Source organism: Triturus cristatus, chromosome 7 (genome assembly GCF_964204655.1).
Source record: "Triturus cristatus chromosome 7, aTriCri1.1, whole genome shotgun sequence".
In the NCBI taxonomy this organism is placed as follows: domain Eukaryota; kingdom Metazoa; phylum Chordata; class Amphibia; order Caudata; family Salamandridae; genus Triturus; species Triturus cristatus.
In genome coordinates, this window is record NC_140590.1 from 1099455373 (window position 1) to 1099527461 (window position 72089).

A 72089-nucleotide genomic window follows, 5' to 3' on the forward strand; every position below is an offset into this window, starting at 1 on the left:
GAATGAACTTTTAAACAGCCAGGGTTTGCTGAAGGAATTTTTCCCGAGCACTTTGCGCTTGACAGAATTTGCTTGAAAGGCGGATTACGAACATAAAAACAACTCGGTGGTAGCGAGACTCACCTGTGATACACTGTGACCGAGGTATGGAAATTTTCCTTTAAACTAAGTATTGCACCAGGCACACAGTGAAGCAAGTTGAAGTGCTGCCAAGATCGACATTGAACACTACAAGTAAAATAAGCAGGCAGTTATGTAGTATTATGGGAAATGTAGTCCCGGTAGGTTTATAAAGAGTTTCATAATAGGAACAATGGATAACTTCTATTGGATACCATTTGGGGGTTAAATGTTGAACCTGATATGAAAGAACAGTACTACCTTCGCTACATGAAAAAGAATTGTGAAAAAAACTGTACAAATAATGAAAATTAGACTGCCTCTTCAAAAGTTTTAAGTGGACAGCTGTCCGTTTTCATTGTGTATAAAGTTACGTTCCAGGAGCTAAACTATCACATCGATGAGAGACAATGAGTGGCATATGATTAAGACTCATGGAGCCAAAACGCGTAATGCGTGTTTTGTCATGGATTAAAGCATTTTTAACCAGCGCTGCTGATGTGGCCTGTATTAAGCTGCTGGAAGAAGCGTGTGTTTAATATATATATATATATATATGATGGCGGCTAGCCTGGTCGCGAGTGAAGCCCTGCCGCCATGCGGACCTTTGCTGCCGCCAACCGACGACAGCGTTTAGGAGTTGGAGGAGCGCAAGTGCAGGCAATGAGCATACAGCCTTCAATGTTCAGGACAATGTACTTCAACCCACTGGGGTATTTATCTGTCTTTATTTTTGGCACTCTACGAGCAAACTCACTGAAGTAAAACTGCCCCAGCACTACAAGGACCATCAGGCAGCTGATGCTGCCACGCCCACTGAGGCGAGCGTCACTGTGTTCAACAGGTGCGGGTAATTGACTCTGTGACTGCCTTTTGAAATCGGCCCGTGATCAAGTGCTTAACGAGCATGAAACGCGTTGGGCTTTTGAAGAAGGAAGACACTGCCCCGACTTGCAGGCTGCTGCTTTCACCTTTATTAAAATGCTGAAACCTTACCTCTGGCTATGTGGCTTCTCTCTTAAGAGGGCAACCTTGTTTTGGATTTGATGGCGGCTAGCCTGGTCGCGAGTGAAGCCCTGCCGCCATGCGGACCTTTGCTGCCGCGAACCGACGACAGCGTTTAGGAGTTGGAGGAGCGCAAGTGCAGGCAATGAGCATACAGCCTTCAATGTTCAGGACAATGTACTTCAACCCACTGGGGTTTTTATCTGTCTTTATTTTTGGCACTCTACGAGCAAACTCACTGAAGTAAAACTGCCCCAGCACTACAAGGACCATCAGGCAGCTGATGCTGCCACGCCCACTGAGGCGAGCGTCACTGTGTTCAACAGGTGCGGGTAATTGACTCTGTGACTGCCTTTTGAAATCGGCCCGTGATCAAGTGCTTAACGAGCATGAAACGCGTTGGGCTTTTGAAGAAGGAAGACACTGCCCCGACTTGCAGGCTGCTGCTTTCACCTTTATTAAAATGCTGAAACCTTACCTCTGGCTATGTGGCTTCTCTCTTAAGAGGGCAACCTTGTTTTGGATTTGATGGCGGCTAGCCTGGTCGCGAGTGAAGCCCTGCCGCCATGCGGACCTTTGCTGCCGCGAACCGACGACAGCGTTTAGGAGTTGGAGGAGCGCAAGTGCAGGCAATGAGCATACAGCCTTCAATGTTCAGGACAATGTACTTCAACCCACTGGGGTTTTTATCTGTCTTTATTTTTGGCACTCTACGAGCAAAATCACTGAAGTAAAACTGCCCCAGCACTACAAGGACCATCAGGCAGCTGATGCTGCCACGCCCACTGAGGCGAGCGTCACTGTGTTCAACAGGTGCGGGTAATTGACTCTGTGACTGCCTTTTGAAATCGGCCCGTGATCAAGTGCTTAACGAGCATGAAACGCGTTGGGCTTTTGAAGAAGGAAGACACTGCCCCGACTTGCAGGCTGCTGCTTTCACCTTTATTAAAATGCTGAAACCTTACCTCTGGCTATGTGGCTTCTCTCTTAAGAGGGCAACCTTGTTTTGGATTTGATGGCGGCTAGCCTGGTCGCGAGTGAAGCCCTGCCGCCATGCGGACCTTTGCTGCCGCCAACCGACGACAGCGTTTAGGAGTTGGAGGAGCGCAAGTGCAGGCAATGAGCATACAGCCTTCAATGTTCAGGACAATGTACTTCAACCCACTGGGGTTTTTATCTGTCTTTATTTTTGGCACTCTACGAGCAAACTCACTGAAGTAAAACTGCCCCAGCACTACAAGGACCATCAGGCAGCTGATGCTGCCACGCCCACTGAGGCGAGCGTCACTGTGTTCAACAGGTGCGGGTAATTGACTCTGTGACTGCCTTTTGAAATCGGCCCGTGATCAAGTGCTTAACGAGCATGAAACGCGTTGGGCTTTTGAAGAAGGAAGACACTGCCCCGACTTGCAGGCTGCTGCTTTCACCTTTATTAAAATGCTGAAACCTTACCTCTGGCTATGTGGCTTCTCTCTTAAGAGGGCAACCTTGTTTTGGATATATATATATATATATATATATATATATATATATATATATATATATATATTACCTACTGGCGGTCGCCAGTAGGTAGTTATAGTTAGGACCCCTTTTCCATAGGAAAACCTCAACATTCTATTTTGAATAACTTTGGCGCCGGTCGACGAATCCTCGCGAATTTCTCAAAATAGGTGGGGCGCTACACTCCGCTCCTACCCTGAAAGTCTCGGGGGGATTCGTCAAGCGGGGGCTGAGATAAAAGGGGGGTCCCAAAACGCGTTTTTACCATGCATTTTTCCATAGGACCTTTAGAACGAGCTACAGCCCGAACGGCTGAACAGAATTACTAGAAATTTGGCAGAGAGGTAGTCCCTAGGTCAAGGAAGTGCCTTTTGTAGGTTTGGTGTAAATCTGTTCAGTAGATTCTGAGAAAATAGCCTTTAAATCAATATATATATCTGAGCCCGCTTACGGTACGCTTACGGTACGCTTACCGTACGCTTACCGTAAGCGTACGGTGGCGTGCGCGAGCGCGATTCTGATTGGCTCTTAGATCTTAGTAAACATTCGAATCGGCCGAAACCAGGAAGCGGCGTCCGCCACTGAGTGTTGTTTATCAAACATGATGGCCAAAAACATGTTACGGGGCTGTTTTGACAACTCCCTCCCACATAGTCATGTTGAGGGAGTCCCCAAACATCCCCCAAGAGCAAAAACGGTTTTATTTTTTTTCGGCAATTTCGCGGGGTACGCTTACCGTACGCTTACCGTACGCTTACCGTACGCTTACCGTACGCTTACGGTAAAAAAATAAAAATAAAAAAAACACTATCCACACTTACCCCACCCCCTGTGCTTTTGGTGGCCGCAGGCCACCAAATGTGCAGGGCTTCTTAATAGAGAAAACAAAACGTAATTTTGGCAACATGAAATTATAAAATCGAAATAAAAAAAACACTATCCACATTGACCCCACCCCCTGTGCTTTTGGTGGCCGAAGGCCACCAAATGTACAGGGCTTATTAAAGTTGATAAAAACCGTGCACGGAACGAACTGCGTTAAGTGGGCGCGCACGCCTCGAATGGCGTAAAGTAACTTAGCATTTAAAAAAACGTACAAATTCACTGAAAAAACCATAGGTTTCACACACGTTATAGTTAGGAATTAGCATTTAAAAAACCTTGCAAATTCACTGAAAAAACCATAGGTTTCACACATGTTATAGTTAGCGGAAATTTTACTGATAAAAAACCTGTGAAATTGCCCCGTTATAGTTAGTGCTGGCAACTATAACTCACGCGACCGCAATCTTCTGCTGATGACATATGTGTCTTTATGAAAAAAAAATATTTGTAATATATGTATAGCTAAAAATGTATGGAAGAAGACATGGGCAAATAAGTGTCTAAATACAGTATTAGCATCAGCAGAGGATTGCGGTCGCGTGAGTTATAGTTGCCAGCACTAACTATAACGGGGCAATTTCACAGGTTTTTTATCAATAAAATTTCCGCTAACTATAACATGTGTGAAACCTATGGTTTTTTCAGTGAATTTATATATATATATATATTTCCATAGTAAATACGCAACATTCTATTTGGAATAACGTTGGCGTCGATTGATGAATCTTCGCGAAAGTTTCCAATCTTTTGGCCAGCTCCGGTCCGCTCCTATCCTGAAAATTTCACGGTAATTCTTCAAGCGGGGGCTGAGAAAAAAGGGGGGTCCCAAAACACATTTTCCCCATGCTTTTTGCCATGGGACCCGTTGACGCAGCTACAGCCCGAAGTGCTGAACGGAATTACACCAAATTTGGCAAAGAGGTAGTCCTCAGTTCAGACTCGTGCCTTTTGCTTCAATGGTGTAAATCTGTTCAGTAGTTCCTGAGCAAATCAAAAGTAAAATCACATATATATCTGGGCGGAGCCTAACCACACATCTCATCATGAGATCTGATTGGCTGTCAGCACTTCATCCAAGAAGTGTTGGCAGCCATCTTGGGACCAATATACATAATAGCACCTCATTACAAAGCATTGCAGTTAATAGACGGTTGTAAGACTTTAGTTACATTATAAATCATTTGTTGATGGTACCATACTCATTTTTGGAATTGTGGTGTGTTCTAAGGTGATTTTACCATGTGAAAAAGCCTTCTGCTGTGATATCATGAATCATGTTTGAGAGAAAACTATTTTCTCATGCTTTTCCCACAGAGGTTTGGAAGGTGATCTATAAGCTTAACTGAGAGCATATTTTCTGTAAATTCACATTATCTTTCTCAGTTATGTGAGAATGAAGTCTGACATTCTCAGTAAAACATGTACATCCAACAAGGGCAGAGTCTGTCAGTTGATTCCTTTGTGTTCTACTGCAGCTTCCCAGAGTGTTCTAAAGAACAACTAGAGCACTAACAGTCCAACTTATGACAAACGTATGGCACACCTGAAGCCATCTTGGTTGGAACAAAGTGGTAACTCTTAAAACATTTAATTTACAAAGGAACAAAATGAGGGGGTTAATTTTGCCATAGAAAGTATGATTATTGCTGCAGAAAGAAAAATTAGGGCACATTTTGAGTGACTTCTCAAATCCTCTTCTATTTCATTAAAAAATTCTGACATGCAGACTGAAACATGCACTTTGAATACCAGCAGCAGACTTCCCTGGGGAGCAGTAGTTTTACTACAGTGATCTAATGAGCAACTAGAGTGCTAACATTCAGAATTTATGGCAAATGTGTGATACATCTGAATGCCTTCTTGATGGACCCAAAGTAAAAAACTGAAAGTATTTCCTACTGAGGAGACTGCAGTAAATGAGGAAATTAGGAAACTTCATAACAAATAAATCTCCCAAGATGGCCACCAGAGACAAAAGAGCCCAAATGTAGCCCAAATATCACCCAGATGTAGCCCAAGTATAGCACAATGACAGAATGTCCCAGAGTGTTCTAACGAACAACTAGAGCGCTAACAGTCTTACTTATGACAAAAGTGTGGCACACCTGAAGCCATCTTGATTGGAATAAAGTGGTAACACTTAAAACATTTAATTTACAAAGGAACAAAATGAGGGTGTTAATTTTGCCATAGAAATTATGATTAGTTCTGCAGAAAGAAAAATTAGGGCACATTTTGACTTCTCAAATCCTCTTCTATTTCATAAACAAATTCTGACATGCAGACTGAAACATGCACTTTGAATACCAGCATCAGACTTCCCTGGTGAGCAGTAGTTTTATTACAGTGATCTAATGAGCAACTAGAGTGCTAACATTCAGAATTTATGGCAAATGTGTGACACATCTGAATGCCTTCTTGATGGAACCAAAATAAAAAACTGAAAGTATTCCCACTGAGGAGACTGCAGTAAATGAGGAAACTAGGAAACTTCATAACAAATAAATTTCCCAAGATGGCCACCAGAGACAAAAGAGCCCAAATGTAGCCCAAATATCACCCAGATGTAGCCCAAGTATAGCCCAATGACAGAATGTCCCAGAGTGTTCTTAAGAACAACTAGAGTGCTTACTGTCTTACTTATGACAAAAGTATGGCACACCTGAAGCCATCTTGATTGGAATAAAGTGGTAACACTTAAAACATTTAATTTAAAAAGGAAAACAATGAGGGGGTTAATTTTGCCATAGAAATTATGATTAGTGCTGAAGAAAGAAAAATTAGGGCACATTTTGACTTCTCAAATCCTCTTCTATTTCATTAAAAAATTCTGATACGCAGACTGAAACATGCACTTTTAATACCAGCAGCAGACTTCCGTGATGAGCAGTAGCTTTACTACAGTGATCTAATGAGCAACTAGAGTGCTAACATTCAGAATTTATGGCAAATGTGTGACATATCTGAATACCTTCTTGATGGAATCAAAGTAAAAAACTGAAAGCATTTCGTACTGAGGAGACTGCAGTAAATGAGGAAATTAGGAAACTTCATAACAAATACATCTCCCAAGATGGCCACCAGAGACAAAAGAACCCAAATGCAGCACAAATATCACCCAGATGTAGCCCACATGTAGCCCAATGACAGAAGTGTGCAAAACACTTATTTTTGTGTATTTGCAGTTTTATATAGTGCAGACTTGTCAGGTGTTGGAGTGTTTTACATGAGCATTGGTTACATCACACAAGATCAAATTCATTTTGGTTGTAGACATGGGGAGATTAAGTGATTTGACCAGAATCACAGAATGTTGAGCTGAAGCAGAAACTCCAACCTGGTTCCCCAGTTGCAAAGTCTGCAGCTCTGGAAGTAACACAACATCCTCTCCCCTAAGTGCAACATTTAATCAAGTGGTCAACTGGATAAAAAAACATAAAGATTACAAATAATTTAAAAGTTCTTTGTCGCTATTTGAAAACTCAGAAAATATGTCCTCATTTTAGTTCTTTAGAGCACAAAACATAATTTTGATGCAAATAAGACCCTCTCATATATGTAATTTCTAAAGGAAATACTCTAGGTATTACAGTTCAAGATGACGTCAGGTGTTCCACACTTTTGTAATAAATATAGAATGTTAGCAATCTAGTTGTTCATTGAGATAATGTTGAGAGGCAGAGGCCAGGGGCACAAATTGAAGGCAGGTAGGAGAGTGCAGAGGCAACAATTTGACCACACTGGGCAGGCAGGAAGGGCAGTGGCAGCACAACAGACTATGGAGGGCAGTGGAAAGGGGGGCAGGGGCAACAAACCAACAATACATGACTGGCAAGAAAGGCTGTGGCAATATAATAGACCATTGTGGGCAGAAGGAAGAGGCAGTGGTAGTACAACCATAAATGCCAACAGACCCGTTTCAGCCATGAAACGTCCAATGTTTTTAAGCTCAAATGGGCTTTATTTGATCTGTCTCCTGTCTACAATCTCCTCTTTTTCAATGTAACTCAAAGGGGAAAATCAATACCCCAGTTTTTTTTCAAAATCTCCCTCTTACCAAGTTCAAAATGTTCGCAAGTATGGTACATTGGATCATGGTAGGCAGGAGGAATTGGGGTAGGGACATGGACTCGGGTAACAGAGTCCAGAAGGGACATGGAGAGCTGCACCAAACTGACCCTACAGGGCAGGCATCAGGGTTTGCAGCAGCACAATACACCACACAGCGCATGTGAGACGGGAGTGCAGCACAACAATCCATAGAAAGCAATAGGGAGGGGACAGGGCCATGCACATGGACAACAGAGAACAGAGGGAAAAGAGGCAATGGTAGCAAGCTGACCATAATGGACAGACAGGAGAGAAAGCTGCAGCATAACAGACCATAAAGGGCAGGAGGGACGGATCAGGGGCATTACAATGGAACAGACAAGCCAGGAGGGAGGGAATAGGGGTCTGCACATGGAAACAGAGGGCTGGGGGCAAGGGGGCAGGGCAGGAGCAGCAAGATGACCATGGAGGTCAGGCAGGATGGGCACTAGAAACAAGACACACCATGGAGAGCAGCAATGAGACTATGATGGCATACACACAGACCATGGAGGGAAGGCGGGAGGGTTAGTGGCAGCACAATGGCAATGATGGGCAAGAAGGAGGGTGCAGGGGCATGCACAAAGGACCATGGAGGATAGAAGGGAGGGTCAGGACCTGGGCACAGACAAGAGAGTTCAGGGGAATGGGCCTCACAACAGACCACAAGGGGAAAGCAGGAGGAGCAGTTGCAGCACAACAGACCAGGGAGGGCAGAAGAGTGTGGCAGTAAAATGGACCATGGAGGACAGGAGGAAGGGGATAGGGGCATGGCATGTGGACAGGCAGGGTGGAGGTGGCAGGGACAGGTTACAGTCATCTGACAATGCTAGGCAGGTGGGAGGGGAGTGGCAGCTCAACAGAACACTCAGAGTAGATAGGAGTGGCAGGTCCATCAAACATGGTGTGCAAAAAGGATGGAGCAGGGGCATGCACAAAGACATCGGAGGGCAGGGGGAAGGAGAATAGTGGCAGAAAGCTAAGCACAGAAGCTAAGCAGGAGGTCAATGATGGGCCATAGAATTTGGCAATGGAGGGCAGGAGGAGTGGACTTGTATATCATGCTAAATGGAGGGCAGTGGCAGCACATCAGACCATGCATGGCAGGAGGGAGGAGGCTAGTCCATGGATTCAGACAACAGAGGATAGGGAGGAGGTGGATGGGGCAGCAAGCTAACTGTTCAGAGAAGGTGGGTATTAGGAACTTTATTGTTTTTAAAATGTGTGTCTGTGCGAACTACTTAAAATGTGAACAAGTATACAGCATAATCTCACTTTTATTCAGGAAGAAGAGGATGTTTGTGACTGTGACTCCGGGCTCAGTTGGCAGAAACACCCCCTGACCCTCCACCCCCCATCGCAAAATGTAATGCCCGTGAAAAGGGTAGGTGGACGCAGTGTTTTATAGAACATAGTCCTGAGAGCACGATTGAAAATGAAAACTAGATATAGTATATGGTATAAACTATGCACCAAAAAGTGTGATATAAGATGAACCGGGGCGTGAAATATAATATGCAATACATTGTGCACAATGACAGATTTATTGGAGAGTGCGAGATAGCACAGGCACTAGCGCGTGCTATGCGATATGCACCTTGCAGTATAATATGCACAGGCAGTGTTGTGTAACCTAACTAGTCTCTAAAGTTGTAATATAAAATATGTGCTGGGGAGTGTAACGTTGCATATGCACTGTGACAAAGATACTGATCCCAGATTGTAATATGTATGGCATAGCGCTGTGCGTTATAACATAGGCATCGAGGAAGGCACGTTAGATGGGGCAATGTAACCCGTGCAAAGGCAACTGTGGCCTGACATATTCACGGGGTGGTGTTACAGTGCACATGGGCTAGAAAGTGTCATAGCATACCCACTAGCTGGTGGAATACAAGACAGAGGTGTGAGGCACTCGGCAGGCACTGGTGGGTGTAACACAGCATTGGGCTCAGCCAGGAGCACGCTGTGACTCTCAAGTGAGGTTTGTCTCCTTTCCAGAGAGTAAAATAAAAAGTATTACATATCCGGCGGTGGATGTGTATTTTATTAACCGTGAGGGGGTTTCTTGCATAGTTTGGTCGAATTTTTGTCGAGTACCCTTTGAATGGCTTGGTGTGTGTATTAAATGTGCCCATCAATAGCTACCCATGTTTGTATAAATAAACGACAAGGGTATCTACTTGGAGAGTACCCACTGGCGGGGGCGCCGGGATTAGGCATGGCAGGGCGTCAGACACATCAGAGCTTGACTAGCGCTGTAAATACATTCCATGTGGATTCATTCTATAGCCTTTTAATGAATATCACGCAAATCGTCATGGTGATAGGTACATATGGTTTGTCCAGCATGTCCTAGGTGTTTCTATAAATATATATTTTTTAAAAATAATAAAAAACAAAGGCCTGGCCCGGGGGATGGGGTCCCCTGGGCCATAAGTGGCCTGAGGAGGGGGGCAACACAGCCCCCACCTAAAGAATTTTTTTTAAAAAGGCCATGATCCAGGGGTTGGGGTCCCCGGGGCCGATTAAGGCCTTGGGAGGGCCAAATTTATTTTTTTCAACAAAAAAAATGAGGGTGCATGCCCTAGGGGATAGGGTCCCCAGGGCCAGTAAATTAGAAAAAGAAGGGGGGGGCACACAGCCATCCTTCTTAAAAAAATAAAATAAATAAAAGACCGGCATCGCGCCAGAGGCCACTCCCCCTCCTTGCAGCACTCTGCAAACGCCCTGGCCTGTTGTAAGTTGGGTAATTAATTCCCCTTCAATACTGAGGGTCCCTGAGGGCAGACTAGCCCAACAGGTATCTCCAGTATGCACCAGGGAGCTGCGTTGCAGACAGGTGTTCTGAGGCCACGCCCCTTTTTACACCTCTATGCAACGCAGCTCTGTGGTGCTTACTGGAGGTACCTAGTGGGCAAGTTTGACCCTAGGGACCCTTAGGATTCAAGGGGACTTAATCTCTCAACTTAGAACGGCCACAGGGCGCGTTTACACAGTGGTGAAGGGAGGGGACGGGGCCTGAGGTGACGTGTGCAAACACGCCCTATGGAGCATTTTAAGTTGGGGAAATAATTCCCTTTCAATCCTGAGCGCCCCTGGGGGCTAATTAGCCCACCAGGTGCTTCCAGTAAGCACCACTGAGCTGCGTTGCAGAGAGGTGGTCCAGGCCGTGCCACTTTTTACACCTCTCTGCAACGCAGCTCTGTGGCGCTTACTGGAGGCACCTAGTGGGCTAGTTGGACCCTAGGGACCCTCAGGATTCAAATGAACTTAATCTCCCAACTAAAAACGGCCACAGGGCGTGTTTACACAGTGGTGAAGGGAGAGGACGGGGCCTGAGTTAACGTGTGCAAACAAGCCCTGTGGGGTGTTTTAAGTTGGGAAAATAATTCCCCTTCAATCCTGCGGGACCCTGGGGGCCAACTAGCCCACCAGGTGCTTCCAGTAAGCGCCACTGCGCTGCGTTGCAGAGAGGTGGTCTCGGCCGTGCCCCTTTTTACATCTCTCTGCAACGCAGCTCTGTGGCGCTTACTGGAGGTACCTAGTGGTGTAGTTGGACCCTAGGGATCCTCAGGATTCAAGGGGAATTAATCTCCGAACTTAAAACGGCCACAGGGCGTGTTTACACAGTGGGAAAGTGAGGGGACGGGGCTTGAGGTGACATGTGCAAACACGTCCTGTGGCGCATTTTAAGAGGTAGTTTTACTTCCCTGCCCTATTATATACTAGGGGCTTACAAAGGAGGTCATGCTGATCACAGGGGGACCCCAACGCATAGTGTTCCCTAGTGTATGTAGGTGTTTTCACTGTATTCTGAGTGTCTTTTAACATAGCACTGGCTCTAGGACTGGTTAGTCAGACTCAGTTACCACCAGTATCCGTCAGAAAAAGTTGAGGGTACAGGATGATTTTGCAACAAGGCTTCTTTCTTTTCTTCTGTTTGTTCTTTCTGCACGTTATCCTTCTTCCTGCACTTTTCTTTGTCTTTGAGGACTTCTGTTGCTTCTTTCTGCATTTCTTTTTTTCTTTCTGTGAGTTTTTTCTTCTTTCTTCACATGTCCTATCTCTGTAGGCATAGTTAGAAATTAGCATTTAAAAAACCTTTGAAATTCACTGAAAAAATCATAGGTTTCAGGCAGGTTATAGTTAGGAATTAGCATTTAAAAAACCATAGAAATGCACTGAAAAAACCACAGGTTTCAGGGGCGTTATAGTTAGCTGGACTTTTCACTCGTACAAAACCATTGAAATTCCCCCGTTATAGTTAGTTCAGCTAACTATAACGCGCGCCCTCAATGCACTGCTGATGACGTCACCTATTACATCACACATGACATGGTCAGTGACATCACTCATGACATCACTGATGACATCTCAAATGACATCACTGATGACATCATCATTGTGATTGAGTGGCAGACCTCCTCTCCCCCAATATAACCTTTGATACACACATTCAAAAATAGAAACTAAAATTTTCAAAACAATGGACACACCAATATCAGTTGCAACAACCTATTCAGTAATTCTAAGATCCACATACACATCTACTTCAATCTCTCACTCTCACATTTACTCACTTATATACACCAATAGTCACATATACTAGTTTAAAACATATGCAGTTACTCATAAAGACACTATTGAGACAGTCATTCACTCACTAACACACCCATGCACACACTCATCCACCCATACAGTCCTGCACACATGCTGTCTTCAACACATACAAACAGTGAGTCACTCATTCATACACCTATGCACTACGTAATACCCCCACCGAACCATACAAACACTCATACTGATACTCAAAAAACCAACTAATAACCTATATAGACACTCATGTAGCTACTCACCAACCCATGCAGCCACTTATACACAAAGTGAGAGACTGATACAGATATTTACAAATTTAAACATTACTCACTAAGCCATGTATTCACTAAGATACACTTAATCAGTCAGTTATACAATCAATTTTTCAAAAACAAATCATCCATTTAGACACTTATATACCCATTTTTTCTTCCATCGACCTTGAGATATACATATATAAAACATGTGTAATTTTCAGAAAAACACACATTCACTGGATGATGTCATCAGTGATGTAATCAGTGATGTCATTTGAGATGTCATCAGTGATGTCATGAGTGATGTCACTGACCATGTCATGAGTGATGTAATATGTGACGTCATCAGCAGTGCATTGCGGACGCGCGAGTTATAGTTAGCTGAACTAACTATAACGGGGGAATTTCAATAGTTTTGTTCGAGTAAAAAGTCCAGCTAACTATGACGCCCCTGAACCTATGGTTTTTTCAGTGAATATATATATATATATATATGAAATATCAAAATCCTGTTTTGCCTGGGATCCCCCAAGAAACAGGTACGGACCACAGCGTGTTGTTGAAGATCTTTAAGTGCAGTTTATTGCAATCAAATTAGCAGCATATTCAGCATTTCAGCATTACGCGTTTCGACAGTGAAACACTGTCTTGATCACATGACATGCTTAGGGCCAATCCGCATTATGTACTGGTGAAAACAGTGAAAAAAGACTTAAATACACAAAGTCTCTGTTATAGAGATAGAAGAAACATTTCTACAACTCTCCATATACAAAATGTTTAAATTCACATTTCGTTATGTGCAAATTTGCAAATATAAATAAATAAATATGTGAAATAAAGTGCAAGGGCAATGAATCATAATAATATTCACCAGGTATTTAAAACGGCATAACTGTTAAAAAATGATATAATAATATTCAATTTGAGAAGCCTATATGGTGTTGTAACGTATTCAAGTGTTTATGTATAAATACAGCACATTTCCAATCATAATCCCCCTGTGGATTTTGAGCAGAAAAATGTTTTCTCTAACCTTCCATCGATCTCAGGTTCCCCCAATGAATAGCAAGTGCTAAAATGCAAAGTGTTCACTGGGAAATCCCACAGAGTATATGTTCAAACTCAAAAGAATACCCAAACATAAGTCATAGATACTTCAACAATAAATAAGAAAATACCACTTTACAATCAGCCCAAAATAAATATTCTCGGTTCTCACCCCATAAAAAGACTGGCTGAATCAAAGGTAAAAAGACCGGAAGCTCCAGTTAAGAACCCATGATAAAACCACATCTAACAACCGGATAAAAGGGACCGTCGAATAAAACAAGGAGTATCTAAAAAAGTGGTTGAATACATTTACAGTTCAGGTTATTCACACATAGTGTAGTTATAAAAAATGATGCAGTTCCTCTCCATTGTTTAAACCCTTGGGCATTTTGGTATCGAGAGTTAGTATGTAATGTGACTCTAGTTGTCTAAGTTCCTTTTCTCTGTTACCTCCTCTGATTGATTTAGGTACTGTGTCAATAACATAGTAACTATGTTCTTTTAGGTTGTTTTTATGCACATGTTTAAAATGTCTAGCTACTGGGTAACTAGGATCCGAGTTCACTATAGCTCTCAGATGCTGCAAAATGTGATTAAAAGCTTGCAATTTGGTACTTCCCACATATCTCAATTTGCAGCTACATTCTAAAACGTAAACCGCAAATTCTGTACGACATGTTAGCATTTTGGTAATCTTCATTGGGTTTGGATCAAATGCTGAAGTTAACTCACTTGTGTTTTTACCAAATTTGCAAGCTCTACAAGAGCTACACTTAAAGAAACCCATCTTCTTAGACAGCCAATTAGAAGTCTTTATAACCTCTGGACTAGATCTAACCAGTGCATCCCTCATTGAGGGAGCATGTCTCAAGGTAATATTGGGTAATTCAGGCACCATTTGAGACATAGTAAGATCTGTTTTAATAATGGGCCAGTTTTTATAAATGATCTTTCTAAGTTGTTTCTCTTGTTGGCTGTACGCTGTAATGAGTCTTATATAGGCCTGGGCGGTAAATTCCGTTCCGCTCGCGGAATTTGCGGAATTTGGGTAATTTTGCGTTCCGCGGAGAACGCGAAATTGCCCAAAATTCTGCTTTCCGCAACTTCGCGAAATTTTTGCTTCTTCGCGTTCTCAAAATGCGTGTTCGCGAGATATTACTCCCTGAGCACTCAAACAGCGATCGCGAACTGGAAAAAAGCATTGCGAACAAGCAATTCCGCCTGTTCGCGGAATTTCTGCGTGTTCGCGGAGATTTTTTACCGTTTCGCGGAGATTTGCGTAACGCGATTACGCAAATTCCGCCCACCCCTAGTCTTATAGTGTTGTCAGGTTTAGTCGAGTTCCTGTCATTACGTGTATTCATAGTTGTTTCCTCGCCTGTAGTTGAAGTGTTAGCTTTATTCATGGCTACCAGTAGGTCATTCTCTTTGTATCCCCGATTTATGAATATTTGGAATGCCCCCATTTGGCAATTCTTACGGTCATTATCTGAATTACAGATACGTTTAATCCTCAAGAATTCCCCATAGGGGATATTTTTAATCAAATGGTTAGGGTGAGAGCTACTGGCGTGTAGTACCGCATTGCCTGCAGTACTTTTTCTGTGTAATTTAGTGTGAATAAGATTGTCTTTGATGTAGATCTCAACATCCAAGAACTGTTTTTTCTCCTCACTAGCTTCTGCTGTGAAACTTAGGTTCAAATCATTGCTGTTGATAGTATTAACAAAATCATATGCTGTTTCTATAGTGCCCTCCCAGATGACGAATACGCCATCTATGAATCGCCTCCACTGTTTCACATGTGTTTCAAACAGCTCTTTGTGAGTGGCCCTGAGGACATGCTCCTACCACCAGCCAACGTGGGGACACACATAGCTGGGGGAAAAACATGCCCCCATAGCCACCCGCGAAGCTGCTGAAACACCACTTTGTTAAAGATAAAATAGTTATTGATCAGACAGATGTTGATCATGTCTAGAATCATTTCATTGTGTTGATGGTATTCACTGGAACGTTTAGATAAGAAGTGTCTACTGGCCATTATTCCATCAGTATGGCGTATACTAGTTTATATTGAACTTATATCCATGACCAAAAGGATATATTCATATTTCCATTCTACAGATTGTATCTTGGATAGGAAATGGCTAGTGTCACGAATGTAGGAAGGTAATGTCTCTACATAGTCATAGAGAAAATAATTGACATATTTAGACATAGATTCTAGTAGTCTCTTTTGTGCTGATATAATGGGTCTCCCTGGTACTGGAGTTATCTTCTTGTGTACCGTAGGAATGAAGTAAAGTACTGGTGTGATGGGATAATCATTATTTTAAAAATCAAATTCATTTTTACTTAATAATCCCATTCTTCTCCATTTTGATAATTCCTTAAATACCAGTTCCTTGATATGTTTTAGATAATTGAATGTTGCCTTTCTATAACATTCAGCATCTCCTAGATGTGTTTGTGCTTCCTGCATGTAAAGCTCTCGAGGCCACAGGACTATGTTGCCCCCTTTGTCCGATTTGTTGATCACAAGATTCTCATTTGTTTGTAGTTTACGCATCAATATAGAGTATTGCTTATCCTTGTATCTTCTTTGTTTTTTTTTTTGCAATACTTTTCTATTGAGTTGTTTGAGGTCTTCTATGACACATGCACTAAAAATGTCAATTGCATCCTTAGGCATCATGGGTATAAATGATGAAGGTGGTCGAAAGGGGGTGGACTGCTGAGATTACATTGCATACCCAAACCTAGCAGATCCTCTTGTGTAGAATTGGTTGTACCAGTTTCTTCTTGAGCTAAAGCATGCAGGGAACGGAGTAAAGGAATGTCACAAACTTGGAAGAATTCGTTCATTGCAGTCGTGGATTCCGATATATTCACTCTTTCAGTCGCTTTGTTGAGTTTGAAATGTTTCAAAAGTTTTAGTTCCCTAATGAATTTGAAAACGTCCACTCGTGTTTGAGCATATTTGAAGTTGCTGCCCGGACAGAAAGATAAGCCTAGTGATGAAAGTTGGAGTTCTGCAACAGTTAATTCAATGTTGGATAGATTGATAACCGTTTTATCTGGGGCTACTTCTATATTTGCTGTTATTACCATTTCTTGCCCCTGCCCCCTCTGCCTCTGGATTTTTTTCCTTTGTTTTCTCCTGATGTTGTTTTTTCGACATTTGTCCTCACTGGATTGTGTGAGCGCAGAGCGTGGCGGCGATCTTCTATGAGAAACCCCAACTCCTCTGATGGAGTATAATCTGTGGGTAGTTTAGTCAGATGGTTATTCGAAGCGCTGTCATCCGATTCATAGCTATTGCTTACAGAGCTTGTGTCTGAACTTGACGGGTCGATACTGTCCTGAGCTGTGTCATTCGTGATTGTTTCTTTTGTGGTTAGTGATTGCCTTTTAGCATTTTCAAATTTTTTCGAAAAAGTGAACACTCTTCCGGTTTCATAATCGGTTTTATCCCGAGTGAATTTCCAAATTTTGCATGTCTTAATTATTTCCTCATGTTTTATTAATCTTGAATTGATATCCTTAGAACCTTTTTTAATGAGCTCCTTTAGTTCATGGGCATCCAGTACACCATTCAGTTTGTCGATTTCCTTTACAATTTCTTGCCTATCGATCTCAGCATATTTAATTAAGATCGACACCATATTCATGGATACTTCAAGGTTGTTATTAGCCCATTCTTTGAGCATTAGCGGGTTGGGTTTTTTAAAAGACGGCGCAATAAGTACTCTGAGGCCACGTGGTACTCGACCCACTTCTTTATATTTTTCTAGGTTTTTTTCTCCCACCATTTCATGAGTTCTGTTCTTTGGAGTTTTTCTAAGGTTTTCAGCATACTTTTAACATCTAGATTGGGGCTCAATGTATCCCTGCTTCCCCTTTGTACTGTGTTGGTGACTGGGAGATTTAGGAATAAAGCATCTGCTATGGCTTCTCTGGCCCGAAGCACGTCTGCTGATGTTGCCATGTGCTTGTATTATTTGTTTGTTTGATAGTACAATAAATGTTTGTTGTTGCACATTTGCGCCCGTTGCTTTAGTAAAATTACTGTTGGGGCAAGTTTACATTTGAGAACACTATCTCATTCACCCGCGTGATTTTTAGCAATTGTGAGGTAGAGCTATGCCCGCTTACCCAACCGGAGTTAGTCAACTGCTCGTCGGCGTCCTCCGACCTCCTTCAAGTTGTCGACTGCTTCCAGGGATCGCTGGGTTCCGCTCGTCTCCTCTGTCCGTGCTGCGGGGAGCTGGCTTGAAAGAATACTCCTTTTCGGGGTTTGCAGATAAACACAGCTGTGTTTGTCGGCTGTTTGATTCCACCATCCCGTTGCGATGAGATGGTCCGTATATATATATATATTAATTATACATGTAAAAAACATAAACCCCCCACACAAAGGAAAAGGAAACTTACCCCATAACACTATATAAATGGAATAAAACATCTAAAACCTTACCCAAACCTTACAATAACTATGCCTGCTCTAAAACTACTCTTGAAAACACCTTAAATCCTATACTAATTAATAAAAAGTGTTTGACATAAAAGAGAAGTCGGTGCACCACCATATGAACAATATATCAAATTACAAAGTTTGTGTCCAAAGTTGTTCTTCAAGTCCTCTTTTTTATTTAATCACAATTTGATCTGAACATATCATGTAACATGTAGAGTAGACCAGCCAACGCATTTCATCCAATTCATTGGACTTCTTCAGGGCATGTACGAAGTCATCATACAGATTGAGCCACTGTATCTGAGGCAAATGCAGATGATCAGCATATAGCCACATAACTGGGAAGCAGACAGAAGGATCACACTGTCTACGGTATAAAATAATTATAAGCAGCTGTGTGCTAGTGTCAGATGCTTGCATTTTACGGTGCATCAAAAGTAGAAAACTGCCTGGTCACATGCAATTAAGGTGGCCCAAGGCAGATAAAATCATGTACTCAGCACCATGGTACCCTCTGAGAAATGAGTGCAAGGGGGAGTCTACTTCCGGATTGTGCTCAGGAAAAGATGCTAGCTGCTGCAGGGTTTCACTGTCAATTATTACATGGTCTTAAATAATAAACAGTACTTGATTTGATACCAATGTAAAAATACAAGCGAATAAAAATCCTGATCACATCATCAAAAATTCCAGGTCATTTAGTACAGAAAAACACAGTAAAAAGGTATTCAGTCATCTGCTACAAATCATAGATACGATTTGTCATTTGTATTTTGACATTGATCAAAAGTTATATAAATCGAGTTAAAAAAAAAAAAAGATACCAGCTCTTTAACCATTATAATAAGCTTTTCTAATTTTCATAGCATTCAAAATAAAACGTTCAATATTGTAGCACAAAAGGGATTGCCCAATGTCACACAGTACTTAATGCCACTTTATAAGATCTGATATGCTGAGCAACAATCAAAGCTTTCAAATACAATACCCTAGGGTGCCGGTACAGTTTGCCGAAAAATAAAAAGTTCAAAGTGCTCTATTTGCTCGGTCCATCACAAGGATAAAAATATATATCTGGAGGGCAGAATCTCATGTGGGGAAAGGCTACAAGGTGATGTGAAATTCCACATCTCAGCCTTGGCAGCGCAAATCAGTGCTGCATGATAGCTACATATATCAGGTCGTTTTTATCTCCCTTCTCCTTATTCAGGGACTTATAGATTATAAATGATGATTTGAGCTTGTTTTCTGACTCTCGTTTATTATGCCTGGTTTGATAGAATATACTTTTGGACCTATTCTTAGAAAGTGATGTAAACCGAATTGGGATCAGACCAAATTGCCAAATTAAACAATTTGCCAAAGCACAAGTTAATGTATGATAGCCAGGGTATATACAGTATTAAACAACGAATAGGGGGACTGTAAAAGGGGGAGAACCACTATGTTGGGGTCTCAGAGGGTGAACTCCAGGGCACCCTTGATGTCCTGTAGTTGGGTGTGAATGTCCGATATGTCCCGCTCAACTTGGGCCAGTCTGACATTGATGTCCATTAGACAATGACCATCCCTGTTCATGTAAAACATATTGGTTGTCTGGGGTGCAGCTGGCAGTGATGTAGTGACTTGGTGGTGAGGTCATGAGGGGGAACCTGGTTGCGTGCATGAGGCAAGTGCAGCAGTTTGGACAGGTGGGGCCTGACTGTGACCAGCAGCTTGGGGATGAGATATTGATCCATGTCTGACATCTGAAGGGCTTGGCATTGCTTCTGTGGCCCTTTCTCCACATTTCCATGCAAATTCAGACAGTGATTTCCAGTGCCCTGCTGCCCAGTCCTCTCCGTACCGCCTCGCCATAGCATGATACCCCTTGGGCACATGACTGATATGCATGTACCATTCCTTCTTATCTTGGAATTCATGGGCATCCTCAGGTGACATGTTGTCTGAAAAATGATACATATGACAATATTTGAGATCCAAGAGAAATGACAATGTTCACCATGTAAGCTTAAAACACAAATGCATGTAAACAAGGACTGTACAGTCACCTCAAATGTTTGGTACTTCCTACATGACTTGAACTATGCAATGTGAATGAAAGGACTAATTACAACCTGATAGTGATACCGACATGTCAATGTATGGCATGGGACATATCAAGTTCAGAGTAGAGTAACAACATTAGCAGATTAACAGAGAGAAATGATGGTGCGGACACAGACTCGGACTGAGTTTACCAGGGGAATGACTTCAAGGAGACAGATTGAAGACACATTGCAGAGCCAAGCAATGTCATGTCAAGAAGAAGACATAGGGAATCATGACAAGGAAGTGGCAGAGCATGGTATTGGCCTCCTTGTCTCAATGCCACACCCGTGCCATATGTACAAAAGTATGGCGCAGACCTGTGTTTACCGCTGCACTGCTACAAAAATTAGCAGCCTTGTGCCTTTGCAGGCACCCTTGCACCATGGTGCAACGGTGTCTGCGTTGATTGGAAGATTGTTTATGTGCCAGGGGGTGCTCCTTCCTGCACATAAACTATATTTTAATGACTTTTTGTCACTTCTATGTGTGCTGCTTAATACAGCACATATTGAAGTTACAAAATGTTAATAAAAAAAATGATTATGTGCTGTAATGCTCATCTTCCTGCACATGAACGACCAATGGTCTCTGGCTGTTTCCATGTGTGCCATAAAATGCAGCAGATATTTGAATAGCAGAGATGATGAATGAATAAACTGTTCTTATTTCTGTGCCTTTATTAATATATATTTGCCAGGGTGTTACACATTACCCAGTCCAACATATTCACGCAGGGCTTGAGGATAGGGGCCAGATTTTAAAAATGTTGGCTGTGAAGGTAGACATTCGCCCACAATTTGCACCCAAAATATGGTTGTAAAAGGTGCTTTAAAGCACTATTGTGCATTAATCCAAGAGGGTTGGCTTAACACTGTATTGTGACTAAGGCTAAGCCACTCTTGCTACCTCAATGTTGTAAAGTGGGGGAGGCAATGGTGTCCTTGTAATGTGCACAATCATGTCAAATATACACTACGTTAGAGTCAGTACAGTGACTATAGCCAGGAATTAAATTTTGGCAGCTAAGAATCTCTTACAGTGAGGTTGACTCCTCCAAAGGAGGTATTACTCTGTCTGATGACACTCAAACTAATTTCTCACGTACACAAGCTTTCATCTTGTGTAGGAGAGAGACTCTTGACTGATATACGTAACTGACAAGTGTTGCAACAATGAATTTGTCATCGTTGACAGCTATCTTAGTCCAGTCTGTACATGGATTCAATGTCTGGTCATACCCTTCATCAACATCACACACGTTTCCTTTTCTGTGTGTACACTGTGGAATTCACATGCTTTGGCTGGAGTGACATACCCCCGTGTGAGTTCACTGGTTTCAATGACTGATTCAGTCAGCACACACTGACAAAATGACATGTCATCAAACAGTTGCCATGAAACGTGAGCCTAAGCTGCCACATACACATGATGAAATACCAAAAAGGCATCTACACTTAGTGATTTAGACGTACATTCACACCTGATATCACAGTATTACCCATTTTGCTGGCACATTGTGTAAAAGTTCCATACAACATTTATCTGGAAGTGAGCACCCACAGCCAGAGCAAACAAAAAAAGGACAATGTTGGCCACAAAGGATACCACAATTTCACACATCCGATGGAACATATCTCAGATGGGCACCCTTGGAAATGGATGTTGTATTTTAATGACATAACAATATCTCAGGTCTGACATGTTGCTAATGCATGTAGGCCAACAAGGTGCGATGATAATGTAGCAACACTATTTTGTATACACAACAGTGTCTATGTAATATGGCTAGCATCAAAGCAGGCACCCTTGCACCTTTGTGGCAGAGTGCATACATGTTTGGTATGCCGAGAAAATTACTCAGAGACAGGGGAAAGGCCAGTGAAAAGCATGATATTTGTTAATACAGTACAGAGATGCTTTTGACAAACTGGGGATGTGCAACGTTAATTCAATAAGTCAAATGCTGTGCTCCATCATTACATCATATATTTGTGCATACATCTCAATATACGTCTACCTCATCACACTAGAGGTGAGATCCATGTGATACACACACAGACTATGTTCAATTGCATACCGGTGTATTTCCATCTAATCTTCACATCTCACAAAACACTACCCATATATGAAGGCACTTACCACAGTGGTGTGTGGGTCCATGAAGGCATCTACCTCACCCTGAGTGATCAATGGACTTCCTGCTGTGAATTATGAAAAACCTTGGGTTCGACTTTCCACTTGATGGCCTGAAACAGTTCTGTCCATTTTGCATACATGAAGGGATCTGCATTACCTGTCTGACACAAAACCTTACAATTGCAGCTTTGTGGACTAAAATACATCCCTGCAAGTATATGTGAGTTTTTTTGCACACACTACTTGAGTGACACAGTCATACGGCCCCGTTTCTAGCCCCAATGTCAATCTCTAGACGATGGGCAGTCAATCTGCACTTAGCATAGTTTACAAGGGTGTGTTCAGACAATTGCCATGTCCTAATCCCACATTATGTATGAGGCAGACCTACACACTGAAAATAGTGACAAGCGTTCCAATGGGAATGAGTTTTGCGATGAACCTCACACAACTACACCCATGCCATATTAAAACGTATCTGAGTTACAAGTGTCGCAACATGTGATCCAGCTCCTACATTGGGAAATGTTAACAAATGCTAAGACCCTTGCACAAAGGGGATAGACAAATTAGTCCATCAGGAAGTGTGTTGTGTCATGTGTGCAGCATTGTGCAGCTCATATGGGTACTTCATGTTTGTTGCAAGTCCTCACACACATATATCCTTAAACACTATATTAATATGCTGCACTGCGCAGCACACATTGAGACGTGACACAGCATGTCATGATTTTTTATGTGGGAACACATTCCTTCACATGTCCAAACATCATCATCAACACTGTTACACTTCCCCAATGGTGCAAGTGGGCTTGTTTTGGAGCTAGGCAGCTTAGCTTCACTAAAACCTGGATGGCATCATCCTGTAAAGTTTATTACATTGTGCCACTGACAACATTTTTGACGGAGAAAACACACTGCGGTTTTATGAAACGTTTGTGAGGTACTTACCACCTTACCTACCAATGATGATTCCCAGGTGGTGCAAAAGGTCTCCCTCAAGTCCCACATAATCCAATCCTGCCATCTGTGCTTCCATTGGTGGACAGTCCTGTCCACCCCAAAGAGCGACCCTTAACCCTGTCACCAGGCAGGTCACTCCCCTCACCGCTGCACAGCCCCCCTGTGTGCCCTGAGCCCGCTGCTGCTGCCGCTCACATTTTGTTGTGTCCCGCTTCCCAATCGCCTGCATTCCGTTCTGATGTAACTATTACTGTGTTTTTCTGCTGTTTTCTTATGTGCCCCTAATTGTCTCCAGCTCTGTTGCCCTTCCCCCTTGCGCCCCCATTTTGCCCAGTGTCCACTTTTTGCCTTCTGTGACCCCCTCCTGCTCCCCCTCCGTATTTCCTGCCTCTGTGTCCCCTGCGGCCCTGCCCCCCTGCTTCTCATTCGCCACATGACTCCCGCCTCCCAGCTGCTCCTCCCTCCCTCAGCCCCACATATGGAGGCTGTGCAGCTCCCGCGCAGCAGACGCCCGCAGCGGGCGCACCGCTGGTGCGCCAAAGGCGTGCCTAAGGCAAATTTGTCTGCGCCCGTCCGCGTCTGGACCGTGCCCAGTGCCAGGACCACTGGTCCCCGCGAACACCATGATGCCTGCCTCTGCTCAGACTCCAACACCCTCCACGAACTCAACGCCAGACGATCACGCACCTGCTGCCTGGTGCCCTGAAGCGCACCCAAGGACCCTTCTCCTGCCGGAACTGCAGCTTCACCAGCATCCAGCCCTCCAACCCACCCACCAAAGAACCCAACTTCCTCAGATGCATCCTGCTCAACACCCGGTCCCCCCGCAAACACGCCGTTGAACTCTGGGACCTACTCGACACCAATGCCCCAGATGTCGCCTTCCTGACGAAGACCTGGCTGAACCTCTCATCAGCACCCAACATCTCCATAGCCATTCCGGAAGGCTACAAGATCACCTGCAAGGACCGCACGAACGAACCGCTACTCCATCGCCAACTTCATCAGCACACACGCCCTCGCCTCCACGGACTACATCCTTCTCGGGGACCTGAACTTCCACCTCGAGAATAACAACGACCCCAACTCTTTCACCCTGATTGACAACCTCGCCAACCTTGGACTCAGACAACTCGTCACAATACCCAACCACTCCGCCGGCCACACTCTCGACCCCATCATCTCAGCAAGCACCCACGTGTCCTTCAACCGCACCATCGAACTCCACTGGACAGACCACTGCTGCATCCACTTCACCTTCCGGAAAGCCACCACACACCACCACACCCAACAGATACCTCGCCGCAACTGCAGCAAGGTCACCAAGGACCAGCTAACCACCGCCCTCACCCAGAGCCCACTCGCAGACCCGACCGACCCCGAGCCGGAGCCCGCAGCCTCAGACAGTGGATAGATGACTGCGCCAACACCCTCGCCCCGCTCGAGAAACCCCCCAACACCCACACCAGCAAGAGGGCCAGCTGGTTCACTGAAGACATCCAGGTCTCCAAGCAAACCTGCCGAAAATTCAAAAAGAACTGGACACGTGAACAAACACCGGAAATCTACACAGCTCACAAGAACGCCACCCGCAAACACCACCACCTCATCAGATCTGACAAAAGGACCTCCTTCAAAGACCGCCTAGACAACAACGCACACAACAGCAAAGGGCTCTTCAGCATAATGAAGGAACTCTCCAACCCCAGCTCCAACACCAATGACTTCCCACCATCTCAAGACCTGTGCGACTCGCTGGCGACCATCTTCCATCGCAAGATCGCAGACATCCATGACAGCTTCAACGCCGTCACCACCCCAGCAACCGCTGAGACCCCCAACTCCCATGACCACCACCCGCACCAACCGCCTGCTGGCCTGGACCAACATCAACGATGACGACACCATCAAGATCAGGAACACCGTCCACTTCGGATCCCCGGAAGACCCCTGCCAACACCACATCTTCAACAAAGCCAGCAGCACCATCGCACCCCACCTCCATAAAACCATCAACATCTCCTTCGAGACAGCGACTTTCCCGGAGAGCTGGAGTAACGCAGAGATCAACGCCTTACTCAAGAAACCCAAGGCAGACCCCAAGGACCTCAAGAACTTCTGACCCATTTCCCTACTCCTGTTCCCATTGAAGGTCATCGAAAAGGCCGTCAACAAACAACTGACCAGCTTCCTCGAAGAAAACAACATCCTGGACCAGTCCCACTCCGAGTTCCGCAGCAACCACAGCACCGAAACTGCCCTCATCGCCGCCACCGACGACATCAGGACCCTGCTTGACAATGGAGAAACCACGGCCCTCATCCTCCTGGACCTGTGAGCCGCCTTCGAAACGGTCTGCCACCGCACACTAAGAACATGCCTCCACGATGCTGGAATCCAAGAGAAGGCCTTGGACTGGACCACCTCCTTCCTCTCCGGCAAAACTCAGAGCGTCCGCCTCCCCCCTTGTCCACTCCGAAGCCACCAAGATCATCTGCGGCATCCCCCAAGGCTCATCCCTCAGCCCAACGCTGTTCAATGTCTACATGGCTCCACGTAGCACGACGACACGACCACAACATCATCTCCTACGCCGACGACACCCAGCTGATCCTCTCCCTCACCAAAGACCTCCACACCGCCAAAACCAACCTCCACGAAGGAATGCAGGCCATCGCCGACTGGATGAGAAACAGCTGACTGAAGCTGAACTCGTACAAGACGGAGGTCCTCATCCTTGGACCCACCCTCTCAGCCTGGGATGACTCTTGGTGGCCGACTGCACTAGGAGCCCCCCCTACACCCACAGACCACGCACGCAACCTAGGGGTCATCCTCAACTCCACCCTCTCCATGACGAAGCAGGTCAATGCCGTCTCCTCCTCCTGCTTCAACACCCTCTGCATGCTTCGCAGGATCTTCAAGTGGATCCCCACCAAAACTAGAAGGACGGTCACCCAGGCCCTTGTCAGCACTAGACTAGCGTACGGCAACACACTCTATGCAGGAGCCTCGGCCAAACTCCTGAAACGGCTCCAACGCATCCAGAACGCCTCGGCCCACCTGATCCTTGACATCCCTCGCCGCAGCCACATCACACCCTACCTGAGAGACCTGCACTGGATCCCCATCAACAAGAGGATAACCTTCAAGCTCCTCAAGCACGCACACAAGGCACTCCACAACAACGTACCTCAACAGCCAACTTAGCCTCTACACCCCAACCCGCCAGCTCCTCTCCGTAGACCGTGCCCTCGCAACCGTCCCCCGCATCCGAGGAGTGACCACCAGTGGCAGATCATTCTCCCACCTCGCCGCCAAGACATGGAACAACCTCCCCATCCGCCTGCGGCAGACCGAAGACCTCCTAACCTTCAGGAGACTTCTCAAGACCTGGCTCTTCGAACAGTAGCAGCATACCCCTCTCCAGTGCCTTGAGATCCTCACGGGTATGTAGTGCGCTTTATAAATACTAGGGGTGGGCAGAATTTGCGAAATTCGCTTTCGCAAAGTATCGCGAAAATGTAAAAAATCTCCGCAAACACGCGGAAATATCGCGAAGATGCAGAAGTTTTTTTCCTGCCTGTTCGCGGTATTTTCTGCATGGTCGCAGCTCGCCAACTTACCCATGCGGTTGCTCGCGGGCGCGGCCATCTTGTTTTCACTTGTCTCGCGGTGCATGATCGCGAGAAGAAAGACGTGATCGCGTGACGAATGACGTTACTGTGGGTGCGAACTGTCGCGAGACAGCGCAAATGGCTACCAACAATCCAACATCTCGTGGAGAACGCGACCTGATCGGGAAAACTTGTCGGTGAACGCGGGGATTCAGGTAAGGCGATCGCGCGCACGTGAGAATGTATTATTTTACAGCGCGAGCAAGCAAAAACTTTTTACATTTTCGTGCTCTCCGCGGAACGCGAAAATTTCAAATTATCGCAATTTACGCAAGCGGAACGGAATTTTAGCCCAGGCCTAATAAATACTATGATTGATTGATTGATTGATCCACATCATGTGGTTGCAGAGATGCTCCCACCTCACCTTCCGAACATGCACACAGGATCCATCCCCCACCCTCCACCATCAGTGGCGGGTAAAACTTTACAACCAGAGGAAGCCCTCGATGCCCCTTTGACATCCTGCCCTGCCTAACAACACCCAACATCTCCTGACACAAACCTAACCACTCTATAGAAAAATAAAACCAAGGAAAATTACCCTAAATGTTTTAGAAACACAAATGTACCCATTTGGCCAAACACCCGACAAGATAAACAAACAAAACACAACAGACACGTAAAGACTGTACCACAGGATTGGACTTGGAAAGCACATTTTAACCACTAAAGGGCTATGCAGAAGTTTTCAAGGTTGTAACATGTATTTTGCGGTTATTTTCAATGGCGCTTATGAAAAAAATATCACTTGACGAGGCAATATTTTTTATGCTAAGAGCAAGTTGGTCATCGGATGTACCATATTACATGAATTTCGATGACTGATGACACCATATGATTGTGGGATGTGATCTGTGATGTGCCGGTGACTTCAGTCATTCTAACATGTCATGATATCAGTAATCCTGAGCTGTCAACATGCCCTTGTTCCACACAATGATGCCTATCCACATCTAGTCATGTGTGACTGTAATTGCATGCATCAGTGGTAGTCATTATGGTTAGCATAGGTGGAATGTGTAACCAAATATAAGACTGTCACATTAGTCATTGATGTAATGTTTGTACCTGTTTAATGGGATTGAACATGTACATCAGACATTCACTACTTGAACAGATTTGAGATGCAGAAAACAACACATTAACAATGGGCTGTGAAAGATCACTCATGTGCATGATTAGTACAGGTTGTAAAACTCAGTGGAGAGATTGCAAAACTGAAATTATGTTTTAACATGTTGCAGGGATTCTGCACATACACAGAACTATGCACAGGAAACCAGGGCCTCAGTGTGGTGTACCAAAATACCCACCATATTGTCCAGAACCCCAATCCAACTAGCTATAGTGTCTCATTCATTCTCTATACTACAGCAAAGCTACCAATGATTAGACATCTTACAACATGCCACTCCATCCCTCTCAGGATACGTGTGAACAAGAACACTCTTTCGTTCAAACTCTCGTACTTGTCCACAACATGAGTAAATGGAGCCAAGGAATAGTTTAAAATGTTTATTTTCAGTAACGTGCTCTTTAATGCAGTACACTATCCAATACTAGCAGCAATATGCATAAGATCAAACAAATAAGCATTGTTACAATTCCATATAGAACAAAAGGGGAAATCATATTATAATGATGGTGAAAACAGGACTACAGTGCCTTGTCACCCTCCCCTTGCAAGAAGATAGTTTATTATAATTATAGAAGACCTCCAGGCTTTGTCAGGTGGACCCCATACCTCCGACTTCAGATGCAGGAATTTACATCACCGGACGAGCACAGCTCTTCTATCCTGGAAAGGGTTTCTCCAACTGTCTTAACATGCATGCAAGGCAAAAGTAAAAGCACCAGATTTCCATGTGTGCAGCTGTGTTCTATGTTATGGCTAGAGACGCGAGACTGACCAAAGCAAATCAACAGATCTAATTTTTTTTTTACCTTGAACACGCTGTAAAGACGAGGAGCAGAGTGTTTAACTAAATATGTGAAATGCAGGTAGTTCTCGTGTGAAAGCGAGCAAACAAAGTGTTTACGAGAATTGTGGCATGTAGTAACATGAGCAAAAGCGGCAAAATGGTGGCCAAGCATATACTAACTCATGCTAACTTAGCAATGTCAGCAAGTGTGTCCATATCCTCACTACAAACAGTGTCTATCAAGCAGATCCATTGTCATGTTAGCAATATATATAATACGTTGTTAGATGGAGTTAGGAACAGCTTGTGTCAGAAACAATTGCCCATCAGTCTAGCATGACAACGATACACATCTTGAAGCAAGGGAAGAAAATGATAGGACAGCTGGACATATAGAAGACAAAATATCTGATGTGAGTAAGCACGTCATCTATTTATAGCCTCTGTAAGGTACAGGAGCTTATGGAGGTTTCTCTGATGTATTTTTCAGAAATGTTGCACCAGAATGAGGAAGGGAGCAGCCATGACCAAAATATGCAGAGGTCCACAAACCACACAAAGCAATGCAAAAACATGTGGAAGACGCATAAGGACAGGACACTGTTGGCTGGAGACAGCAATTCAGCATGTTACAATGTGCACTCCTTGCAACAGCATGGCGTTGAATGTCGGTAAGTGCAGACAGTCCCCATGGACTTGAGACCACACTGTGCTTCTGTATGAGACCCGTAGTGGTAAACACAAGTAGTGCAGAGTTTCTGCAGACTGATGTTGAAGTCAGCGCCTGCATCATGCGCAAGCATGTGTGCCCTGGTTGTAGACATTGATGCGTCTGCAATGACGCTTACCTGGTGGTAAAGTCTGGCATGTCAGATGTAGATACATTGCTGAAATAAGAAGCCTGCATGTTGCACCTTGTAGTAGTGAACAATCAAGGTGCTCCTGATCAGGAACAAGAGGTAATCTGCATTGCATTATTGGCACCAACACTATAATGGAGTGACAGAGGAGACATTCTTTATAGTGCTGCACCTTTCAACAACATAACGTTGGAGGAATATGTGCTGTATGTTAGCTGTGGAGGGTGAGGTCCTTGATCTGAACAAATCTTGTGTGGCAGAGGATCAGTGACTGGAGAACTTGGAGGGACTATTTGCATCTCCTGCACCTGTGGGTTCCCCTGCATATTCAGAGTACTCTGCCATACCCAGGTGTTAGACCTGGCACCTTGGCGTGGGTCTCCCTTCCATTTTTTGCTGTTGCTTCATGTGTTTTTGCTGGTGTTAGATGCTTTGGGCACTGTGCCACTTCCATCCGGTGCCACAGTGCAAGTGCTCCCTATTGTAAATTGATGTGTGGATTAGTGATTCCATGATTTGCTGATTTGGTTTACTTGTCAGACCCTAGTACAGTGCACCAGGAGTGCCCAGGGCTGGTAATACAAATGTTGCTAGTGGGCTTGCAGCACTGGTTGTGCCACTTACAGAAGTAGCCTGTTAAAGTGTGTCTAAGGCTTGCCATTGCAGAGCCTGTGTGTAGTCTGGTACTGCAATGATGACTGAGTCAGTGCACCCACTTGCCAGTCCCTAAACCTTTCCTTTTCTTCATATCAGACACCCCTATGGTAGGCCCAAGGGCAGGGTGCATTGTAAGTATAAGGCAGGACAAGCCCTGATATGTGTGGCATGTCCTAATAGTGAATTAAAGCCATTTTCGTTGTTCACTATTGCAAGGCTATCTGTTTCCCATAGGCCAGAATCGGCAGTTTGATTATTACATCTTGTAATGCTAACTGTCTAAGGGAACTAGGTAGAAATTCGAGTTTAGTATGCCTGAACTCAGAATGATAAAATGCATCTTTTAGTGAAGTTGCTTTTAACATTCTGTGTTTGAAAATACCGCTTTTAGAAAGTAGGTATTTTCTTGTCTAACCATCCAAGCCTGCCTCTGCTAGGTTGTGTATTCCTTGTCTGGACTTTGAGTAACAGGGGTTGGGGGATTCCAGGAGACAGGGTGAGTCAGCACAGGGCTGAATAGAGAGATCTGCATCTAGATGGGTGGAAGGAGTTGCACCTGGGACCTGAATAGGACTGTGCCTTTCCTCCACAATGCTGGCTCCACCTCCTGTGGTGCGTCTGAAATCCCTAGCCTGTACTCTGAATGGAAAGAAGGAGTCATGTAAACAGAGTGCTCCAGGACTGACCAAAACTGGTTTGGACTAGGCAATGGCCTCTCTGCCTTCAAAGAACAAAGAGAAACTGTGTATACAAAGGGGAACCCAGACCCCAGAACTTTAGATCACTCTGGGAAATAAGAAGAAACCTTGGCTGAGGAGAGGAACCAGAGAGACTGAGGAGAGACTATCCCTAAGCTTGAGGGATTGGCCTGCAGTGGTTGCCAGACTGACAAAGAGAGCAGAAAGGAACTTTGTGTGTACTTTATTCAACTTGTGAAGGATCTCCAAGGGCTTGAGAAAGGAGCTTGCCTCCTGCTGAAGTCTCAGGGGCAACAGACTTCACTAACCAGCTCCCCAAGAGTGATTTGGAAGTGACTGGGTGTCACAAAGAGCTAGAAGCGCGACGCGGAACTGCCGCTGTCACTTCCCAATGCAAAAGCGCCTCGCATCAGCGGAGAAGAGGATCGACGTCAAATCAGATGCACCCGCATCACCGGGAAGCATGTTGCAGGGCCTGTCGTGGCTCAGAAGAATCGTTGAGTCATTATAGGACCACCAAAGCACCAGGCATCGCCGGAGAGGAGGATCGACATCGCATCAGATGCCGCCGCATCACAGGGAAGCGTTGCAGGCCCTGTCGCGTCTCAGAAGAATCGTTGAGTCACCGCAGGGCCGTCGCATCGTGCCAAAGCGTCTCGCATCACCGGAGAAGAGGATCGATGTTGCATCAGATACTGCCGCATCACCGGGACCGTGTCGCAGGGCCTGTCGCAGCTCAGAAGTATCGTTGAGTCGCCGCATGGCTGTTGGACGTGCACGCATCGTGTCGCATCAAGAAGAAGACGCCATCTTTGTCGCATTGTACCGGATCTTCATCGCATCACAACGTTGTGGGCCGCATCGCCACGGAAGCGCAGTAAGAAACCGACACATCACCTCCCCTCGCAGAGAAGAACCAACGCATCCCCTACGCAGCAGTAGGGACCTGACACATCACCGTTCTTGCATGTAAGGGACCGACGCATCACCTTCCCTTCAACACTTTCATTGTATAGCGTTACGCATCCTAAGGTACATTGAACTCAAAGTGTCGCATTTTAACATCTAAAGAGAACTAAGCTAATTCTACCATTTTAAGTACAGTATTGGTCATTTTTTGTCATTTATGGTCCTTTGTTAAATCTATTTAAAGGATACTTATTTTTAATATACAACTTGTGTGGTGTCCATCTGTAGTGTTGTCACTGGGTTACTGTATGTGGTCACAAATGATTTACACACTGCCTCTGAGATAAGCCTGTCTGCTCATGCCAAGCTACCAAGGGGGTGAGCAGGGGTTATTTTAGGAGTATACCTCCTTACCCTGACTAGAAACAAGGGCCCCTATTTGGACAAAAGAAACTACCTCTGCCAACTAGAGACCCCAAATCTAACACCAGGCTTGTGCAATTCAGACTACAGAGAATTCAGCTGGTTGAGTCACTTATTAGGAAAGGGTGCTGCGTTTTAAGGCCTGGTGTTATTGTCCAGGTTGTGAGATGGTTAGTTGTGAGGTGGATGAGGCTCAGGGTTGGTATCTGCCCAAAAGTCATTACCATACTGCTTGTACATCCCACATGTATGGGTGGTATGTTGAGCATGCATACAGGAGGCAACCGGGTAGTGCTGCTTTTCCTCAGCATATGTTATTGTGCTCTTGGGTGTACGGTGGATTTTCCTTGTTGCTATATGGACAGAGATTTCAGTCTGACACACGCCTGACTGGAGTTGAGTGGCTGGTTGGCCACAATGGACTGCAACACATGCCATACATGTTGGCTGGCCATCCAGCACATAAATGTGTTTTCAGGAATATGTTGTACATTCCTTGGGAGATGCAGCAATATATGTGACATTGACATCTCTTTTCAGATGCATGTTTGTATCTGTGTTCAGTTGAGCCTGCAGATGTGTAGCTATTTTGATTAGTAGAGTTGTGATTAATCCCGGAATTACACACATCAAGCATTTGACATTTTTTTACCTGACGGGACCTTCCAGAGAGAGGCGGTGCAACTTCATGGTGCTTCTATTTTTTAGGTCTGTCTAAAAAAATACATTTTCCATTCCTAATTTAATTGTTTACATGTTATTTGCGTGTTTTGGCTGTACTTATTGGTTTACCTGTTGCACTTCACTCATATGTATGTCTGTTCTCTGTTTTGGGGTTATCAACACAGAGTATGTGTCATTTGATGAGGATGTAGCCAATTTGTCACCTTCATTACCATGCCACAACCATGTTGTTGTGCATGTAACTTCAACACTTTCTGGCCATTGCATTGTCATATATGTAGTCCTACACTCATGTTAATTGAAAATACCTTGACAGTTTTTTCATGGCTGACACATGTGTCATTTGTATGTGTTTATGGAACTATAGCATTGTGAGATCATTGCAGTATCGATAGATAAATCATGCACAGTGTTAAAGATGCAAGACATGTGCTTATTTGTCATTCCAGTGACACATGGGTCAGCTAGCTAGGTAGTGTCACTTGGTAATGTGTAATGATTGGGTATGCTTGGTGTTAGAAGCATTCCCGGCACAGTATCGATTCATCCATTAGTCTGGCTGTACAATCCTTTTAATTTTCATCCTCCACACGTAAGTGGAGCCAGTCCACAATTGTCATGCATCTTTGTGACTGTTGCCAGTGGCCAGTGGCACAGAATTCACATAGCTGCTGTCTTTCATTGTTTATTATGGTTTGAAACTATGGCCCCAGCTACAGAGATGCATCAGACACACATTGTATGCTGTACTAAATTCTTGTGTGAAAACGGACCTAAATGTGTTTCTGTGAAAACACAGCACACAGCTTTTGAATCAGATGCTTGGTTTGTGACTTCAGAAGGTGAATAACCATGTAAAGAAGAATTGTTGAGTCACCGCAGGGCCGTCGCATTGTGCCGAAGCGTCTCGCATCGCCGGAGAAGAGGATCGATGTCGCATCAGATGCTGCCACATCACCGGAACCGTGTGGCAGGGCCTGGCAGAAGTATCGTTGAGTCACCGCATGGCTGTTGGGCATGCACGCATCGTGTCACATCAAGAAGAAGACGCCATCTTTGTCGCATTGTACCGGATCTTCATCGCATCACAACATTGTGGGCCGCATCGCCACGGAAGCGCAGTAAGAAACCGACGCATCACCTCCCCTCGCAGAGAAGAACCGATGCATCCCCTACGCAGCAGTAGGGACCTGACACATCACCGTTCTTGCGTGTAAGGAACCAACGCATCACCTTCCCAGCAACACTTTCATTGTATAGCGTTACGCATCCTAAGGTACATTGAACTCAAAGTGTCGCATTTTAACATCTAAAGAGAACTAAGCTAATTCTACCATTTTAAGAACATTATTGGTCATTTTTTGTCATTTATGGTCTTGTGTTAAATCTATATAAAGGATACTTACTTTTAATATACAACTTGTGTGTTGTCCATCTGTAGTGTTGTCACTGGGTTACTGTATGTGGTCACAAATGATTTACACACTGCCTCTGAGATAAGCCTGTCTGCTCATGCCAAGCTACCAAGGGGGTGAGCAGGGGTTATTTTAGGAGTATACCTCCTTACCCTGACTAGACACAAGGGCCCCTATTTGGACAAAAGTAACTACCTCTGCCAACTAGAGACCCCAAATCTAACACCAGGATTGTGCAATTCAGACTACAGAGAATTCAGCTGGTTGAGTCACTTATTAGGAAAGGGTGGTGCGTTTTGAGGCCTGGTGTTATTGTTCAGGTTGTGAGATGGTTAGGTGTGAGGTGGATGAGGCCCAGGGTTGGTATCTGCCCAAAAGTCATTACCATACTGCTTGTACATCCCACATGTATGGGTGGTATGTTGAGCATGCATACAGGAGGTAACCAGGTGGTGCTGCTTTTCCTCAGCATATGTTATTGTGCTCTTTGGTGTACGGTGGATTTTCCTTGTTGCTATATGGACAGAGATTTCAGTCTGACACACTACTGACTGGAGTTGAGTGGCTGGTTGGCCACACTGGACTGCAACACATGCCATACATGTTGACTGGCCATCCAGCACATAATCTTGTTTTCAGGAATATGTTGTACATTCCTTGGGAGATGCAGCAATATGTGACATTGACATCTCTTTTCAGATGCATGTTTGTATCTGTTTTCAGTTGAGCCTGCAGATGTGTAGCTATTTTGATTAGTAGAGTTGTGATTAATCCCGGAATTACACACATCAAGCATTTGACATTTTTTTACCTGACGGGACCTTCCAGAGAGAGGTGGTGCAACTTCATGGTGCTTCTATTTTTCAGGTCTGTCTAAAAAAAGACATTTTCCATTCCTAATGTAATTGTTTGCATGTTATTTGCGTATTTTGGCTTTACTTATTGGTTTACCTGTTGCACTTCACTCATGTGTATGTCTGTTCTCTGTTTTGGGGTTATCAACACAGAGTATGTGTCATTTGATGAGGATGTAGCCAATTTGTCACCTTCATTACCATGCCACAACCATGGTGTTGTGCATGTAACTTCTACACTTTCTGGCCATTGCATTGTCATATATGTAGTCCTACACACATGTTGATTGAAAATACCTTGTCAGCTTGTTCATCGCTGATATATGTGTCATTTGTATGTGTTTATGGAACTATAGCATTGTGAGATCATTGCAGTATTGATAGATAAGTCATGCACAGTGTTAAAGATTCAAGACATGTGCTTATTTGTCATTCCATTGACACATGGGTCAGCTAGCTAGGTAGTGTCACTTGGTAATGTGTAATGATTGGGTATGCTTGGTGTTAGAAGCATTCCCGGCACAGTGTTGATACATCCATTAGTCTGGCTGTACTATCCTTTTAATCTTCATCCTCCACACGCAAGTGGAGCCAGTCCACAATTGTCATGCATCTTTGTGACTATTGCCAGTGGCCAGTGGCACAGAATTCACATAGCTGCTGTCTTTCATTGTTTATTATGGTTTCAAACTGTATGGCCCCAGCTACAGAGATGCATCAGACACACATTGTATGCTGTACTAAATTCTTGTGTGAAAACGGACCTAAATGTGTTTCTGTGAAAACACAGCACACAGTTTTTGAATCAGATGCTTGGTTTGTGACTTCAGAAGGTGAATAATCATGTAAAGTCATGTTAACTAAACAACAGTGACATGCAAATCACTCAACTAGCAGGGGACATGATAGCAATTAAATAAACACTGGGAATGGAACAATGTATTGGGCAACTGAACTTTTGACTGTATATGGTTTGTCATCCCAATTAGGGGCTGATTCCGATCCGGGTCGGACAGCTCTCTGAGAGCTGTTCATAGCCTTATCATGCGACCAACTTGAACCCAGAGACGGTCCGTCCGTTGCAATGAAGTACGATGCGCATAACTGACACAAATCCGACCGACATGTAGGCTGTGATTCAGGCTTCATTCTCCAACCGAGACGTACCGCCGAACGCCGAACCGAGTTGCCCGGAAAGCAGTATCCACAGCAGTTTCCGGCCGGACAAGTACGATGTGCAAATCATATGTGCCGGACGGGTCGCTACGTACAGCACATCACAGCATCCGGAAAAGAAGCATATCAGGTACGATTGGTGCCAGAACACAATCCACGGCTGCGAAACGGACCAGCTAGCAACTGGTATGAGACGGAGCAACAAGCAGCGTGTAAGAGACGAACACATCATGAATCCCATCGCGCAGGTCATACCAGTACTGTACATCTGTGACCGGATCAAGAACAGACGCGGAAGGCGCAGACGGTAAGTCAGGCACCCACCACACAAACAAACGACACGTACCCACCAAATGTCACACACACCCAGGGGATCCATATCCTGGCCACTAGCAACAGGCCACCATAGGGGTTGCATGGCTAGCACCACTACTACCTCCACTCGTAGGGCTTATGTTGCCCATCACCACTGCCACCCCCACTCATAGGGCTTATGTTGCCCATCACCACAGCCACCACCACCCATAGGGCTTATGTTGCCCATCACCACTGCCACCCCCACCCATAGGGCTCATGTTGCCTATCACTACTGCCACCCCCACTCATAGGGCTTATGTTGCCCATTATTACTGCCACCCCCACACATAGGGGACCTGTTGCTAATCACTACTGCCACCCCCACTCATAGGGTTTATGTTGCCCATCACTACTGCCTGTAATGATTGCGTGGATGTTCTGCAGGAGCGTCTGGAACCTTGGAGAAAAGTCCGCAGTCGTCCCCCACGTTCTTCAGACTCTAGAGTTCGGAGAACCCGCTGGGGGAAAACAGGGAAACAAAACAAGGATAGGTGGGGAGACAGGTAGGTCTTGATTGATAGATCCTGGCAGAAGGAACGGCAGGGCCTTGATGGATCCTGGCAGGAGGAACGGCAGGGCCTCCCAGCTGTAACACAAAGTTGGATTAAGGAATATCAATGTTCCACTACCCTTAACTTTTCTAATCTTCAAACACCAGGAACCTACCAAGGTTATCATTTAGCCACTCTGGTAACAGTCTGCGTGAATATCTGTGTATCACTCTATAAGAAAAACCTTTGATGAGTCCCAAGAGTAATACTTAATCTCCCTCAGAGTACAATCCTACACAGTGAAGATAGCTGGCTCACCCCGATTGTATATAAGTGTAATAGATGGGAGTCTCAGCAATCGTCTTCTTCCACAACTCTCTATGCGTGAGTAGTCACCTTTAGGGCTACAGAAAACAGATAAGTATAGATCACAAACAAAAGAGGGCTACTATTCCTCACATTCTTTTAGGTATTTAAGAAAGACAGGTACCGTGCTTCTTAGGTAGGAATATGGGAAACCTAACCCACTGCTCAATGGTCCTCGCCAGTAATCACCACCTGATACGTGTTCAAGAGAACTTAGGGTAGGGATACAATGTGGAGAGGCCTTATTCTTGGCATAAGCAAGTGAAGTAAGGATAAGTAATAAGTGATAAGAACCAAAAGTAAGACTCCAACAAAACAAAAGACCTGGAGTCGCCTTAACAGCAGGCTGCACACGTAAAAACACAAGCCTGTTAAGGCTCGAGTTAGTATCTGGATCCAGCGAGAGGAGCAACGAGGGGAGTGGGGACCCACAAACTAAATACCAACATCTGGTTCCACCAAGAGGAGCAGCGAGTGGAATGGGGACTCACAAACTACATACCAACAGGCAGACCTTACTTGGGAAATACTCGAATGCCGCCACACCAACCAGAGGAAAATTGCGCAACTAGCGCCGCCGCTTCTGTGGACACAACAACACCAGCGCCATGATTCACTGGGACGAACACAGAAGCCGGGACTCGTCCGCTGCAACTCGGCCGCGACACGAAAACAGGAAACAGGAAACACCCGTCAACCGGAAGTCAGGCATACACCTACGGGACGGAAATGGGGGTGAGTGCAAGAACGCTAAGCAGCGTTTGCACGCCCTTAGCCCTTTAAATACTCTCTGCTCTCTGGGGCATGACCGCGGGGCATGACAATGCCACCCCCACACATAGGGGACCTGCTGCCCATCACTACTGCCACCCCCACTCATGGGGCTCATGTTGCCCATCACTACTGCCACCCCCACACATAGGGGACCTGTTGCCCATCACCACTGCCACCCCCACCCATAGGGCTCATGTTGCCCATCACTACTGCCACCCTCACCCATAGGGCTTATGTTGCCCATCACTCCTGCCACCCCCACTCATAGGGGTCCTGTTGACCATCACTACTGCCACACCCACACATAGGGGACCTGTTGCCCATCATCACTGCCACCCCCACCCATAGGACTTATGTTGCCCATCACTACTGCCACACCCACTCATAGGGCTTATGTTGCCCATCACTACTGCCACCCCCACACATAGGAGATCTGTTGCTCATCACTACTGCCACCCCCACACATAGGGGTCCTATTGCCCATCACCACTGCCACCCCCACCCTTAGGGCTCATGTTGCCCATCACTACTGCCACCCCCACCCATAGCGGACCTGTTGCCCAGCATTCCTGCCACCCCCACCCTTAGGGCTTATGTTTTCCATCACTACTGCCACCCCCACTCATAGGGCTTATGTTGCCCATCACTCCTGCCACCCCACCTATAGGGCTTATGTTGCCCATCACTACTGCCACCCCCTCTCATAGGGCTTATGTTGCCCATCACTACTGCCACCCCCACACATAGGGGACCTGTTGCCCATCACCACTGCCCCCCACACCCATAGGGGACCTGTTGCCCATCACTACTGCAACCCCCACTTATAGGGCTTAAGGTGGCCATCACCCCTGCCACCCCCACTCATAGGATGGGTGATGCACCACACATCCATCATACACCAACATTAGGTATGTCAGCAAAATACATCCGCCCTAACATCGTGACAACAGTGTGTAGTCTGTGACAAATGCCCACAACGGTGATTATGACTTCAAACATACAATGTAACTACCATCACATGTGTGACCAAAATCTGAATGTGGCCTACACAAGGCAAGCATCAGTATAGCACTGTGGCAATGTAAAACTAACACCCCCTCACTGTGTAGAACAAAAGTTAAGTGTTGGGTTCCAAACTGCAGCAAATGTTGAGCATTGTGGTGATGGAGTTTAAAACACTCCTCATCACAGTGACCAAAAGGTAAGTGTCATCATGGTCAAAGCTGTAAATGCCAAACAGCATGTATGATTCCTGGTCCCAACACATGAAACACTTTTGTGGCAAAGTAGTGGTTGTGTACTATACCCACAGAGATGTGGTGAGGCTAACAGTGCTGTGAAACCCAAACATACTCTCGGCCATGTGCAGACAAGCACCACCCATGGAGGCTGACATTCCATACAGTGTACAATAGCACAAAAGCAGAAGTGACCATCACAAAGCATACACACATCTCGAAAATAGACACACAAATCAAAACATCTTGTGTAGACTGTAGGTGTCAGGTCACAAACTCCCATTCCATGACAGCAATGGGACCTAGCAACCAGGATGAATGTGCAGAATGATGTGATATGACTCACAGGGACAGCAGGGAAAATCACAAAAACAACATCCAGACAATGGCCCACAACAGCAATACCAATGCACTGGTGCAGATGCACAAACAGGCAACCTCACACTGCACATCTGACACAACATGTTTGTGTGTGTCTCAGTATTAAGGGTGGGCGCAGTGCTGCCTACTTCGTGCTTCGCAAAGTAGGCGTAGCAGGCAGACTACGCACACGCCACGGCGGAGCAGTGTTGCCCGCCACCCGACTCCATCCCGCCCTCATTTTCAAATTACTTAGAACCTTACAAATAAAGAAAATTACTTACCTGAGCTGCCGCGTCCCAGGACTCCATCTTCCTGCTTCCTGGCTAGCTTCTTCCTCACAAATGCGCATGTAAGGTTCTAAGGTTCTAAGTAATTTTAAAATGAGGGTGGTAGGGAGGCGGCGGCGCATAGTGGGGCTACGTGGAGTGTGCGGGTGCGCGTAGATTTGGGCACACTCCTTGATGCTCCGCATAGCCCCACTATGCCCAGGGTTACTCAGTATCCCCAGGCAACTACACAACACATGAGGGGGGCTGAACCACAGTGTGACAGATGTGGACACAGTGCCATACAAAAGTAACCCATCATTGGGCCCCCTTAGTGGGCAATCAGGCATTGTGAGATGCGAGGGAGCACAACAGACACATATGACACAAGCTGGAAGGAACAGCAACTAACACAGCAAGAGACTGACACACAACAGTAATACCCCCAGGGACCAGACATTGGGGTGACAAGCATGCATGACACCTCCACTGTGATGACAAAGGTAGATGTCGTGCAAACTGTGAAACCCAGACATGTGTCCTGTGCCACAAACGTACATCACACCTACACAAACACAAATCCCTCAGCATGGCCCATCATCCATTGACAAACGGGAGCTAGGGGCCCATCCATGCAAACATTTACATCAGTCCACCCTCAACACCACACACCCTGAACTGCACCAATGTGCATCTGTGAAGCCCACATGGACAGGTGACTTTGCACATGCACCCATGACAAACACAGTAATGTTCGGAGGAAATAAGGTGCACAGACTCATCACACAAGGACAGTCTACAACCCTGATGAATGAAATACATACTGCACAGTATGCGGTACATGGCCATGATGTCAAAGCTCCCGTAACCTTTGGAATACCTGCCACAGTCCCAGGACAATGCAGAAGCCAAGGAGAACCACAAGGCACACATGCTGACACCTGCCCACATTGCAGCCCTGAACCGGACGAGTGGGAACAGTCACACACACATACACATGTCTCAATCACTGAAAGGTACCACCTAGGGACAGCTACATGATATTGCGAACAAAGAAGTGCATTGGGGACCCCTGACTGTGTCCCATCTGCGTCTGACCACATCATCACCACTCAGAACAGACAAATCCCAATGATGAAACACCATGGCAAAGATGTGGGATGAACACAGTACAACTCAGCAAGCATCAGGAACATATCAAGGGAACACTGCCTGTGTATGAAAATGGATGTGGACACACACACACATGCTCACACAACACCATTGGCCCAGGTAATGTCACGGAACAATACATTTACTTGAGGGGACTCAACTCCTGTGGAAGCTCAGCTGTGCCAAACATAGTCCCAGCAGGTCTCAGTCATGTCAGCAGAATACTTGGTCAGTCAGTCATCAGCTACCACACAATGAAGGCTCTGGTCACAACAGCCTGGGTATGGGAGTGTCCCTTAAGTCATCTGTACATACTCAATACATATGTCCAGCAAGTTGCACAGAGGACCCAGTTGCTCCTACACCAATGATGCCCACACCTACATGTCCAGTGGAGATGCGCCCACAGTCAGGGAAATAGACACATTGGACAATGGGAAGCACATCACATGTGCATGGATGCAAGCCACAGATGTGACCATGCAAATGAAATGTTCACAGAGATGTCCACAAATAGTTGATCCTGGCACACCCAGGTAGCTGCAAAGGATGACATGGATACCGACCAGAATAGGATACATATCTCATGGACCACATGGAGTACCTCACATCAACACCTCAGTATTCAACATTGGAAATCCAGCATTCCAACTGCAAGGTCGTGCTAAACATCATCAACATAATGTACAGCTGAATCAAATTCACAAGGATAAAGAAAAATGCTTTATCTAGCAATTTTTAAATGCAAAGTCCTTTCAAAACAAAGGCCAATGACCAGTCCATATCCAAATGTTAACAATGAGATTTGAGTGACAACTGTCACACGTTGCTTGCCTGCACTGGTAAGGACAGGGGACATCCCCTCGGAAGGGCATACATGGGAGCAGGCCAGGCACTGCAGGGACAGGATAAGGGCTCAGCAGAAGGAGGCAGTGAAGGGGTGGTGGATGCAGAAGGGTCACTTTCAACTGCAGAGGAGCTGACTGAAGTAGTGGGTGCAGTCACAACTGTGGAGCACAAGTCAGATGGGGTGGGTGCCAGCACAACTGCAGTGGGCAGGTCAGAAAGAGTGGACTGGGTCCCCACTGCAGTGCCCAAGTCAGACGGGGTGGTCGTGGACTCTACTGCAGTGCCTAACTCAATGGGAGCAGAATGGGGTTCAGGTGAGGTCGGCAGGACAGAGGGAGGACACGGTCCCCACATCAGTGGCACAAACTGTCTGACCGGGGGTGGAAGAGCAAGTGGTAGGGGGGAGGGCCTGAGCATTTTGGGGATGGTGTATCTTTGGGTGGGGGAACCTAGAGCAGGGTGTGGCAGGAGAACCTGTGGAGTGGTTGCCTGGGGGATGGAGGATGGAGACTTTGTCATGGAGCTGCGGGGCGAGGGTGGAGTCTTGCTCTTCCGGCTCTGGGGGGACTTGCGGGTGGGGGCCTCAGTCTGACTGCACCTCGGGGAGGGTGTCCAGGTGTGAGGGGCACTCCCCTCTGGGTGTGGGGACTTCCTCTTCCCCTTGTAAGCTGGATCTTCTGGGTCGGTGGGGAAGAGGCCAAGGTTACAGAGGAAGAGCTTCTTGGGAGATGGGGTTGCAGGTGAGGCAAGGGAATTGGGCTGGGAGGGAGAGGTATCAGAGGACTGCGGAGTGGTTGTGGATGCCTGTGTGTGTGTTTGCAAACCATCCCCTGTGAGCGTGGTATCAGTCCCCTGAGGTTGCTTGTGTGCACATCTAGCCCTTGATTTGGGTGTTCGTGTGCTGCCCGGGTCTGTGGGTTTTGGTGAATGTGCTGGTGTGTGTGTGCTTGGGACAGGTAGGGTGCTAAGAATTGTGGGTGGGGCAGGGGAAGGAGGGGTGTGGGACTGTTGGAGGAGGGACATTGCTGCCGTCAGGGAGGAGGCCACGGACTGATTGGTCCTCTGTAGGGCAGAAATGCCCGATGAAATGCCCTCCATGAACGACACCAGTTGTGTCAACAGACTGGTGTGTGCATGGAGGACACTCAGCATTGATGTCTGCCCTACATGGATCTGTCGAAGCAAGTCCACAGACTCCACACTCAGGGCAGCAGGGGACACAGGGGCAGGGGGTGCCGTGCCTGGCACAAAGGAGACATGCTCCCGAACACTGGAGCCTCCAGGGACCTCTGGGATGGAAGCCGATGGGAGGGTGGTGGTGGCGGTGGCGGGGACAGCCTCACTAGCTGGGGTTTGGTGGCTGCTGATACCTGCCTCCACAAGGGAGTCATACTCCAAGCTGCTGTGGCCCTCAGATGGGGTGGATGGTGCTGAGGACTCCTCGGTGTGGCTCCACTCGCCCTCTGTGCCACTGGGTTCCTCTAACTCCTCGCCTTCCGTCCCATTCAGGTTCTGTGGCTCCTCCTGCTCCTTGGAGCTGTCCCCTCCTGTGGCCGTGGACGTATCTGGATAGAATTAGGAAAAAGAACAACATCAGTCACCTGCACTGACTGCACATACCATAGTGCGTACAGCACATCACAGGGCAAGCCCTGGCATCATCAGCTGAACACTGCTCAAAGTGCTCACACTGTTTAGAATAAGCCAATTGTCAGTCTCAGCATCAACTTTGGCACTCATATCCCTCCTGGACTTGCACCAATATGTTAGTTGCATGTTGGATGCTAATACCCCAATGTGCAGACATGTACCACCTACACATTTGTTGGACATGCAAGTGAACATGCAGGAGTATGTCACTATACACACATCAAATCTCTTGCCACTGACTCAGTACAGGTGTCAGGATGAAGGGATGGCCGGAGTCTCATTTCACATGCTTGTGATGCATACCAGCAACACACACTATGATGTTCTCATGTCCTGATAGTCAATGCCACAATGGGGTGCATGGAGCACATTTGACCCCAATGCAGGATCACTCATAGCAAGTTAAATGCCATGGCACTGGCATGCCTGGAAAGTCAGTCATCACTGTCTCCTTTCACAGGGGCAGGGCATCCAGACAATAACAGTATGCACTGTGTCACAATCATAACTCATGGGTAAAGCAAACTCTGCAGATGACAAGTGCACTTGTCCATCCCCTACAAACAATATATCCTGGCCCCAGAAGACCCCACATCATACAAAACAGACATATGAGTTTCTGTGAACACAACTCCCTGTACACGAGCACATCACAGTCTGCTGTGCATGAAACACAGCTACCTGAAGTTGCATACACCATTGTGCACTGTCAAGTGATCACACACCTATATGTCACACAGGTCTTGTCTCTCATTGTCACATCTCAGATGTCCTGCTGAACCTCAAAATCATGAACACCCCAGTTGTCCGTAAAAGGAAGCCTCACCACAATGACACAGAGGCAGACACCTGAAGTCACATGTCACTAAGCACAACATGTAAGTTGATACACAGGAGTGGGATTACAGAGTGTTTCTAAATGTCCTTGAGTAGGCATGACTGCCCAGGTCTATGTGAAACAGTGTATAGCCCTGGACAGTAACCAGGTGGCTAAGCAAGTGTGACACACTTGATATACATACTCCTGAGGCCCACAAATTGGAATCCCCTGCTGCATGTGTGTGTTTAAAATACCCCAGGCACATGTGGTGATTCAGACCAGCAATTGGAACACATATCAAGGACACACACAGATCAGATGTCAGATCTCGGGCATTGTGTAAAAAATTGACCCACCCATGAAACCCACAACAGAGTCACGGTAACAGATGCTGTCCGGAACATGAAGCATTGCAGACTGCAGGGACACAGTGTCCTAGTGACACAAGCCACAGACTGCAGGGTCAACAACTGTGGATCAGATGAGCAGGGTGCATCACACAATTGAGGGACATATGTCCTGGACTACAAGACCTACATTATGTGGAAGTGTGACCAGGCCAAAAGACTGCAAATAGCATGTCAGACATAGTACACAGATTAGACATGGACATACCCTACTCCGTGCTGCTGTCTGGCCTTCAGCTGCCCATCCAGGTCCAAGAAGACGACCGCCAGAATCCTGAGCATGTGGGGGTTCAGGGTCCAGTGTCTGCCCCTCCTGCCAGCTTCAGCTGGACCCTTGTGATTCTCCGGGTCCAGCCCCGAAGGTCATGCCACCTCTTCTGGCAGTTGCCGATCCGGCGCTTGTAGACCCCCACCAATCGAACTGCCCGGGCGATGGTCAGCCATATCTCCTGCTTCTGGTGGGCATCAACCTGCAGGATGACAAAGTTAAAAGTCCATTAACACACATGCCCCATATTTGTGCTGCACACAGTTGGATATACATCTTGTCATCACAAAGTACAATGAGTTACACAAGTAGTGGAACCATGGAAATGGACAAATGCCATGCATGTCTGACATGTTAACAATGCCTGGGAAGTGTAATCTTGCGCAAATGCACTTTAGCTGTAGAACACCAGTTCATTACATGTACCTACACAATTTGGGGGATGAAAGTACTTAGTGAGTACGCTTGCCACTGGTGTACACACTACTAGTACTGCTAGTTAGACAATATGCACAATTAGGAAGGCATCGGACTGCACACTCACCTGCTTCCCTGGTTTCCCATACAGCTTGCTGTACTGTGGAAGGAGACAGTCCAGCAGGGCCTGGTTCTCCTCCTCAGTGAAAGCTGGGGCCCTCTTCAGAGTACGTGCCATAGCAGTAGCCAGAGGATGCAGAGACAGCCGCAGTGTTAACAGAGATGTGGTCCAGTAGCATGTAGTGCAGGCAAGTGAGCTCTCTGGGGGCCATCCAGCCTTATATCTGTGCTGCAGAGGCAGAATCTGTGCCATGTGTCCCAAGTGATAGGTCCAACACAGTTGCATTCTATGAATCTGGCCAATCCATGGAATTGTATGACTCGTACATGTCTTCCGCATCGTTCAAATCTTCACCTTCATAAAACACTAGTAATTGCAACATTGTTGTAGGCATCCAACTGAATTTCCAGCGCGCAACTCGTACAAGTTTTGAATCCGCATCCATCTCAATGACAGCCCAGAGCCAATGGGTGCGCACGGCTCGGTCAACTGACTGTACAACGCATAGTTTGAAAATACACACGCACCCGTCTCCATACGATTCAATGGCCAAGGCGTACACAGGTCTCGGTCCATGCCTGCACGATGCGTATGCATGATAGTCACTCGCGTCGGTTCGCATTGCAGTCAATGGCTAAGTGTACGCACGGCTCGGTCCTGAACTGTGCAATGTGTACGCATGATAGTCATCCGTGTCGGTTCGCATTGCTGTCGATGGGTAAGCGTACGCACGGTTTGGTCATGAACTGTGCAATGCGTACGCATGATAGTCACCCGCGTCAGTTCACATTGCTGTCAATGGCTAAGCGTACGCACGGCTCAGTCCTGAACTGTGCAATACGTCCCTGTAGAAGTCACCCGCATCAGTTGACATTGGTGTGACTTTTTAACGGCTTCCACACACAATTACTTGCCAGGGACTCAGGTACACACCTACCACACTACAGCATGTGCCACACTGTGTCCCATGGCATGTTAGGCTGCATTACCTGTATGTTTTGGTGGGCAAAAATGTTGTTGGTTGTGTTGCACTTTTGTGCAGCCACTCCCAGTGTCGTGCAGAGGTGGGTATCACTAACCTTTCAGCCGGATACAGCGGGAATGATGAGTTACTAGATAAACCCTTCCCCTAAGCGGTGATACCCTGGCGTATATACATATATCACGACACGGATAACACCACTACCGGGGAAAGGGAAAAAAGGGACAAAAGAAACAAAAACGATGTAGCTGCCAGTCTTGAGAAAGGGATGTTGTCAGGTGTGGCGAACCTCCTCTCCTACAATCCACCCCGGGGACCCTGTGAGGGAAACACAACATACACGTATGAACAATCGTGCTCTAAGTACCTCCTCCCCTCTCACCTCTATGTGTGAGTGCACTTACATGTACTGCTGCTGTACATCTCCCAATCAGGCAACTCCAAAACATAAAAATAAAAATAGAACAAAAACAAAGATATACAGTTCAGGATACGCACAAGTATGAGATACTTATCAAACTGTAGAGTGTTCTATGGTCCATTCTCCAGAGTTCTCCCTCTTGCTGGAGCCCAAGGAGCGTGTGGTGAAGAACCATGAGCCTGTGGTGTTGCTTCCGCCTTGTTCTTTAGTGGAAATTGCCTAAACAGTCCCAATTCCTAAGCGCGTCACAGCGCGCGTATGCAGCCGGTGCTTCCGCGTTCTTCCAGGCGGAGGGCCGACCTCAAAACAAAGACACGTCCTTACGCGCGTTACAATCTGGGTCTTCCCTTCAAGGTACAAAAGTTAAAGTAAGAGTGCTTCGTAGTGCACACGCGAGCAACCAGATTCCGGTCTTACCCGCTATGGTCTGTCTCTTGGTGGGAAGCTGAATCTTTGTAGCGGAGCGCTGATAGGTTCTCAGCCTCCGTATGCAGTATTCAGCTTGGCCGCTCGACCGTTGGAGCCGCCTCAGGCTTCTTCGTAGAATTGGCCGCTCGGAGCACTGGAGATGCTCGGCAGCCTCGGGGAAAGCCTGTCTCTGTAGAACGTGCAGAATGCAGCCGTTCACATTCCGTAGCTGCGCAGCCCTGAACTTCTTACAGCAGGGGCGGCCCGATGTCCATAGAAGCAGCGTACACCCTCCTCGTCCTCGAAGAGTCAGTGAGTGACAAGCCCCAAGCACCAGGAAGGTGGGGCTTAAATAAACCGGTCACGTGCTCTCCCTCCCGGGGTTATGGGAGATGTAGTGCCTACCCCATCAGCCATACAGAGTTACTGTGTGCCTAATCTTGGACGCCCCCTCCGTCTAGCCATGACACCCAGGCTGTGCACGTGTTCATGGGGACAGAATCCTTTGTGTGTTGTGCACATTACCACTGTGATGTGCAACTGTACAGTTAAGGTCATGAGTCATGGACACAGTTGCAGATTGGATATGTTTAGGACATGTTGCATACGCTCTGAGTCCTGGGTGTGATGGTAAGTATGTCACAGTGAGACCTATAGCCCCAATTCTGATGCACACCCACAGTCTGTGTGCATGTTGTGTCTCAGATGTGGCTGATCAAATGTGACCAATGGGAGACAGTCTCAACATCCATGTTGTTTGTGCATCAACATTGATGGTGTGTGTGTGTCTACGAGACGTTCATGTAGGGCCTGCAGAGAAAACAGTGGCCACTATCTGTGGGACTCACGGTTGTTTTCTGGCATGTACATGATACGCCATGTCATGCTAGTGTCCATGTGGCAATACAGGGACCCTGGGTAGCTTCATGTCAGAGAGCTGTGATGCCTGGGAGACATCAGGCCTCACTTGTCACTGTGGTGTGTGTTTATAACGTGACAGCAGTACATAGGTACTGTGACAAAGCCCAATGATTGGCCATTGCACTACATGGAACTTATGTAGACATGTGGACTTGAGATGTGAGGTGATGTGCATGTAGGTGACATATGTGTCCATACTCAACAGCACACACCTCAGTACATTGTGTATTGTCATGATGTATCATGTGATATTTTGCTTGGTCATAGCCACATGGGTGGATAAATCGACAATCTTCCTTTGTTCATCTCTGTACTGCAGGGCATCAGCTGTCCATAGACCGTTCCCAGACCTTGAAACCATGCAGGAACGCGACTGCATCTGACGGTACCACTTCACCACGCCATTGATTGAGGGAGTTGGCAGAGCAGTTGGCGCCACATCTGCTACCTGGCCAGACAAACCCAACAGCACTGACCCCAGAGGTGAAGGTGATGTCAGCTCTGCACTTCTTTGCTACTGGTACCTTCCAGTACACTGTGGCTACTGCTGGTGGTATGTCGCAAACTATGTTCAGTCGTGTGCTACGCGATGTCTTGGAGGGGATGTTGCATTTCCTTGACCTGTACATCAAGTTTCCTAGCCCAGGTTAACTCACTGAAAAAAGGACTCTTTTTATACACTGGGGAGGATGTTGAATGTCATCGGATCTATTGATGGTACAAATGTGACCCTGGTACCATCATGGGCACATGAGCAGGCTTACTGGAACAGGAAACATTTCCACTCCATCAATTCTCTGGTGGTATGTCTTGCAGACACGTTTCCCCGGTTCGGCGCACAATGCCTACATCATGAGGAGTAGTCGCATTGCAACGCTGATGTCACAGATGCCAGACCAGTGTGCCTGGCTTGTCGGTGTGTACTGACTGATTACCATTGTGTGTGTTTGGCAATGTTGTATTCCACCCTCTTTCAAAACTCAGCCAATTGTTCAATTGTTTGTATGTAGGTGACTCCGGATACCCCAACATGCCGTGGTTGCTGACACCCCTCAGGAATCCTGTGACACCAGCCGAGATGTGCTACAATGAGGCACATGGTCAGAGCAGGAGGCTGATTGAGCAGACATTTGGTCTCCTGAAAAGCTGCTTCCGCTGCCTGGACAAGACCGGAGGGGCCCTCCCATATGACCCTGCAAAGGTGTGCAAAATTATCCTTGCATGCTGCATGCTACACAACATGGCAATGCGGAAGAAGTTACCTCTCATCCAGGATGACGATGATCTACCTCCGTCACCTGTGGAGGATCAAGGCCTGGGCCACGATACCAGTGATGATGATGATGATGATGAGGGTGACATACGCACAACTTCTTCACCTGAATGTGAGTTTACAGGGTTGTTATGTCAATGTATTGAGTTAGCCTGAAATGTGTTGGGGCTGCTCTGTTGCTGTTTGAGTGTGTCTGTGTGCCACTTGACTGGATGCGTGCAGTGATGTGTCCTTTCAGCTGGTCTGTACTCCACAATAGTGTCGAACTGCTAACTTATTTATGTGTGTTTATTTTGACATGTTTTGTACATGTATATTGCATTTCTCTCTTGCTCTGCTGTACTTTTGACTGTGTCTTGTGTCTGTCCTTCCCAGGGTACTTTTCCTGTTGTTTGGTCAACACTGACCCCCAACACCCAGAATCCAACACCAGTGTGGAAGATGTCAATTACCATCAAGTGATGTACCACACACCCCTGGACTTCAATTCTCTGACACTTTGTGACCGTGTGTCCACTGTAACATACAATTACCTTGCAACTATTGTGGAATTAACATGTTGCTGATGTGTAATGAACCTGTGCTATGCTTTGTTAGGGGCGTTGTCAGTCTTCCCACAACTGACTGACATTTGCTTACCTCACCTGTGGGATTGTTACCACTGACTGTGGATAGGCGTGGTGTCTGTGCATTCCAATATATTTCAGGTCAACATCATTGTGTGGGATGAGTTACATGGACATGGTGAGTATGTTTTGTGGTGCCATAGTGGTGTGTCTCCCTCACAAATGTCACATCACCATGACTCACATAACGGTGATTACATTGTTGTAGTATTTGGCATGCACTGTGTTGTTTAGCAGATCAACATCTCCATGACACATGACAAGTTGGAATCACAACAGAGGCAAGTATAGTGTACTGGTCAGTTTATTTACAAACATGTGTGAGGATAGTGGACAGGATGGTGGGTGCTGTACATTGGGTTTTGAATTCAAAGTTCACAGTAGAGTTGGAAGTGTTGGTAGCTGAAATGTCCAGAGTAAAGTCCACAGTCATCTGCTACATTGGACGAACATGAACACCCCATGCCATGTAGGCGAATTGTGTTAGATACGAAAAGGTGAATGGTTTCGGCACAAAGAACATTGTCCAGAACAGGTTTAGAGGCCCTGGGGGATGTGCATGGACATCTGCGTCTCACTAGTCCTTCTTCTGACGACCCCTCTTTTTTTCGGGGGGGATCCTCAGGTGCAGGTGTCTGCAGTGCAGAGGACTCTTTGCCAGAGTCATCTGCCCTCCCTGTGGCACTGGCAGATGGTGCGGCAACAGTTGTTGTAGCCACACAGGGAGGTGTGGATATGTTGGTGCTTATCGGGTGGAGGCATTGGAGTATGTCCCAATGCACCGCAGTAAGTGCATCCCACTTTGCCTCCATGTGGGTATGATGGGCAGCCTGCTCCTGTTGCATGTACTTGAGGATCCCAACTACCTGGCCGAATCCTCCGGTGCTATCCTGCCAGTTGGGGGTCATCATGCAGTCCAGACCCCTCTGCAAGGCGTGCCTTCTGCCTTCCACCCCCCCAGCACCCCTATCCACATGGGCAGGACCTGCGGCGGCACGCACAGGTGACACTGGGCCCCCTTGAATGCTGTTGCTGGTGGTGTTGTCCGTAGCTTCCTGGGGGTCCTGTGTCCCTGTGCTGTCAGTGCTCTGCGGCCTTGGTCTGTCCGTGTTGGCGGGGGTGCCCTGTCTGTTGCCAGATGCTGGAGGCGTGGGTATAGGGGGTGCAGATGTTGGTACTGCTGGTGCTGCATGATGACTCACACCAGAGGTGCCAGGTTGTTCGTAGTCATCCTAAGAGGACAGAGACGGATCCACACCAGAGAGCTGAGGGTCCACCAGAGTCTGAGAAAGGGACTCCTCTTCATTAGCTGCTGTGTCCCCAGCACCACCTGTGTTTGGAATAGACACACAATGTAAATTATGTTTCTACAGGCATCAATGGTTCACATACATGACATTTTCTACTGTACGTCAGGATGTATGCCTGTACGCAGCTTTGTCCAAGGTTGTCACGGACAGAAATTGATATTGTTGTGGCACATTGCCCAGCCAAAATGAAACATTTCAATGTGCATGTCGAAGTGTGTGCATACACAGCTCATGTATAGATTTGGCTGTACATGGCAATTACTACTCAAGGACCATCACGTTGCTAACACAGGTGTGTCATCCCTGTACACATTTGAGCTTTAACAAGGACATACGTGCAATTCCACTGAGGAGATGTTGTAAGATTGGGTCATGTGTGGTAGCAGCTTTTGCTAGTCTTTGTGTGTCACATTGGTGTAGTGGTACGACATGGTCACAGTCCCGTATGCCTGTGATCTCTTGGGAGAAAGTGTTTTTTTACAGTGTTCCTGGTTCCCATCTCATTTCATACAAGTGATGATGTCACCATCGTTAATGAGTCTGGTGCTGAGTTTTGTACATGCATATGTGATTTGACTTGTCAATGTTCTCATGGTGACATGGATTGGGCAAGGTAGCACTCTGGCTTTTCAATGCTCATGACAGTGAGAGCCGGTGGTGTGTGTGTTGCGGTTTGGCTGCTGTGAGTAGCATGTCTCCTCCAATGCAGGCCAGGTTAGGCCTTGTCTTTACAGTGTCTATGTCAGTGAGTGGTGTGTTGTGTGAAGGATGCATATGTTGTAGCACGATGTAGGAGTGGAATGCAGCTCACAACAGCACCAAGTGTGAATGGGACCATGCTATTGTGTCGGCTATATTGCTGTGTCCATTCCATTCACTGTCAGATGTCCCCTGTCAATGATGTATATGTGAGTTCCTGTGTGTTTTGTGCAATGTACTATATATGGCTCTCCACACTTGTCATATGCAAGACACTACTCCACAGCCAGGCCAGGGGGCGCCCCTGGAAACTGCATCCCCAGACAGTGAGTTTGAACATATGGTTGCAATGGCTGTGTGTGCGACCATGTTTGGTTTGGCCAGTGCATATGTGTGATTTTCAGCCACATCATTTATCAGGCCCATGTGTCAGACATCTTATCTGGACATTTACTTTGTGAGTGACTGGTACCATGTGTGCAATGTGTTTTAGAATAGAAGGTGTGTGTATGGCCAGCATTGGTGTTATTTGTTTTCAAGTCAGGACCTCCTTCTCCCCCAGGCCAGTTATCCCATCATGAAGCATGCCACCATTGCTGTGGGTGCATGTTAACTTTCAGGATGTCAGTCAGTGCAGTCCTGGTGTTTGTTGGTGCCCAATTCCCAGCATGGCCTTGTGCTCCCCACAACAGAGCACAGTGTCAGACATCTAGTCAGTCCATTCCCACTCCCTGTGAGGTGAACATGGTTCAGTGTGAGCTTGCTAGGCCATGTGGGTGGGTGGGGAATGTCTGTGACTGCAACTCCCATCATGCTTTTGGCTACACCCCCCTTCCCAGCATGCCCATACTTCCTTCCTTTTGACTCTGCTTCCCTGTGAGGGGGTGTGACAGCAATGGCAAGATGACTGACTGTTCAGTCCTGGTGCTTGTTGGTGCCCAGTTCCCAGCATGGCCTTGTGCTCCCCACAACAGAGCGCAGTGTCAGACATCTTGTCAGTCCATTCTCACTCCCTGTGAGGCGAACATGGTTTAGTGTGAGCTTGCTGGGTCATGTGGGTGGGTGAGGAATGTCTGTAACCTCAACTCCCATCATGCTTTTGGCTACACCCCTGTAGGAGAGTAGGATCTGCTTCACATGGGTACCCCCACTTTTTGCTAGTGTTTCACTGTTTTTCGACCTTAGTCTGGCTGTGGCCCTGCTAATCAGGCCACCAGCCTGTCTGCTTCCTCTCTAAAATGGTTTCCATGTACATTAGGTACATTTCTAATTGGATTCTGGAGTGCCTTATTAGCCCCTAGTATATGGTATACTACGTACCTAGGGCATAGGTACCCCAGAGGCCTACCAGGGGCTGAAGCATGTATTATGCCACCCCTGGGAAACACTCCAAATGACACCACAGGTCTGCTACTGCAGCCTGGGTAAGGGTGTGCTTGCACCCCTTACTGTGGTATAGGCTACCTATATCATGGCAGGCCTTAACAATCCTGAAGGCAGAGTGCTTGGTTTTTATGTGAGAGGGTGCCCCTGCATGAGCAGAGCACCTCCTCTGATGCTGTTTGTGGTGCAGCCAGACCATATACTCTCAAGTGCATTATAACCTCGCGGTAAAGGCTAACTTTGGGATGGCTGCACAGAAACACGTCATGTTTGGTGTCAAACGCTTTGGAATACTACCCCGCCACCAGCTCTGGAGGCGGGGGTAGCATTCCACCCTTCTAGAGGGAGAGACATGTTCACACTGGTCTAACCCTGTAGGACTTTCTACAGCCCTGGCATCACAAAATGGATGCCCCTGCCACAGACACAGGTCTGGCCTCCTGCTGCTGAATGAAACTCCGGCAGGGGAGGCCTGGACAATAGGTTTCCTCTCCCAGGGAGGTGTAACCACCTCTCCAGACAGGTAGATGTGTATTGGGGCTGGGCTGGAGCACTCTTTGGTGCTTTGAAGTCCTGCACTGGGGGCACACTTGGTGTCCCTGTGCATAGTCCAGTTCAAACCAGTTGCAGGGGCTCCCTGCCCCTGCTCTGGCATGAAACTGGACATAGGAAATGGGTGTAGCCACCCCTCTTTCCAAACCCTCCCATAGGTGGGTCCCTAGAGTATGCCTAACCCCCAAACTTTGTATAAGTATGGGAACCCAGTCCTTGCGACTTTATATCACCCTGGATGAAACTCTGCAATATATATCCTGGACCTTCGCTATTGGCTTAGAAGACTGAATAAATCTCCCTTGGGGTCAAGGAGTGACTCCCCTGCTTGGCTTGCACCAAAGAAGCAACTGACCGGTCTGCATCGCTGAAGCTCCCGCAGGACGCTGAAGTCTTTGCATCACCAGAGGTGGATTTTCAGACTTTCCTGAGTCCACAGCAAAGCTGAGGCCCGTGGCTGACGTGGGTGACATGGAACCGTGACCCCTGGACACTATGATCTTTTACAGCAACATCCTCTTCCTGGTCTTCCTCAAAGTTGTGCTTTGGGCTCCGAGTAGCCCTAGCCTTGTGCATCTCCTCTACCAAAGATTTCTGGCCTCCACTCCACGAGTGAATCGAGGGCCAGTTTCCAGTGCGACCACTTGAGGCTACTTTGCGATCGCTAGCCCGTTTACTAGTAGGTCCCCACAAAGACAACTGCTCTTCTGATTGGGCTTTCCTGGTTGCTCCAGACATGCCCCCACTTACCCTTGCTGCGTGAGTCCCCCAGACCTCGCTGGTCTGCACACCCATCCTTTCTCTGATTCCAATTGACTTGTCATTGCCATGGCTTGTTGGGTCCAATCTGGTCGCCGACACCGCTGCACTCGACAGCCTCTGTGGTATAGCTTGAATCCAGCTCCTGGTTGTCATCGGCACCTCCTGGACCTCATGGCTGAAGAGTCAAGACACCCGTCAACTCACCTGAAGCACCCGATATCTTTGGGCATTGGTCTTTGTGCCCTTGGTCATTGGTAAGTGACCCAGACTCTGTCCCCTCTGCTTTCAGTTTCCTTCCATCCTAGATCCAGGTTTGGATCACTTCGGACACTTCTCCTGTTCACGGCAGCAGCACTTCTTCGCCAGCTTCCATTGAAATCGATGACGCGACCCGACACCAAAAGACACCTATGCACCCGGCTTCCCTGGGGTAGGTGACACAAGTACTCTGGTGCTCCCGTGGGTGCTAGCCCTAGAACTTCCTAAGTCCAAAAGAGTTTGGTCCTGACTCATTTCTAAGTGTCCCTAATCTTTAAATTCCCAACCGCGACATTGCCCATAGAAGCTAATGGTTACCCGTGGCTGTGTTCACACACTGCACACGGCCCCCGTGGGTCCCCTGTGTCACTACCTTGGGTGGTTCCTTGGGGTTCCAGTGATTCACCAGGCTCTAGGCCTTGTGTCTAGTTCTGTTGTGGTTCTTATTTCACTTTATTGGTATATGGTTTGGTACGGCCCTAGGGCCCAAACGTGTATTTGTGCTATTACTGTTGATTGCTAACTTGTAAATTAAGTACTTTGAATTCCAGTCTCATAAAGAGACTAGAGGGGGGTGTTTTATTTAAATACATATATTTTAAATATATACCTGGTGTGGTTGTCCTTTCATTTGGTCATTCAAGAGTTTATAGTACGGTAAAACAAGCTGCTTTACATTCCTTCAAGACTTAGCCTGAAGGCTGCTCTCCATAGCTACCACTAGGCTAGCTTTCAATTAAGGTTGTCTTTAACCTATTCACCATAAGGGGCTGTTTGGACTGATACAGGGTGCCAACTATAAATAGTGGACAGCATATATCAGGCAAACTTCTCACATTGGTGGCAGCGGTGGGATTCCAGCTTGCTATAGTTTTACCACATAATCTCAATTGAACTGATCAACTGAAAACCACTAAAGGTACCTTAGGTACATATAATATCAAGTTTAGTATACAGTAAGTTCTACTGAACTCCCAGAGTGGGAAAACAGTTTGTGGAATAGTGGACGAAAACGGTGACCCGATAACTCACTTTTCTCATACGCTACCTGGGCACTCTCTGAATGAAATTTTGTGTGGATTGGACCTTGCACTTGTAAACGATATGGTGAATCCTCCTATACCCGTTGTTCCAACTTTTGTTGGTAGAGGCAGGCCAACCACAATTGATTTTATCTTTTTTTCCACGGCAGCGGCCAAAGACCTATTCACTTGTAAAACCCACGATATTGCTATCAGTGATCACTATCCAATTAGTCTTACTTTAAAAATTCCCAAGAAACATGAGAGGCTCAACATCAAGGCGACCCTAAGCCAAAACAATCTAACAATAGATAGACTAAACCAATACTCTCTAAGGTGGGAAAAAGTGGATCCGACGGGAATCACAGCATCTTTGGTTGCAAAACTGACCCCAGCGATTATCAATTGCCTTGACCCAGCTACTTCTAACGAGGGAATTATGGAAAACTTTGCTTTGTTGCTAGTAGCAATAAAGGAAACTTTACTTGTAAAACTCAAGAACGATAAAATCAAACCTAGGGGATGGTTTGATTCTTCTTGCACAGAAGCTTATCAGAACCTGAAAGCAGCCCTCCACAATAAGTTTAGAAATAGAAAGGAGATTGCAGTCTTTAGAAAAAACTATAAACAGGCCCTAAAATGTAGGAAGAATAATTTGAAAAAAGACCTCTGGGATCAACTGCACAAAACTACAGTGTGCTCTCACGAAATATCACACCTTTATGGCCAACCTTGACCTGAAGATTAACATTAAAAAAACTTTTGTAATGTCTGTAGGGTCAAGGAATAAGAATAAAAAGACCTTTTTCGTTGATAATCAAAAAGTAGAGAGCACCTCCATGTATCCATACTTGGGCATTGTATTTGATCATAAATGCTCCTGGAAAAGTGCTATCGAGTCTAGGAAACTCACCTTTGCAAGAACTACAGCTGCCCTGGTCAACTTTGCTAACAAGTTAGGCAGACGACCCACGGTTGATCTTTTGGAGATCTACAGGGCAAAATGCATAGGCAGTGTTATATATGGGGCTGGTGTTTGGGGTTATGCCAAAGTCGAGGAGGTCCAAGGTGGAGAACAGCTTTTTAAGATTCCTTCTGGCTGTCCCGCGGTCCACGTCGACCTATGTTTGCCACTTAGAAGTAGGTCTGCCTTACCTTACAGACCTGATTAGGATTCAACCTCTATTATTATGGCACCGTATTTGGTCATCTAATGCCACTACTTTCTCCCAAGGGTTCATTAAGGATTGCATTGCTTTAGACCGAGCACATAAGATCGGATGGATCTCTTACATAAAGAGATTGCTCGGTGACCTGGGTATGGCACAGTTCTTTAATTTTCCCTCGTCAATAGTCGAAATACCTAGGAAACAATTCAAAAAGCTATGTATGGCCCACTTAGAATCTTTGAAAATGACTAATGAGCTCCACAAACCTACTGTGCAACATTCGTTGCTGGTTCAAACTACCCTGTCAATTCAGCCCTATCTAACTTTTTACTTTACAGATTTTGAGAGACTTCTCTTAACAAAATTTAGTCTAAATATTTTCCATCATTTGGTTACTTTTCCCAAATCCAATACTTGGGAAAAATCTCTCCAACTTTGCCCTTGTGATAAGAGCTCTCCTCAATCCACGATACATATAGTATTGTTTTGTAAATTCTATCAGGATTTGAGGAAACATTGGCTTATCCCGATTTAAAAAATTTGGGGCCTGCGCAGGTGCCGTCCCGCTTTAATGGCCCTTCAATATTTGGACGGCGAGTTATTTGCCAAACTGATAGTTACTTTCTTGAAATTAGTTTTAAGGCACAGGCAGAACTTGTAGTTATCTCCTATCCCATTTACTCCAACAATAGCCGTATATTTTCTTTCTCTGTGCTGAAATCTTGTTGATGAGTTATATGTACTTTAACAAGAGGGAAAGGATTGCTAGAGATGTTTCGTACTGTGGCGAGTTTGTTTATAGCTTGCTGATTTTAATACGTGTTGGGTATTCTGTTTTTTCTTTTCCTGTAAGCTGTAATGTTTTGCGCTTTTATGGTTGTTTGTCTACACCCGAATAAAGTTTGATTTGGTTTGATTTGATTTGAGTCCCAGTAATCTTGGCAAATACAGACAACAACCTTTAATAAATGGAGTAGAGGCTTGGGCATTCAGGGACACAGGAGCAAGTGTCACAATGGTGACAAAAGAGCTTGTGGATCATGGGCAGATTATACTTGGTGAAATGTGCCAAGTGACCAATGCTAACAAAGTCAGAACAGACCATTCTCTGGCAGTTGTTAACTTCTCCTGGTGAGGGGTAACTGGCCTTAAGAAGGTTGTGGTAAGTGCAGACCTACCAGTACAGTGCTTGCTTGGCAATGATCTAGAGACTTCAGCTTGGGCTGAATTGGAGCTCAGGACACATGCAGAAATGTTAGGTGTCCCTGCTCATGTCTTTGCTGTGACTAGGTCACAGGCCAAAATGTCTAAAGCTGGACAGGCCTTGGATTCTGGAAAAATGGACCAGATGCCTCACAAGAGGAGGAGCAGTAGGGTTAAGGCAGAGCCTTCCGACCTGACTCAGAATGCTGATCAGTTTCCTCAGGGAGATTATCTTGAGCCTGGAGAAGGAACTGTCCCAGAGGAGCTTGAACCTGACCAGGTTGAGTTCTTGGGGTCAGGGGGCCCTTCCAGGTCTGATCTGAGCCAGGAGCAGAAAACCTGCCCCTCTCTAGAACCCCTCAGAAAACAAGCTGCTGATGAGGCTGCTGGGAATGCTAGTGGCAACCATAATGTTTATTGGGATGATTGACTCCTTTACTTACAGAGTAGAGACCCCAAGTATGGTGCATGCAGGAGGTTGGTTATACCTCTGAATTTTAGGGGCTTCCTATTGGCACTAGCCCATGATATTCCCCTAGCAGGACACCTGGGCCAGAACAAGTCTTGGGGCAGAATTTTTCCTCACTTTCACTGGCCCCACATGTCTGAAGACACTAAGGAGTTTTGTCGCTCCTGTGTGACCTGCCAAGCCAGTGGCAAGGCAGGTGGAACCACAAAGGCCCCCCTGATACCACTACCTGTGGTGGGGGTTCCCTTTGAGGTGGTTGGGATTGACATTGTTGGTCCCATGGATCCTCAAACAGCATCTGGGCACAGATTTATACTGGTGGTGGTGAATCATGCCACCAGGTACCCAGAAGCAATTCCCCTAAGGACCACCACAGCACCTGTGGTGGCAAGAGCTCTCTTGGGTGTATTTTCAAGAGTAGGCTTTCCTAAGGAGGTAGTATCTGACAGGGGTGCAAACTTCAAGTCTAGTTACTTGACTGCTATGTGGAAGGAGTGTGGAGTGAACTACAAGTTCACGACACCCTATCAGCCACAGTGCAATGGTTTAGTTGAAAGGTTCAACAAAACCTTAAAGGGCATGATTAAAGGACTCCCAGAAAAGCTTAGGCGAAGATGGGATATACTCTTGCCCTGCCTTTTATTTGCATACAGGGAGGTGCCTCAAAAGGGAGTTGGTTAAAGCCCTTTTGAACTTTTGTTTGGTCACCCTGTCAGGGGTCCATTGGGTCTGGTTAAGGAAGGATGGGAGTTACCTCTCAAGCCCCCCAAACAGAACATAGTGGACTATGTACTTGTTCTCTGCTCTAGGATAGCTGAGTATATGAAAAAGGCAACCAAAAACCTTGAGGCTAGCCAGGAACTGAAAAAAGTCTGGCATGACCAAAAGGCTGTACTGACTGTTTACCAGCAAGGACAGACAGTGTGGGTGTTGGAGTCTGTGGCCCCAGCAGCCCTCCAAGGCAAATGAAGTGGCCCCATACAATAGTTGAACAGAAAGGGGAGGTTACCTACTTGGTAGACCTTGGAACCCCTAGGAGTCCCCACAGGTTACTTCATGTAAACAGACTTAAACCATATGTTGACAGGGCAGACATGGGCCTGCATATGGCTACTGATGAAGGACAGGAGGAAGAGAGTGACCCACTCCCTGACCTGCTTTCTCAGAACCCCGATGATGGGTCAGTTGATGGTGTAGCCTTAGCAGGCAGCCTCATTGCCCAGCAGCCAACTTACTGCAGAAACCTTCTCAGTCAGTTCAGACATATGTTTTCTCTGACTCCAAGTCAGACCACCTGGTGCACTCATGAAATGGACACTGGGGACCATCTACCTGTGAATAATAAGATCTACAGGCAACCTGACCGTGTCAGGGACTGTATAAGGACAGAAGTCAAAAAGATGTTGGATTTGGGAGTGATTGAACCCTCAATTAGCCTTTGGGCAAGTCCAGTTGTCCTGGTACCTAAACCTCACACCACACATGGCAAGAGAGAAATTAGGTTGTGTGTCGACTACAGGGGGCTCAATGCAGTCACAAGGACTGATGCCCATCCCATCCCCAGGGCAGATGAGCTAACAGATACTTTTGCCTCAGCCAAGTTTCTAAGCACATTTGACCTGACAGCTGGCTACTGGCAGATCAGACTAGCTGATGATGCAAAGCCAAAGACAGCATTTTCTACCCCTAGTGGGCACTATCACTTTGTGGTAATGCCCTTTGGTTTGAAGAATGCACCTGCCACTTTCCAAAGGTTGGTGAATCAAGTCCTTACAGGCCTGGAAGACTATAGTGCAGCATATCTAGATGATATTGCTGTCTTTAGCTCCACCTGGGAGGATCACCTGGTCCACCTGAGGAATGTTTTGGAGGCCCTGCAAAAGGGTGGCCTAACTAACGAGGCTACTAGGTGCCAGATAGGGCAGAGTCAGGTTTTGTACCTGGGCCACCTTGTAGGTGGTGGTCAGGTTCAACCATTACAGAGCAAAATCCAGACCATAATGGACTGCTTTGCTCCAATTTCCCAGACTCAGGTGAGAGCCTTCTTAGGTCTGACTGGGTACTATATGAGATTTTTCAAGGGGTATGGATCAATAGTGACATCCCTGAATGACTTAACTTCTAAGAAAATGCCCAAAGAGGTTCAGTGGACAACTAGATGTCAAAAGGCATTTGATGACCTGAAGTAGGCCATGTGCACTGCTCCCATTCTGCAAAGTCCTGACTACTCCAAGAAGTTCATTGTCCAAACAGATGCATCTGAATTGGGGGTAGGGGCTGTACTGTCACAATTGAATGAGGAAGGTCAGGATCCGCCAGTAGCATTCAGAAACAGAAGGCTGACCCCCAGAGAGAAACGTTGGTCAGCCATTGAGAGGGAGGCCTTTGCTGTGGTTTGGGCTCTGGAGAAGTTGAGGCCATACTTGTTTGGTACTCACTTTCTTGTTCAGACAGACCATAAGCCCCTCTTATGGCTAAAACAAATGAAGGGTGAAAATCGCAAACTGCTTAGGTGGTCCATTTCCCTACAGGGGCTGGACTTTACAGTGGAACATAGACCTGGGAGTAACCATGTCAATGCAGATGGACTCTCTAGGTATTTCCACTTAGAACATGAAGACTCAACTGGCCAAGGTTAGTTTAATGTCCCTGCGTTTGGGGTGGGGGGGGGTATGTAGGAGAGGAGGATCTGCTTCACATGGGTACCCCCACTTTTTGCTGGTATTTCACTGTTTTTCGACCTTAGCCTGGCTGTGGCCCTGCTAATCAGGACTAACCCTGGGCGTAGTTCACGTAGTCGCGCTTCGCGAAGCTTCACGAAGGTGTCATTGCACTACGCGACCTTCGCGAAGCTTTGCGAGCTTGCGTAGTTGCTTGTGGCAACCTGTTTGCGATGGCTTTTTCTTGTTCGCGAGCGCGGTAAGCATGTTTGGGGAGCTGTTTGCATGCTCGGGCGATATATCTCGCGACCTTACCCATGTGGTCGCCAATGGGCGCGGCCATCTTGTTTTTCTATAGTCCCGCCCGCTCGCGATGCCTTATTTTCTGTTCCGGGTCGCGGATAGCGTGTTCGCGATGTGCATTGACGTGTTCGGGAGCGCATGTTACTTGTTCGCGATGAATAGTACATGTTCGCGAGAAATATCGCGCGAACTTACCCACGCGGTCGGGAATGGGCGCGGCCATCTTGTTTTTCACTCTATGCCATGTTTCTGGGCCTACTTTTGTATCCTCCCTTTATCTTAGCAATCCTTTGTCTTTAAAGCCTTTTTCCTGACTTTTTTTAGTTATTATCTATCTCTCTGTTTGCCTCAGTTTATATTTTGCATTTTATTTCTACTTTTACTGTGTTTTTGTTACTTTTATAAAGTTCTTTCTATCTTCTTCCCCCTAACTTTTTTTCCCCTTCGGACTTTTCTTTTCCGCCTCCCACCCACCCCAGAACCATGGCCAAGGGCACACCAAGTCCCAAGGGCAAAGGACCTGCAGGCGCAGAGAAGCGCCGCCTGCCTTGCGGCAGAATGCGTCCTGCAGGGGTGCAGGCCCGGCAACTGTTTGGGAAGGAGGAGGTGGCGGCTCTTGTTTTCTTCATCCAGCGCCTCCTCCCCTTGACCTTGGCAGCAGGCGGCAGGCCCGGCTCCGGGTACGCTACCCAAGAGCGGCACCGTCGGTGGGCGAAGGTGCGCCGGGCCGTGTTCCGGTGCACTGGGATCCGCCGCACCCACAACCAGCTAGCCCACCGGTGGTCCGACATCCTGGACCGGGAACAGGACCTGTTGGACCTGCTAGGTGTCGAGGTCGTCGGGCTTGGTGAGTAACTGATTGTGTATATTAAATTAGATGAACAACAAGATTACTGCTGCGTGCCAAGCGTTGCTGGTAAATTACGTTCCAAAAAGCAAAATGTTCTTTGATTTAAGGACCCAGGTGCACGGTGGTACTCTTACTTGTTTGCAACTTAGTTTGCGCTAGCTTGTGCTGATGCTGATTATGTAAGAGTTTACTTTACAGAACTGAAGTTAGGTAATGCGATTTGCTAGAGATACTCTAGTCCTTCCATTGTCCTACTGTGAAATAGTGGTGGATGGATATTGGATACTAGGTTTAGTTTGTTAGTAGTAGTTACTAATTGTTTTATGCGGTCTGCGTGACGCATCCTCTGTCACTGAGTGATGCTTACCCCAGTCCTCCGTCGAACCTTTTGTACTTTGTTTAGTGAGTGGTAGGCTTAGCATGGTCAGTCAGTAGCAGAACTAGATCAGAATTATGCAACCAACCCACAATTTGTTGTATGTATGCACTAATGTATGTCCTCCATCTCATCTATGCATTTGATGGCTGAAAAAAATTGAAGTGCAGACTTAGTGAACAATTGGCCCGTCTGGAATAGGTGGTGTAGGTCAGGTGGTACTTACTAGGCTTTATTAGTATTTGGAATCAGAATGATCATGGAACACTGGAGTGTTCATAAATAAGTAGACGATCCATCTGATTAGATAGGTCAATTTTATTGCACTTGTTGTTTCCTAAAATTTTCTGTGACTTATTTTTCCAAATGATTTATTATTTTTCTCACAGCACTCCTTAATGTTGATCTCTTTCTTTATTATATTTTACATGATCATCAGCACCACCCAGGGGCAAGAAGACGGGGTCGGAGTCGGCGGGGGAACCCCAGGACCGCTCCTCTACTGAGGCTCCTGCAGCTGGCCCCAGTAAGTCCTCCATTGGTTAGATTGACATTTATATTTCCCTAAATGTTATGTTACTGCATCTTTTTTTTCCCAAACTCTAAATTATGGTTCCACTTTCTGAATCTCTTTTTTACAAAAGTTTACTTCTTTGACCTTGACTATCTGTTTACTAATTCTGTTTATCCCTGCCTCTAAGTTGCTTCTAACTCCCTCTGCTATGACTCTGTACTACTAATACTACTACTACTATTACTATTTTTACTCTGTGTGTAGCGAAGCACAGTTGCCCACTCTTTAATAGAAGGTTTTCTTTGCAACAATAAAACTCTGATTGACCAATAGCTCTAGCCACTGGGTCCTGTCCTTTGGGTTGTCCTCTTCAAGTCTTCTCAATGTTGAGGCTTTGACAATTACCACAAACAAAATGCCCAACCAGATATTTGACTAGTATTTTTGATCGGATAGTACATGATACTACTATTGTCTAGGATTCTGCAGAGCCACATACAGAACTATGCACAACAAAATAGGATGTTGATGCTGATGGGAGGTTGGATCTTACTGATCACACCTCAGTCCGAAGAACCCAGGATCCCCTGACCGACTAGCTATAGTGTCTCACATTAGGGTCCCACTCCCGACCCCCCCCCCCCATGAAGACGATACACAATGTTGATGATGACTGAGACAGAGACAACCCAGAACATAATAACAAACACCATTTTGCTCACACACTTGTGTAAGTCCACTCCACCACACCAAATACCACAGAGTCTATGTGTAAGTTCAAAAGGTTTATTTGAAACAAGTATCAAACTCTGTACATCGTTAATATGAAATTTAATTTACTACAGCCATCGTCAATAAGCCAGCAAAAAGCCTAACATTAAAACAGTAAACATTTACAAGTGCATGATTGACAACAAGAACAAGAGCCAAGATCTTTTGATTTCTGGAAGACCCCTCACCGTAGAACGTAGAAATACTGGTTACATCATCTTGCATCCAATATGCTCTGTAAATCTCTGGTTCGTAGAAGGGAATCTTCCGCCTATGATATATGAGAAAATCGCTGCGAGTTAGCCGTTAGATAGTATACTGGTGAATGCTAGCATTTTGCAGGCATGCCAAAAAGTGTAACATGTATGTGTGCTGGCTAAGCAATATAAACTAAACAAAGTCAATAAGTTGTTTTTTTTTCGACCTCTTCACTTGTACGCAACAGTCAAGTGGCCTCAAAGGCATCTACTGCACATGTCAATAAGCTGGCAGGTATAATATGCACCAAAAGAGTAGAAGTCGACATGATGAATCTAAAAGGGTTACTCATGGCTCAAGCTAACTTTCAAAAGAGTAGAGTAGGACTACATGACCCTAGGAAGTGGAACCATATCCTACTAGTGTCTGTCTACTGACTGTACTTACTGTCTAGTGCTTATGTATGTTGCATCGCATTAACTTTTTTTTCAATGTTCCAAGTGAACACTTAAAATAGGGGGAGGTTTACAGGCATCTAAAAAATTTGTGATGCTTTTTTCTAGGCACACTACCATCCACCAGTGCCGTCGGGGCCAGCGATGCGGCCATTCCGGAGGGGGCAGGCGAACTGGCGGCACCTGCAGGAGACACAGGGCCCAGGGGGGATCCAGCAGCAGGGGCCGGCGGCGGTAAGTTATATTCATTACTTCTTGACATTACAGCTAGATGGAACTGTGTTCACTATTTCACTGTACTGTGGGACTTATTATACAATGGTTGAAGAAGACACCCTTTACGTAGCATTACCAGCGTGAGTAGAGTAACCAATGGCCTCTTCTATGTGACTCCAAAATCAGCTGTGAATGTTTTATGGAGAAGACAAACTCAGATCAGATGACCTTCATGGATGTGTTGAACAAAGAGGGAAAGCACTAAGGGTGGAAGGACGGGCGCGATAAACAATATGCCTGACTGGCAGAGAAAGATATGTTGTTGGAAGCATGCATAGGTGGCTGATAGTAATAAGATCAGATGCATGGGTTGTTGAAGGATGGGTGGAAGGTGAAAAAATGCCTGCCTGGGTGGGCGACACAGTATGGGTGGATAGTACTAGATAGCAAGAATCAGCGGTGTTTTTGGTTCAAACTCAAAGCCAAGGCAAGGAAGGAAGGAGCAGAAGCATGGGTGTTTGTTGGTGAAACCAACTAAGGTTTGTTAAGAGATATATAAAAAAGGATAGACATTTACTTTAATGGATGTATGCCTGGATGTACTATCACCAAGAAGAGACAGTATAGGTGGAAAGTGTCACTGGAGATTCTTACTTTGAAGAAAGTGTAAAAGAAACTGCGCGACAGTAGCAAAGCCTAGGGGAATCAAGGTAGTATTATGAGCATACAGTACACTTGCAGTAGTTTGCAAGCACGTCATATATTATCAAGCGGAAACCCCTTCCTCCCACTCTGGGGACCACTCCCTACCTATTATTATTAATGTTTTTTCGATTGGGGCAGCCAGCCTGCAAAGGGTGGCCTATCTGTTTATGGATATTGGTTACACAATCAATGAAAGCAAAGTACCCTCTGCAGTAGCGGTTGGTGGTGGGATTGTTGGCGGGCGGTGACATGGGGAGGGGATGGGTGGGTGGCACTTGCGAATACAGGTAATCAACATAAAAATAAATAAAATTATTTTCAAGGTGCGCACTGCACCGCCGAATGCGATGCAGTGTGTGCTACTGTGTGCAGCAATGTTTTTTTTTTTAATGTATTCTTTAATTACCTGTGAATGTCCTTAATCCATCATTTACTATCCCCACCCGGCACCTTCCCACGTCACCGACCGGCAGCACTCCCACCACCGACCGCTACCGACCTGATGTCGTATATCGTATTAGCACTAGCAGCATCTATAATATGAATATAAGCAATGATCGTTGGATCCGATAAATAGTCAGCCTTTTTGTAGTACCCATGGCAGGGTGTAAGTGAAATTGTGCATGCCATTTGCCCTCATGTAACAGAGTATGACCAGTGCCAACGGCCGTAAGGCGTCAGACAAAAAGATGAGCTTCCCCACCTGCAGACAGTAGTAGTAAATAAAACTAACGTGAGTCTGCATCATGTGGCTCATATCTGTTTCTCTTGGGTGCAAGCTTAGCTGATGGACCTGGCATGCCGCCTACAACAAGGTTATGTAATTGGGCTAAACTACAGATAAGAACAGCACGACTGGTGTACCGGAGTACATACATAGTACGATTATATTTATAAATAATGTCTGAAACTGTCACAAATGTTAGAGTCCAAGGAAGTAGGATTAGAGATACTTACCCCACCACCAAATCACAAATGTTATGAACTGTGCTTGCTAGTGATACTGTGACACTATGTGTTAAATGATTTTAGTGTTCCTGTTTTGCTAAGAGTATTGGCTCCAACATGTTCTTTTTCTTTCTTGATATAGATGATACTCCTTCCACTAAACCATCAAGGAAGGAGTTGGCCGCTAGGGCCCGGTGCCGGAAACTGGAGGCCATCAGCCTCCTCCAATGCCCCGGGCGCCAGTCAGGCCCGGCCTCCACTTTCACGGCGCCGTGGTCCGGCATCCGCCTGCCGCCGCGCCTCTATTTCCAGCACTGCTGCCCCCCACCCTGGATGTAACTGTAGAGCATTTCGCCGCCAGCTGCTCCGCCGGATGGCCCGCTTGGAGGAGAACATGGAGGAGCGGGTAAAGATCCTGGTGGACAAACACCTTAAGGCCCGCCGACAATAGAGGACCTCGTCGTTTGCCCCTTTTTTAATTCCTTTTGTTGGTGGGTGGGTTTATGGGAGTTGGGGATTTCTACGGACATTGGGACTTTGGACTTTCGTTTCGTTTCGTTGGGGTTAGGGAGGGGGGTGGGTTAGGTCAGAGCGGGATAGTTTATTTTTGTTAGGGGACATTAAAAATATACTTACTATTTATTTATACGATGTTAATGTTTTGTGGTGGGTTACAGTTTTCCGAATTCAATGTAAGTTACATGGTTGTTTACTTTGTTTCCGTGCTGCTGCATGCCCACAGCCAGTGTTTGATTTAAAAGATCTGCCGATTTTATAACACACAAACCGATAGATGCAGTACCCCTCACTGAGTTATTTTTAATTGTCATAATAGTACTGTCAGTCTCTCATCCTAGTCCATACCTCCCACCAAACGTATCTTACCTGTGATTGATGATGAAGTTCGGCACACTGATGGCTGCATGGTTGGTTTCCCAAATTGACGGAGTAGACGCCATTATTGTGGTGGTAGTAGTTGACACTGGCAATAGCGTTTGAAAAAAGAAAGAGAAAGTCACTTGACAGACTCTGGGAGGAGTAGTAGAACAGAACACAAAGTAAACTACAGCATGGGTGGTCAAGCAGAAGAAGATCCTTGCCCTGCCTTAGTTGAAATTCAATTAGTGTTGCTTTCACCACATCTGCCCCAGCAAGCGTGTGATCAATTGGCGTACATAGTCATCACATCACACCTCAATATAAATCACACAGCCCGGGGGAAGATGGTTAGGGATTGATGATTGGATGGGAAGTGGGGTTTTGGGAAAGGTTTGAGAAAGAAAAACAGACAATATGCATGGACACAACAAAAGTAAAACACAATCTTGTAAGACGACCATGATCCATTATCAAAGAAATCAAAGTATGAAGTGAGAGAAAGCAAATGCATGCATGCTGAGGAGGATAACTTGATGGTTAATGATAATGAGTTGTACTATAACTACTATGACCCAATGAGACAGTACAGTCAGGGACGAAATTGAAATTTGCCTTGCCTGTCTGCCGCCCTCAGAGCTCAGACCGAACCCAATTACATGCTGTACCGGGCTTACTTTTATTTTTCAAGCTAGCTAAGGAAATTAAAAAAAAGTTGGATCAATTAACAAACAAACCACAACACACAGTCGTAATGATTGAAGAGAAAAAAGCAAGCAAATGAATGTAAAGACGAATGATGATACTAAAGTTACTGTATTATCCTGGTCCAAATGTGGAGTTGCATCATTCTCGTCATTCCTCTTGGTCCTCCCTTCCATGGACACTCCGCACATCAATCTTGGGTACCACTGCCTGCCTGATGCGGATTGGTAAGGTATGCGTGAGTCATTTCTCCCACTGTAGCACAGGGTAAAGGCCGGCCTGTAAGTGTAGATGGAAAAACAAACGGGGTCTTGAAAAATTACAGCATTTACAACAATAAACTCAATTACAGTGGAGTGCAAGACAACACTCTGGAGAGAACACTTTCAGAATGAGGCAGCTTGGATAGGCTACATAGTGTCTACTCTACAGCATTAAGGTACAACAACAACGGGACAGGATTGAGGAGCCAGCACAGCCACAGAACAGGAGAACTGCGGCACAGGCCAGGCACCCTACCCCTTACTTACATTTTGACCGAGCCAGAGAAATGTCATATGCACACCAGCAACCTAGAATTTTCACAATGAAGTGACTAAATCAATGCGCCACTGTCCGTCATACCACTACACTCTACTCCAGTCCACACCACTACACGGACATCTAGCCTAGGTCTGCTGTGGTTCTTGTTCAAATGTTTTACCTTTTCATTCAGCCCATGAAACGCCTGATGCGGATTGGTAAGGTACGTGTGACTGTGAGTCGTTTCTCCCACTGTAGCACAGGGTAAAGGCCGGCCTGTAAGTGTAGATGAAAAAACAAACGGGGTCTTGAAAAATTACAGCATTTACAACAATAAACTCAATTACAGTGGAGTGCAAGACAACACTCTGGAGAGAACACTTTCAGACTGAGGCAGCTTGGATAGGCTACATAGTGTCTACTCTACAGCATTAAGGTACAACAACAACGGGACATGATTGAGGAGCCAGCACAGCCACAGAACAGGAGAACCGCGCCACAGGCCAGGCACCCTACCCCTTACTTACATTTTGACCGAGCCAGAGAAATGTCATATGCACTCCAGCAACCTAGAATTTTCACAATGAAGTGAATAAATCAATGCGCCACTGTCCGTAATACCACTACACTCTACTCCAGTCCACACCACTACACAGACATCTAGCCTAGGTCTGCTGTGGTTCTTGTTCAAATTTTTTACCTTTTAAGTCAGCCCAAGAAACGCAGTTATTCCATCAATTTTCTCCAATCCAACTGACTGTGTGCAAAGACAGTATGCTCAGCATCCTCATGATGGTGACCGTGTGGTACGTATTCTCCAACACCAACTCAGTCTGTAGTGACTGATTAAGTTTATAATATATTCCATATTACCAAATTGCAACGGATATTGGCCGGCACCTGCAGTGGTAGGAGTACAATGTGGTCATTATTAAACAACAAGGAAACATTAACTGTCACCACACCTGAGTCACTTTTACTTTGTCGATAAACTACTATAGTTCTACTTCATGGCATGCACAATTCTTCGTAGTCAGCCAGCATCCAATGCAATGCATGCCACCATCATTCACAATAATCACTCATTACCTGTCTTGGTGTTCTCTTTGGCTGTCTGATCTGATGCCTGCCTAGCCTTCTGCCAGTCAGTGATGAGTTTCTTTCGGATTGGAAACAAAATGGAATATAGGTGGAGTCACGTTTCACTTCTTATGGAGGGACTGTTAGAGGCAACCTGTATTGTACTATTCTCCATCTCCATCCAATGTCTGACTTGCTTGAAATGTACTTAGGGAGAGTAAGGAACATGGAGCAGGACCCTGAGGATTGAAGTGGACAGTTATGCACAGACGTGCAACTCCAATAGGGAAATAAAAAGAGGAGACTGTTGATGGATTTGTTGTGAATGTAGATTTTGAACCAGAAAAACAGATACACACAGTCACACACAAATAAAGGAAGGGAGACCAATTTGAAAGCCTACTTGTCAGGGAAGAGGAGCTCGTCCTCAAACTCTGGTGGTGCGGACAGAAGTACGTCTAACAACCCACCACTTATGTCATCAAAGTCGCTCTCCTCTTCCTCCTGTGATTCACGTATTTTGTAGTCTGGTGGTATAAAGTGTTGATTCATTTTGATCATGGTTAACCTCTCAACACTTTTGGGCGAGAGACTGGTCCTTTTGACAGTAACAATGGCACCAGCAGCACTGAAAACACGCTCTGAAGAGACACTTGCAACAGGGCAAGCCACATACTTAATTGCCAGCCTGCTGAGCACTGGCCATTGGCTTCTTTTCCCATACCAATACACCAATGGGCTTTGCTCCATGTAGACCTCTGTTGTGTCATCTAGATAGGCCTGAACCATCCGCTCAATGTTCAGGGGTGTTCCGATTTCCTGGGCCTCTTTTGCCTTTGCATCAGTCATGGATGTGCAATACCCTTTCCGTAGAAACCAATCACCTGCCGTTTTTGTAAATGTGCCTGATGATCCTGTTGGTGCTGTTGATGTTATTGCTGGCAGTGTTGTTGACTGCTGGGAGGCAGACGCACTGCTCTTGGCCTCTGAAGTAGAACTTTGTTCTGGGTGCCCTGCAGTACTTTTTTGGCCCTGGGGGGGCGGGCCTTTACTGGAGATCCTTTCGTTTTCAAACTCAGTGGCTTCCTCAGCTATCAAAGTTTTGTACTGGGCAACATTCACTTCTGAAAAAGGAATGACTTCATTACTGCGCAGCAATAATTTGTAACGTGGATCCAAAATTGAGGCAGTAATGGAATATGGATGTGACAGAATGTCATTTTGAATCCTTGTATTGTGAGATAAGTGAGCGGATAAGGTGTCTGCCAAATAATGTGCGTCTACTTTGTCATCCACACCTGCGTACATTTCTGACACCTCCTTCAGCTGTTGCTCTAGCATGTACAACAATGGGATAGCTTGGCCCATAGTACAGTCCTCCCTGCTCACTTCACGTGTGAAGACCTCAAAAGGAAGTAGCATCTCTGTCAGGCTTTTGACAAGGTCCCATTGGG